This window comes from Cannabis sativa, chromosome 4 (assembly GCF_029168945.1).
Source record: "Cannabis sativa cultivar Pink pepper isolate KNU-18-1 chromosome 4, ASM2916894v1, whole genome shotgun sequence".
Lineage (NCBI taxonomy): Eukaryota > Viridiplantae > Streptophyta > Magnoliopsida > Rosales > Cannabaceae > Cannabis > Cannabis sativa.
Window position 1 is genome coordinate 31,819,228 of NC_083604.1, and position 72,089 is coordinate 31,891,316.

Consider the following 72,089-nt stretch of genomic DNA (forward strand, 5'->3'; position numbering starts at 1 on the left):
TTTCGCCCCTGCTTAGTGAGAATTCACAAATCAGACATAGTCTAACTTTAGAATTATAATTGATTAATCACAAATCAATTATTGAGTCTTACAAGCAGTATAGTCTCAACTAGAATGGGGACCATGGATCTATATGCTGAGCTTCCAATAAGCGAACCGAATTTACTAAGTAAATTCCTACTTATTAATTCTTCGTTGAATCCACTCTTAGAACTTAGAATTGCACTCTCAGACTTATATAGAGCATATTATATGTTCCACAAGATATGCTATCTCATTTAACCATTGTTATAATCTTATTGTGATCAAAGATCCTCTATATAGATGATTTACATCGAGATGGGATAATTTTACCGTTCTCACCCCTCAACGTATTTTGCCCCTTAAAACACTTAGTTACCTGTAAATGATGTTTAGTAATCTAAGAATTAGTCACTTAAACAAGAACTCATCCATTTACTTCTATTCAGCTAAGCTCGAAGGGAATCATCACTTGACTTCTATACACCAGTAGAAGCTATAGATTCCATATTTATGTTCAGCACTCCCATTCAATCATACTATCATGTTCCCAAAATATACGTATCACCCTGACCCAAAAGTAGGCTTAACTAATAAATCAAAGAACATGAATAGTACTCCTAAGTTGAGCCTAAGCATATCAGGATTTAGATTCTTTTAATCTTAAGATCAACTACTGACATTGACTTGGAAAGATATAACGGTAAGTTTATAATATCTTAACTAAGTTGCAATATCGGTCCAGTCCAATGTATACTCAATACATTTGAAACTAGTATACTTTACTAATGTCCTGGAAAGAACATAACCTTTACTCCAAGTGTAAGTACACATCATCGCTGATTATCACATTAGTGTAAATCCAAAACACTGATGAAACAGGGACTTAGTCTTTTGATTCATATGATCACATTCCACTCTGTTGACGATACAATAATTGTGAATAAACATATGATCTGGACTTAACTGATTTTGTGTGTAAATGTAATAAACATATTAAAGCATTAGCATGTAAAATTCATGCAAACATAAATCACTTCAAATTTCTTATATTGATAACTAATCAGATTGTAAAGGGTTTTATTTAGGGCACAAAACCCATCATCTGCGAGGTATCCCAACCAGGAGGCACATATAGAGGAAGACCCCGAACGACGCAATCCTCGCAGCAGACCTTTGGGAGACAATGACGTAGAATCCGCCTCCTCGTCCTCGCATGGTCGCACACCCAGCAGGTACACGAGGTCCGGTTCTATGGAGACACCGCAGGGAGGACGATATCAGGTTCACAGGGGGGTCTGCGTGATCACCTTAACGATGTTTTCAGAGCACACTCCCACGCCCCTCGTGACGATGAAGAGCCCCGTGATCCCCAAATTAGCGATCAGGGTGTAAATACTCGCACAAACCCGCCTAACGCACCAACTGTGACTACTGGGGTTAATATCCCAGCAAACCTCGCTACAATAGCAACAGCCCCTGCAGCCGCACAAGTCCCTGCTCCCTGAGCCGGGGGTATTGATCAAAGCATGCTCCTGCAAGCTTTGAAAATGCTTGAGCAGCAGAGAAAGCCCATATACAAGCTGCATGGGACCTCCCCTTTCACTGCGAAAGTGCGACAAGCTCGGCTCCCTAAGGGATTCCGGTTATCCGAATCTTGAAAATACAAAGGTACCTCTAATGCCATTGATTATTTAGAGAAATTCAATACTATTATGGAAGTGGATTAGGTGCCCCAGCTCGCAAAGTGTCGCATTCTTGCGGCAACATTGGAAGAGAATGCCCACGATTAGTTCAGCCAATTGCCCGAGGCTTCTATCTCGACATGGGAGAACTTTGTCGACCTTTTCCTCACGCATTTCCAAGCCACGATGACCTATAGGCCACCCTATACTACTCTGGCTAACATTAAACAAGAACCTAGTGAGTCTTTACAAGACTACTTTAAGCGTTTTAATGCTGAAGTAACAAAAGTTTGGAAGGCTCCCGAGTCTTCGCTAGTGTGTATGTTTATGTTAATAACAATTGTCCTGCCAAGAACTGATTTTTGGAAGGAGCTACAAGCTCGAAGACCAGAATCGTTGGTCGAGTTCTTTGCCATGGCAGAACTGCATAAGAGGATTGAAAATTCTCTGGCAGAATTGGAGAAAGACAAAGATAAGTGTAAATCGCCAGTGCCGCGATCACGATCCCGCAGTCCCCGAGGAGAGATTTCCAGAGGATTAAGCCGAAGAAGACGCAGTCCACAGAGACAGCGAAGTCCAAAATTGGCCAAGTCCCTTCCTAAGAAGGAATCCTCCCCAAAAAGGAAAGGTGGATCGCGCTTCGTGAATTACACCGAGCACGCAGTACCTCGAGACCATATCTACGCCATCGAAGAGAAGAATGGGGTCTTCAAGAAGCCTCCCCCGATCAGGGGAATCCGCGACAAGAGAGACCCCAAAAAATTCTGTAAGTACCATAAAGATATTGGTTACACTACTTTGGAGTGTTGGGTTTTGCAGGACGAGATTGAAGAGCTGATCAGAAGAGGAAAGTTCAGCAAATACAACAAGAACGAGGAAAGTCATCCCCGAGCGGATGACAAAGAAGAAAACCAGAATGCGAGTGGTTCGAGAACTCCTTGCAACATCCTCACCATCATAAGCAGACCCCATATCGCAGGTGACTCCAGAAAGTCGCAGGAGCGATATGCACAAGAGGCCAAAGAGAAGCCACTCACCAATGTGAACAACCTAAGCAAGCGACCGGAGAAGTTGTTCAAGAAAGAATGCGATGACATCACATTCATGGAAAGTGATGCGAGATGGGTCCACCACCCACATTCCGATGCATTAGTCATTGTTGCCAATATTGGCGGGGATAACGTCCACCGTATACTCGTGGACAATGGAAGTTCTGTGAATCTCTTGAACTTCCAAGCCTTCAAACAGATGGGGTTGCATGAGAAGGATATGCGACCTGTAACGTCGAGTATATATGGTTTTACTGGCGACGTCATTGCATTAGAAGGGATGATCAAGCTCCCGATTACTTTGGGAACCACCCCTGTAGTAGCCAAGTCGATGGCTGACTTCGCATTAATCGACCAATACTTAGCATACAATGTCGTGATTGGTCGGCCAATTCTAAAAGAGATGAAGATTGTAACGTCAATCTATCATCTCACAATGAAGTTCCCTACTCCCTCTAGAGTAGGTTCTGTGTGAGGAGTCCAATCAGACTCGCGAGAATGCTACAACACAGCGGTTAAGCTCGCAGAAAAGAAGTCAGTCAATGTCATCTATCTGTTAGAGGCACCACTCCCTCGCCAGGAGGTCTTCAGGATAGAAGAAGTGCCACATAAAGACGGACTAGATTTGGATCCTAGGATCCTCGATTATGCCGCAACTGCCCAAGCCGCGGAAGACACCATTGAGATATGGTCGGAATATCTCCGCAAGTCATGTGTCATCAATTGAATATTGACCCTGAGGTCCGAGTTGTCCGACAAAAGCACCGCAAAATGGACCCCGCGAGGTACCGAGCACTGAAGGACGAAGTCGACCACCTCTTGGCATGCGGCTTCATACGGGAGTCGTTCTACCCCGATTGGTTAGCAAATCCTGTACTCGTGCCCAAGCCTAACGTCTCATGGCGCACATGCGTTGATTTCACTGATTTAAATAAAGCTTGTCCCAAAGACAGCTTCCCACTTCCTAGCATTAATCAACTTGTTGATGCCAATGCAGGTCATGAGCTTCTCACCTTTATGGACGCATACTCGAGATATAATCAAATCCCGATGTATGAACCAGATCAGGAACATACCTCGTTCATTACAGATCGAGGTCTGTATGTTTATTAGAAGCTAGTAAATATGATGTTCACAGATTTGATCGGAGACACCATGGAAGTATATGTTGACGATATGCTCGTAAAATCTCAACATGCAGGAGACCATGTCTTCGATTTACAAGCAATGTTTGATATACTGCGACTATATAAAATGTGGCTAAATCCTCTTAAGTGTGTCTTTGGAGTCGATTCAGGGAAATTCCTCGGTTTTATGGTTAATCAGCGAGGAATAGAGGCAAACCCTGCGAAGATCAAAGCATTGGTAGAAATGCGATCACCGACTAAGCCAAAAGAGGTCCAAAGTCTCATAGGTAAAGTCATCGCACTAAATCAATTTATATCACGATCCTCTGATAAATGCGAAGAAGCTTTTCAAGCATTAAAAACGCATTTGGGGCAGCCCCCAATCCTGTCAAAACCCATATCCGGTGAAGTCTTATCCGTTTACCTAGCGGTGTCAGAATATGCGATTAGTTCGGTACTAATCTACGAAGATCAAGGACGACAATACCCGGTGTACTATGTCAGTAAACGCTTGTTAGATGCGGAGACTCGCTATCCTCAAATGGAAAACTTGGCATTTGCCCTAGTAATATCGTCAAGAAAGCTGCGACCTTATTTTCAGGCCGATAGCATTGAGGTTTTAACAAACTACCCTTTGAGGCAAGTCTTAGCAAAGCAAAAAGCGCCAGGAAGATTGTTGAAATGGTCAGTAGAGTTAAGCCAGTTCGACATTAGATACAAACCGAGATCTGCGATCAAGGGGTAGGCCTTGGCAGATTTCATTCTTGAGTTCCCAAGTATTGAAGTGGCACTCATACACGACAAAATTGACACTGCTGTACCGAATGGAGAAGGATGGACGTTGCACGTCGATGGGGCTTCTAATAGCGAAGGTTCTGGTGGTGGAATCATACTTATCAGTCCTAACAATTTCAAGGTACACGCTGCTTTATGTTTTAAGTTTTCTGCATCTAACAATGAAGCCGAGTATGAGGCTTTGATCACAAGATTGAAGCTCACCCTCGAGATGAAAATAGAATACTTACAGGCTTATAGCGACTCCCAAATCATCGTATGCCAAGTGAATAGAGAATATCTTGCCAGAGGCGGGCGTCTGGGTAAGGACCTCACCATAGTATGCGAGTTGTTGCTGTTATGAATTTTTATGTTTATTACGCAAGTATACGCAATCAAGTAGTATCTCATGCAAGTGAGGTCGAACCACAGGGAATTGGATTAAGTACTACAAAGCTATACTTATGATTCTATTTGGTAAAATAATAAGTTTGCAATTTAAGAGTAAATAACTCAGAAAATTAAAGAGAAAATAAACGAAGATTAATCAAGATGAGAGATTAGGGAGGTGAATCCTGTTGATAAGCTACCAATGTTAATACCTAATTGCTATCTTTATCTCAATGTGAATGACAGATTATAAATTAACCTAACTCTTTTCAGATCTTTTAGGTTCTAAATAATATGTTCTCTAATTAACTTCTTAATTAAATCAACACAAATCAGCATTAAGCAATAATCTATTCGTCACTGAGGCTATGTAAATACTTTCGTTTCACATCAAAACCTAGACTATCCAAATTTTAGCATTCTCAATTCTCACTTTTCAGATTTCGAATTGAGATCATTAAACACGTAAAGGTGATCAAGCTTGCACATGGAATTAAACACAAATATAGATAGTATTCACACATAAGATGAAGGAATGGCAATTATTTATTAACTAGGCATAAACTTAAACATTCATCATCCTCCTTTATTGGGAAATTTAGTTCATGATAACTCTAAAAACATCCATGATTAATTCAGAAACAAAACTAAACATAAAAGAAGAAATTAAGGGTAAAGAAAGAAACTAGAAGGTGATATCGCTCCGGGTCTTCAACATAGCTTCCTCTCCACTTGCATCCACTATTTAGGTCTATTTCTGCTTGCTTTGACCTTCGGAGTCGTATTCCTTATATAGGGATGAGCAGTGTGCCTCCAATTGAGAGAAAAATCAAATTTAGGTCAAATCTGCGATTTCCGTACCAAGTCGCGACTAGCATTTAAGCTGGTCACGATTACAGGAAAAACTCAAAAAACCGAGTTTCTACCAATTCTCGAAGTCGCGACCAGAGTCGCGACCAGGAAAAAGGGTCGCGACCTGGCTCTCTGGAGGTCGCGACTACTGACGCGTCTGGAGCCAAATTTTCCAATTTTTTCCAAGTTTGTCCCAGTTTTTTGCCATTTGACTGAATTTGAACTTTAACACCCCGAGAACCTGAAATAATGAAAATCAAGCGTAAAACTGCTCCAAAAGACACCAATAGACGAGATAATGCTAACTTTAACGACCCGAAACATAGGCTAAATATAACCTAACAAAATCCCCCAAACTAGATTCTTACTCGCCCTCGAGTAAGGTAAAAAAACTAACTACGCTATCAGATAACTACTACGCTGCTGACTCATGCTCTGATTTCTTCCTTGCATAAACTAGAATTTTGATCCTACTAACTCTAACAATTAACTCGAATGCTCAATTAATAACACTATGTGCAACTGCAAAAATTAATTCAAATGTGAAACATTGTTATAAAAGTGATGCGATAACTCATAAGCTTGCATGCTTACCTTTCTCCACTAATGTTGACAGTATTCTTTGGAATCATTAGGTCTTTTCCAGGCTTAGGTAGTATGGCTCAAATATTCAGGGATAGGTAAAAGACAATTTTGGCTCAAGATATCATAAGCACACAAACAGAACCCACAAGCTTTTTACTTTTCTTTTTCAAAACCCCATAGTGTTCCCACATTTGCCAAGATTGAGAGAAGACATGTCTATTATTTTTCCCAACATCACTGAATTTTTTTCAAACACATTCTTACTTTTTATTGTGTTTTTTTTTTCATCATTCATATTTCATCATTATTTCATTTTTTGTTTTTCAGTGCCATTGAATTACACATTTTTCTTTTCTCAATCTTACAAGTTCTTCTCCCTCTAACTATTTTCTCACACTAAATATTTCTCTCCCCCAAACTAATTATTTAGCTTATAATATCATGCATATAATGGTGAAGAAAAATCAATAGTATGGTTAAAAAATTTTCAGATCAATTGGTGAAAAACATAACGGGTTTAGGCTCAATAGGGTTAACTAGGGATAAGCATTATTATGGTAGGCTTGAAAGGCTCAAACTATCCAACAAATGCCTAAGTCATATTCCAATTGAACACTATCAAGAATTTCGTCTCAAAAGAATAAACATGCAAGTTCTAAGCTATCCTAAATATGACATTGTCCCCAATGTGTACAATAATATGCAGAGAGAAGAAACTTACCTGAGATCCTCTCAGAAAGGGTTGGGTGGTGGCGGCTGGTCATATGGGTAGAACCGAGGAGGTTGCGCCAAATAATTAGGGTCATCAATCCCGATGTTCATTCTGTTGATGAGATAGTTAAGTTGCTGAACTTGTCCCTCATCAAAGACACTCCTCTGCACCATGTATTGTTGCATGTGGTTGTTCTGCTGAATTATATAACTCAGCTGTGCATGAGTGTATTGTGTTGTGGGATCGATAGGCCCAGGCAATTGTAGGGGCTGCTCCTCTTCTTCTTCAACACTAGGCTCTCGTTGCCGCCTACGCCCTTGCGGTGCATCAGGTGGAGGTTGGCCATAGGGATGTGGCTCTTTCAGCCTATTGACAAAGGCGATGTCCATCTTGCAAAGTGGCAACACCGTGTTGTCATACTCCAATTGGGGAACTTCATATGCCCCGCAGAGTTCTGTGATAACTCCCGCCAAACCAAAACTACCTCCCGTGGTTCCTTGCACGATCTGATCAATGCTATGCCTTATGACTTGTCCAATGTTTATGTTGTACCCCTTCATTATGGCGTACACATATTTCAGGCGATCCATTTGGACATCGGAGAAGTGCTTATTAGGCACTAACCGAGCACTTACAAAGTACAACCATGTTTTTGCCACCGGGTTCAGTTCACACCGGTATAGGATGTTTGGCGACCCCTCTGTGCCATCATTGTCATGGAACCTCAACCCAGGAAATCCCACTGTCACGCACTTTCACTTCCCCATTTCGGCGGTCGGGCCAATTCACAAGAAATTCACAAGCCATAGTAACATTAGCCCGACCCCGAGCATCCAGAAAACTTCCCCACTTCATTCTTTCTATTTGAGCTCAAATTGTTTCAAATCGAGGTTGACGCCTCAAAGGATTCTCGGGGAATTCAATACCCCGATCTTCAATATAAGCCCTATTCTTAAGTCTCATGAAGCGATTTTGGGCCTCAATGTTTCCAAAGCGGGTCCTATCAAAACCCGTTGGTGGTGGGTTTGAAGACGAACCCTCCTCCACATTCCTAGTCCTCTTAGGTGCCATTTTTTTCTTCTCTCTTTTTTTTTTCTTCTTTCGAAATTATTTTTCTTCTTTTTTTCTTTTTTTTTTTAAAAAAAAAAAAAATTGGGCAGCACCTCCCCTTAATTTCCTATATCCCAAAAATTGAAAACTCACCAATTATTACACACAATTACATTCACATTCCCAAATCACACTATAAACCTAACAATTCTTATATCAATCAATAATTCTAACAAAAATCACAAACAATGCTCAATATCTTCATGCAACTTTTCAAATTCAATAGAAAAGAATACTTACAGACCCGAAGACGTATTACTCCACGTCCATTGTTGAATATCTTTGAATGTTTGAGGTTGAAGATGAAGAACCAATGTATTTTCGGATTTAGGGTGAAATTGATGAGTATTTGGGTTGTTTTTTATGGAAAGTGTAGATTGATGAAAGAAATTAGGTTTTAGGATAGATTGGGATTAAGAAATTGGATTGGAGATGAAAGAATTTGATGTTTGGTGAAGAAATTTTGAATTTTTTGAGAGGAAAAGGGGTAGAGTCGACTGAGAGGGTTTTGAAATTTGAATTTTTGATGTAGGGTTGAATGAGGGGGAAAATTTTGGTTTTATAGAAAATTTCGTGAGCAAGTCGCGACCTGGCCTAGGGCTAGTCGCGACTAGCTTACGATCGAATTTAAGCCTTCTTTGGAAAATAGGGAAGTCCCGACTGGGGTCGCGACTTGGAAAATAGGTCGCGACTTGGCCATAGGCAAGTCGCGACCACTGGAACCAAAAATTTCGTAGGTCTCTGTAAAAGTCCAGGTCACGACCAGGGTCGCGACTTGGAAAATAGGTCGCGACCCAGGAACCATCAGGTCACGACCACTGGGCTCCAGTCCGAAAAAAAAAAAAAAACTTTTTTTTTTACGTTTTTCACAATTCAACTAAAAAGAATAATGTCTGGTACTAATCTAAAAAAATTTAAAATACTTAAAATACTAAAGCATAGACTAAAAACATAATCAAAAAAGTCTAAAAAATTAAAGAAAACACTTGGGTTGCCTCCCAAGAGCGCTGTCTTTATCGTCATATAGCCGGACGCTGAGCCTTGTACTTCAAAGTGGTGCCAGAATCATGGCGGACTTGGCTTGGTCAAATTGACCTCCCAAGTAGAGCTTTAAGCGCTGTCCATTAACTTTGAAAGTTGCTGGACCATCACCTTTTAACTCCACCGCTCCATAAGGAAACACCTTGACCACTGTGAATGGTCCTGACCACCTTGACTTCAACTTTCCAGGAAACAGTTTCAACCTTGAATTAAAGAGTAACACTTGCTGCCCAAGTTGAAACTCCTTCCTTACTAGAACTTGGTCATGCCACTTCTTAGTTCTTTCCTTGTAGATTTTTGCGTTCTCATAGGCTTCATTTCGAAACTCCTCTAGCTCGTTCAACTGTAGCAGTCTTTTCTCCCCTGCAGCTTTTAGTTCCATGTTAAAAGTCTTCATGACCCAAAAAGCTTTATGCTCTAACTCCACCGGTAGATGACAAGCCTTTCCAAACACCAATCGATATGGAGACATGCCAATTGGTGTTTTGAAAGCAGTTCTGTATGCCCATAATGCATCATCTAATTTTCTTGACCAATCTTTCCTTGATCTTTGCACTGTTTTCTCTAGAATCATCTTGATCTCCCGATTAGAAATTTCAGCTTGGCCATTACTTTGGGGATGGTATGGTAAAGCAGTTCGATGTCGGACACCATATCTTGAAAGGAGTGCTTCAAACTGCTTGTTGCAGAAACTCCCTTCATCGCTTACTATTGCTCGAGGAGTACCAAACCGAGTAAAGATGTTCTTTTGTAGAAAGTGGAGAACTGTCTTACTATCATTCTGTGATGTAGCTGCAGCTTCGACCCCTTTAGACACATAGTCGACAGCCAATAGAATATACTGATTGCTAAAGGATGAAGGAAAAGGACCCATGAAGTCTATCCCCCACACATCAAACAATTCTACTGCTAAAATCCCTGTTAAAGGCATCTCGTTTCTTCTTGAGATATTACCTATCCGTTGACAATGATCACATGCCTTCACAAAGGTAGTAGCATCCTTGAATAGCGTTGGCCAAAAGAATCCACTTTGCAACACCTTAGCAGCCGTTCTGGCTCCACTAAAATGTCCTCCACATGGTAAAGCATGACAATGATTTAGGATAGAATACATCTCCTCTTCAAGCACACATCTCCTAATTATCTGATCGGCGCAGTGCTTGTAGAGCATTGGCTCTTCCCAATAATAATGTTTCACCTCAGAAAAGAACTTCTTCAATTGTTGACACGACATCTCGGGAGGAGTTATTTTTGCAGCAAAGAAATAATAATGTTTCACCTCATAACTCAAACGCAGACGCATTGGCCCGTTTGGCCTCAACTAGAGAAGCCGAGCTGCTTGATGTGATCCATGTTGATGTGTTAACACACCCGACTGTGAGTCGAGAAGAAGTGATGGAAATAGATGTTGCCAGAGAAGTCACTTGGATTACTCCAATAATCTCTTACTTGGAAAAGGGAATCTTGCCCGATGGCAAGATAGAAGCAAGAAAACTGGGACAGCGGGCTGCCTGATATGTCATCTATGACGGAAGATTATATCGCAGAAGCTTCAGTCAACCGCTACTTAAATGCATTGACGGAGAGGAATGCGACTATGTACTCCGCGAGGTACATGGGGGTATCTGCGGGAATCATACTGGTGGTAATTCTCTTGCCTTAGAGATCATGCGACAAGGGTATTACTGGCCTACCCTGCGGCAAGACGCTTTTAACTTCGCAAAGAAATGCGACAAGTGTCAGCGAATAGCCACGTATGTCCATCGACTTGATAGGTGAATTACCAAAAGGAAAAGGCAAAGTCAAGTACGCTGTAGTAGCGGTCGACTATTTTACAAAATGGGCCGAGGCCAAAGCACTAGCAACCATCACTGCACTTAAACTGTGCGAGTTTGTCTATAACTCCATAATCTGTCGATTTGGCATCCCTTACAAGCTCATTTCATAGAACGGAAAGAAATTTGATTGTAAGGAGATGCGACAGTTATGCGATGAATTAGGGATTAAAAAGGCGTTCTCAGCAGTCGCCTATCCGTAGAGTAACAGGCAAACTGAAGCAGTCAACAAGATAATAAAGCACACCATCAAAGGAAAATGCGTAAGGGGGTATGGCCAGATGAGCTTTCACAAGTTTTATGGTCATACAATACGACCCCCCGATCCACGACTGGTGAGACTCATTTCTCGCTCTCCTATGGATGCGAGGCCATGATACCAGTCGAGGTTGGGGCAGGTTCCCTATGAAGAGATGTTTTCAACATTGAACAGAACGAAGAAAAACAGTCCCTTTACCTCGACCTTCTAGAAGAAAAGCGCGATCAGGCTCACCTGAAAAATGCGGCTTATCAGCAGTGAACCGCAAGATATTTCAACCCTAAGGTCAAGGAAAGAGTTCTGCGAGTAGGAGATTTGGTTCTTCGAAAAGTAATGACAAACACGAAAAACCCAGCACATGGGGTCTTCAGAGACAATTGGGAAGGACCATATCTCATCGTAGAAAAAATTGGTAACGCAATATACCGACTCGCAGAACTCGATGGTACTGTAATTCAAAGAGCCTGGAATGGCGAAAGCTTAAAATGTTATTATCAATAGTACTCGCATTGTATCGTTTGTACTCGCTATGTAATAATACTTAGTCAGTTTATTTACATAAATATTCTAAGTATAGGGGGTATATAACCCACTCACTTTGTACAATTGATCAATAAAAAGCCATGAAATTTTTCGAGATTTTGAAACTTTTCTACCTTAATGCTTATTACACCAAGCTGTAATTAAACCGCAATCGAGATATTATAAACAGAAAAATGCGAGTACTCGTGTACTGCGAAGATGTTCTAACATAAATATCACCGAAGGGATGTAAATTTGTTCAAGAGAAAAATAAAGCATAAATTTGTCTAAGTACAAATTGCGAGCACCCTTGTACCACATAAAAAAGTCTAGCAAAAGTAAATATTAAAGTAAAAATTAAGCATTGGGAGCAGCAGGGGCAGTTGGGGTAGTAGATCCATCTGCGACTTTGCTGGCAGCCTCGTCCACAACTTCCTCGGTGTTCGCAGCATCAGCATCCTTGGGAAAAAGATTTCCTCCACCGCCTTGAGTTTGCGTGGGCGACATGGCTCGAAAAGCCTCAGCCATCTCAACCGCCTCCGCCCCAAGGATCGAGAAGTCGAAGTCCGAAATCTTGGAAAGGGTTGTATAAATGTAGTTAGAGACCGCTTGGTCGTACTACTTCTTTCCATTCTCCTTCTCGACCTCCAAGTCGCGAGACATCTCCTCGATCTTCATCTAAGAGTTCTTGGCTTCAAGTTCGACTTGCTCCTTAGACTTGCAAAGTTCCTCGAGCTCTTTGTCCTTGGTAGTCGCATCTTGCTTCAGTTTCTTGATGTCCTCCTGAAATTGAACATTCTGCCTTTTCAAAAGTTTGACTTCCTTGGAACCAGCGACAAAAGCCCTCGAAAACATAGTAATGAACTGCGAAACTAATTCCACAGAACGAGGCAGTAGCTCTTCAGCAGGGGTCCTGTCGACCTTTGATATAAACTCATCACCCACAAACTTCTCTTGAAGAGTTAGGATGTTGCGAGCTCGGACAGCCGGATCGATCACGACATTCTTCCCCTTGTCTTGTGTAGCCTTAGCTAGCTTCTTGGAGGAATCCGTGGCAGGAGTAGCCATAACATCGCTTTTCCTCTTCTGAGGAACGACAGGTGATGTCGTTGCTGTTCCAATCTTTGGCTTGCGGTTAAGGACCGGTTCAGACTTCAGGAAAGTCATCTCTGCAAGGACAAGTAAAGATACGTACAAATAATAATAGATTTAAATGCACTAGTTTATACATGCGAAATGTTACCTGATGTTTGCTGAGAAGTCTGCTTGGAAAGGCGTTTGTCTATCTGCTCTTTTTGCTTCTCAGGCGGCTCCTTGTACACTGGCTCCCTTTGAAGGCTTGCGTTCTCTGGAATTAGCTTGTATTCTTGCAGCTTTAAGGTCGTGCACAGTAGTCGCCAGTCACAGTCTTGAACAGGGAGACTTCCGAGAATATCAGCGGTTTCTCTGCGAGTCGCATCTAGTGTAGGTCGAGCCGGTCTATCTGCGACAATAAAAAAGAACGAGTTAGCTCAAAGTCACAAGGTAACTTAAAAATTGACTAAGTAAAAAAATATGCGACGTACTGGGTTGACGATTAAAGTCGGTCCAAATTCCCGGAACCTTAAACACATAAAACCATTTGGATTTCCAATCCCCCATATTGGAAACCATGCCTTCCACCCCGTTGATTTCAGAAGTGGCCCACTTGCTGAAACAGTAGAAGCCGTTGTGGAGACCTACACTCTTTATGTCATAAAAATAACTAAACTCCTCCATTGAAGGCTCCCTATGAACATACTCCATATACATCGCATAAAAACCTAAAGCTATGCGATAGCTATTTGGGGTTAGTTGAAAAGGAGATACATCATACTGCTTAAGAATAGCGGAGATGAATGGATGGAAAGGGATCGACACTCCACATCGAAGAATGGGTATTGAGACTACCACATCCTCTGTGAGTATGATTTCTGGGTTAGTAAAAGAAAGGTGTGCTCTCTGGGTAGGGCGAGGACGCAAAGAGGTAAGTCGTAGCAAATTTAATCTCGTAAAGGTGGTGAGATATGATTTGGTGACTCGCGAGACCAAGTCCTCGCATGAGAAAGGCTCGTCCAATTGAGTATTATCCACTGAATCGGTCCCACTTCCGTCAGCGTCCTCTTTCTCATCTGACTCGCGGTCTGGAGCCATCCAGTCTTCGTCCATCTCCTCGACCTCGACATCAGGAGCATGCCTGGAATGAACAAGGTGTTCACGAGCTGATACCGTAGACTCGCTGTCCCTAATTTCGATAGTTCCTGGTTCAACGAGCTTCTGCACCATCCTCTCGATGTCTGTAGAGGATAGTGGGCCTAACTCTGTGTCTTCGACAGTAAGGATCTCCTCTTCTCAGATCAAGGTTGGGATAAAGCTATCCTCCTGATGCTTCTAATCACCATCGAATGCATCGCCTCCTGAGCCAAGCACTTGGCTGTCTGACAGATCGCTCATCTGAAAGATAGAAGATCTTTTCAGCATGGTGAATGTGTGAAAACAAAATCAGTGACCTCACCCGCATACAAAATTTAAAATCTTCTTAGAGGACGGATTCAGATTCTTGCGAAAACCAATCAGCCCACCAAGACACAAAATCACAGGTGTGCAAATAGAAGGACATCTCAAAAAACGGCTGGGTGTATCCTAGTAACCTAAGGGGCATGCGTTTTCGAGCATGACCCTGAAGTTATTGGGAAACACCCACCGTTTCGAGGAACCTAACCAATCGCAACCTGCGAATTTGTCACGCATATCCAACTAGCGATGTACCTCAAAAAAAGGCTGGGAGTATCCCAGTGACCCAAGGGGCATGCGTTGAGCATGACCTTGAAGTTACTGGGAAACACCACCGTTTCAAGCAAATCTACTAGTCGAAGAATACGCTTATATTGGAACAGAAAACACTGGCGTATGTCGCAAATGGCTGGGCGTATCGTAGTACCCCAAGGAACAAACGATCGCACGTATGAGCATTGGAATATTGCTACACGCCCACCATTTGAAAGACTTAACCAATGTTCCGACAGCAAAATATACATACAATACAAAACCCTATGTTCTAAACAACGACTAGGAGTGATAAAGTCTCTATAAAACCTAAAGGAAGCAGGTATGTGAGTATTCGAAGTGTTCATCCGAATACCTGCGTGTATTCAAGAAATAAACAACTAAGAAAGGAGCGAATATTCAAACTTTCCTTCCTAAAGTTCACGGTTATGCAAATTTGAGGCCTATTTTTCTAAGATTACCCAGTTCTACACAGAAAAATATAGCCCTATGTGTATTCCCTACGAACATACATATTCAAAACCCTCAAAATGTCAAAAAACCCAGAAAAATAATTCTCATCTTTTCAAAAAAATCAAGTACACGAGTGGATTAGAAACTGACCTTTTCTGATTGCTCTCTGCAAATGGTTTTGATCTCTCCTGAAGTTTTAGAAAGGTGGGAAGAAAAGTGAATCTGGGTGAACGATGGATGAGGATTTCTTCAAATCTCAGAGGAAAAGAGAAGAGGAAGTTAAGAACGAGAGGGAAAATGAGGAAATTGTTTCGTATCAGAGAGTTTAAATACCCATATCCCTCATAAATTGGGATTATGACACGTGGCAGCAAGAATGCCTAAGGTCGTCCTATCCAACGGCCAGCCATGGGCACGCCTACACAAAAACCGAAGAGTTTCGTGACGTGGCCCCATAAATAGGATAAAACAAAATAATTACAACCGTCATTTTTTGAAACCCTCGATGGGACAACCAAAGGTCACCTTCTCGTGACAACCTTTCACCTGTCTCTCGCATATAGTTTCCCTCATGACCGTATCTGTCAAGTCGTGAAACTAGGAGCATGTGTTATAGTGAGATTTCTCTCACCTAGAAACTCGAGACCAGACTCTTGTGTGGAGGACACGTGTACTCAATTTTCCCAAGAAAAGCTGAGATGTCAATAAGAGACTCCTCAAGTTTAAACCTCGCCTAAGCTAGAATCAGCGAGATGATGCGAATATGACCAAAGTCTAATCGCATTCGTGTGACTCGCATTATGTAGGACCAAAGAACGGATTTAACTCGCATGTACCATGATATGTGCAAGTATCCTCTCGATCCTCCTGCAAAAATATAGAGATCAACTCTCTATATTGAAATCCCGACTGCTTCTCTCCCCCCTGATCGAGAGAATTTTAAAAATTGTGATATCTAATAATACTAATATACCTGTAGGGATTTCAATATATACAATGAATCAATATTTATTTAAACTCATATATACTATATGACATTGAACTTCAGGTTCAATAAACTTTAGTTTCAAGTTCAATCCTTATGAACTTATTCATTTCTAAGAATGAGTCATACGCGTATAATTAGAAATACATAAATTTACACATTTTGTAAATGCATGATCATATAATCTTATCACATCGATAAGAAACTATGTAATAAAAATCTAACAATGACTCAAGATTGTTAAAGAAATATAATTTAAATATTTTTTTATGTGCAAATATATGCACATTATTTTTTCGAGCCTCATATATTAACAATGAGAAGAATCTTCTGGTTCTTCAACAAAATTTAGTCAAATTCTTTGATAATTTATTGCATATGATTGATCATGTCAAAATAATTCAATTCATGAACTTCAGGTTCACTATAATTTGTATTTCAATGAAACTTTCAAAAGGTAATGTAAATTCATTACAACATAATCATTACAAGTTTCATTTTTATATACACGAATGATATAATTATATTATTCTCCAAAACATATACATTCTTCAGGAGTCACTATTATGTTTATCAAACTTTATATTCACTATCATCAATTCAATAATGTGTATAATTTAAAAGATACATGTCAACTTCATCATGTTATTGTAATGGTCAAATAAATATAACCATAATATATCATTCATTTTTCTTGGTATCTTTTTAACAAGTCGACTAATTTATTAATAGACTATTCATTAGTCTAATTATCATGACTTGATATATTAAATATTTAAATGTACAACCAGTACATATAATAAGTTATTTCTTATTACTTTCATAACTAGATAAAAGTTATACATCTAGGTACATACAAATATATTTTACTACTCCAAGTAGCAATTGTATGTAAGACTTCTTCAGGAAGCTTTTCAAATAATTATTTTGTGATTTTTTATCACTTTGATTATAATAGATCACTAACAAATATTAGTAGGTTATATATTCAATTCTGGGAATATGGAAACTAAATTAAATAGTAACTGCATATATACATATCTTGTACCAACAATAGTTTGAAACTATTGATTTCAAGAAATAATAAAATATGTATATATATTAATTTGCTTCTGGCATTATCAATACATGTAAAATTTATATTCTTTGAAATATAATTTTATGTCTATTCATTCTCTTCAGGAAATGATATTTAAATATTCTAAATGTACAATAAATTTGTACAATTCACTAATCAAATATACTTTTATCTTGATTATAAGTGTGTCCGTACTACAGGTACGCGACTACTATTATTCAATTTCACATATGATATATAGATTTTATACACTTTGATTGTGTGTGGGATCTCATCTTTTGGTTGTTTCCACTTTCTTTTGGAAATATTTGAGTAGTAAATAATGTCATCGATTATTTAAAATTATTACATTCACTTCGGGGAGTGACGTTGAACAAGTAGAACATTAATATAAATTTCTTAAAAATTTATTACTTGTTCATCCATAAAAATATAAGAAATTATTCAGCAATTTCTTTTACGATATTTCAAAAAATATAGAAATGCAATTTTTGCGTAGTCTCCAAGATGTGTGCAAAATTTAATCTTTAATATATGTCAGATTCAATAATTTCTAACATTGCAAGTAATAACAATGTATAATAACATGACTAATACGAACAATCTTTAAAATTAATTGACTTCAATTCGTATCATTCTCTGCAAGGAATGATGAACAATAAATACATGTCTCATGTATTAAAATAACATTAGTCATGCTCATTGTTATTCTTATACTTTGATGTTTCAATGCAATTTTCTTAACATTCTTTTTGGGTATTCAAAACCCATTATAAAATTGCATCAATAATAATCATTTTTAATTATTCTTTAGTTGTATTCACATAAATACAATTATTTTTTTTTCGACAAAAGTAAAATATTTACTTCAGGAAATGTTTGTCAAAATCTATATCGATATTAGATTAATTTTTATTGTCCTCAAATAATACAAGAACATATATATATAAATGGGTATGCTCTTAATGGGTATTACCCATGTATGGGTATTTTATTCTTGACCATTGGATCAAATATCTAATGGTTGATATTTATAATCATTAATTAAATATTAAAAAATTAATATTTCTTATTTTGTTATTCTCTATATTCCTAAAATAGATAAAACTATTAATAGAAATAAAAAATTTATAAATGGAATTGTTATTTAAAAAATAAAACACACTAGAAAAATTAACAAACTATTTTTTTTAATAAAAATAATTTTAAAGATTAAAAAGAAAAAAAGTGTATATTTATCTTTTTATAAAATTTCTTCATACTAGAATTCTAAATTGCATTACTGAAAATAAAAAAATAATAATTTTAAGCTTTAAACTGTAATACATATATAATGTATAAAAAAAAAAATTAAACCTAAAATCTGTAATTTTATAATAATTAACAATTATTTATATTTTTTTATTTTTTTTAAAATACTTGAGCATACCAAATCTATAAAAACAAAACCAATGAAGAAAATTTTAACAAAAAAAAAATGAAGGAAGAAAAAAGTGTCATAAACATTATTGAATAATGGCAATTGCCAACACAAGAATTTCAGCACAAAAAATTATATTTGACCCCTAGACAAGATTATCATCTTCTAATCTTAAAAATATAAATAATGAACAACACCTCATTAGTTATTCTAGGAGAATGATTCATGGTAATATCAAAAAATCATTGGATGGTAATAATATTTTTCTAACAATGATAGCCTAAGTAAGAACTAAGAAGTATTGTAGCGTTTTATTTTTAAGAATGTGAATAATATTAAGAAAATTGGATTCCACAATCAAGCTCCTATTCTTCTAATAAAAAAAACATATTAATATACATGTAAATGATTTTTAGTTTTACAATAATAAATTATTAATAAACTCATAATTTCATAAAATAATAAAGTAGTAATTTTAATTAATTTTAAAAAATAATTTATAATTTTTTTTCAAATTATTAGTTGTAATTATTATTTCTAATTTTATAAAAAATAAATATAATTTTTTTTAAAAAAAAATAATTTTTAGAAACTTGCCATAAAAAGGTTATTGGATTATTACCTTATTAATTTTTTTTAGTTCCCATTGTTGACCGAGGTTTTCGGCAACTAGTAAAATATTATAATACTATTGAGCTGTAAGAAAGTGAGAGAAGGATTTTTACGTGGTTGGGGCGTTAATGAGCCTTAGTCCACGAGTCTTTTTTATTTATGGATGTATTCAATACAGAGTTTATACTTGGGAGAATGTCACCCTTATAAATACAGAGAATGTTCTTGGTGAGTATTTACTCTTCTTGCTCATATGCAGCCCAAGATTCTCGATCCCATTTAATGAGCTTTGAGGGGGTATTTATAGTGTTTTTGGTGGGGTAATCCCTAGAATTGTTCTTACAAGTGTATCTGTAAGTATCCATAAAGTTGGGTATTCCCAATGAATATACCATGAGTAATGCATGGTCAAATCCCTAGGTGCTGTAGGGTTTTTATGTGGAATGTCCTTATTGCCTTTTGATTGACGTGACTCTTCACAGTGTAGCCGTCGCTAGACTTAAATGATCATTACTGTGGCGCTGCTGGTTGGAGGTTGTGCCGTCAGACTTTATTGCGTGTTGCAGTCCCAACACGCTTCCTCCCATGCGGCATTTAATGCGACTTGATTGCTCAGGAGAAGCCTAACACCTCGCGGAGATGCCTTAGCGTTGTGTGAGCCTCCGGGAGCACCTTAAACTCCGCGTGCCTTCTCCGGAACCTATGTCCGGGACGTTACCTTGTGGCATAAAAAAGACTTAGCAAATATTGTGAATTGCTTGATCCACGTGTCCCTGTCCGGTTGGTCCACGTATATTGGGCGAAATCAGGGGCAACATTTACCCCCCAAGCCTTGTTTATTTGAAAAATGAAACAAGGCTTGTTCAGGTGCCTCCGGTTGACTCCTCGGTTTCCTGGCACGAGCTTAAAGCGCGTGAGGGTGTATTTAATGATGGCATTTAATGCAGCGATTCACTTTTTGCAGAGGTCGATTCGTTTCACGCCCATTGATTGATACGGCGCATTAATGGTGTCAGACGGATACTCAAGCGTTTCCACCGCCTTTATTGTAAATTAATTTGGCCCGTTGATCTTTGGGTATTTGAATCGTGCGCTTCCCCCACCGTTCGATTGGTAGGTGGTGACGCCTGTTCCTCATGCATTTTTGCCTATAAAAGCCACCATCTTTCCTTCATTTCGGTTACTTCCCATTTCTTGCCAACTTTGCTCGAATTATCCAGAGAGAAAATTCTCAGACTCAGCACGAAGCCTTTGAACTCTTTGCGATTTTGCCAGTTCTTCTTTGCTCGCTGCTACCAGTCCTTCTCGTCTTCACTCGACTTGCATCAGGACCCCCAGTTCAACACTTCATTGTAAGTTTTTTGCACTCTTTGGCATATTGAATGGCACGCTATTACTCATTCTGTTTGTTCTTTTCTGGGTTTGCATTCGAGATTTCTGGGCATGCAAGTGTTTAGGTTCTTCATGTAGTCTGTTTTGAATTTACTGCTCTAGTTGTGGGATCGCCATTATCATGCCTCTGTTGTTATTGTGTATTTTCCTTGTAGAAGGCCATACGCTCTTCGTACAATGGTTGCTTAGGGCATAGAATAGGATCTTTTCTTTCTGTTTCCTTTATCGTGTAAAGCCATCTTCTGCGAATTTACTGCACCCGATATTTGTTCAGGGAATCCTTCTAGGGTTTCCCGTGTGACACGTGTCCGGAGGGGGCCTCTTTCCAGCGGTTAGGGGACCCCCATTCCCTTTCTCTCAATTTAGGGTTTGGTATGGGGCCTAACTGTTGGAATTTTACTCTTTTTTACAGAAATAGAAAAATGTCTGCTTCTGGCTCGAAGTCCTCAAAGAAAAGCGGGAAGCGCATGGCTACTCTTGAGGAGGTCTCCTTGGGACCCGTTGCCCAAGAGGGGTATAAGTCCCGGGCAACCGGATGGGAAGTGGCCGAGCTTCATTCCACCTTGACCTGTCCCCACCAACTGGAGAACATTGTGGAAGTTGCTGGGATCAAGCCTTCCACCTCAGGAACCTACCATCGGCCACCTCGCGATGCGGAGACGCCCAACCACAATTATGGCGGCTTCGGAGCCTGGAGCCAAACGCACTTGATGGTCGGTGCCATGCTTCCTCTTCAGGATTACTTTTTCAATTTTCTTGTTTTTGTCGGCCTTGCGCCATATCAACTCATTCCCCAAGCTTACCGCCTTCTTTCAGGCTTGTTTATTTTTTATGCCGCCCGAGGATGGGGATCTCCCCGCCCGGCGGAAATTTTGTACTTTTATGAACTTGTGTCCGTCCCCAAGAAGGGGGACAAACTTAAGGATGGTTTTTATGGGTTCCGGATCCACCCTGCTAACGAAGGGGTGGTCCCGTATAATAGGCAGACTCACGTCAAGGAGTATCGCCATCGCTTTTTCTTTTCCTCCGGATTTAGGGCAATGGACCACCCGGAGCTCCTCACTGAGTGGGTGAGGATCCCTCCATATCAGCGGACCGCCCCTACCCAGACCTTTCTCCGGAGAGCCCAGGCCTTTGCTTCTTATGACCGAGCCGATCTTGACGTCGGGGGTTTGGTCACTACGGAGAACTGCAGGAAGGCCAAACTTATCCTTCCGCATCAATCCGTGGAAGACTCTAACCTCTCCCGGGTCATCTGTCCCAATGTGAGGGCGCCGGTCGCAGAGAAGACCTTCCGGGACGAGATCATTGCCACGGCAGAGAAGAAATACCAGGATTATCTCTACCGGAAGGCCCAGGAGAAGGCGTACTCTAAGGCCCAGGCGGCCTCCGGGAGGGTGCTCCATGTGGGTAGCCCGGGGGAGAGAAGAAGCCAGGCGATTGCCGGGAAGTCCGAGGCTAAATCTTTTGACAAGATTCTTCAAGAAGAGATTGGAGATCGACGTGCCGGGAGGCCCCTTCACATTGAGGATTCGTCGGAGAGAAGGGCTCCCAGGCCACAACCTTCGGTTCCAGAGCCAAACACTGGGGCTCCTGGTGCCAGCACTTCCGGCGCCGGCGGTAAGTCTCCTTTGATAATTCATTATGTTCCTTCTGTTGGCGAATATGCCAGTCGTAGGCCCGTAGGGTTCGGCGAGCGTCTATATAGGTTTAGGATGCCCTCGACCCGGTGGGGGGATCATTTGAAGGAATTTTATTTTTCAAACTTAGGAGATTTCCTAGGTCGGTCCTGGATGGGTTCTGGTCCTCCGGAACCTGTTCCCTTAGGTCCCTCAGCTTACATTACATCCAGCTGGTTCCGGCCTTCGGACAGCTATCTCGGAGATGATGCTGCCAGCGTAAAAGTTCAGAACTTTGCTAGGGCCGAATTAGGAAGTCCGGGTAGGAGTAGCTTATTTGCCATATCTTGTGTAAGTGGTTTCTCACGGATGTTCTAACACTTGCTTATTTTTGTTGTAGCAGGTATTTCCATGGATGCCATCTTGGATCAGCTTGTTGGGGTTCACACTCCTGAGGCTCCTTCGGCCTTTACTTCTTCCCCAATAGCCCCTACTCTAAAGATTTCTTCCAGCGCTCCCCCCGACACTATTGATTTAGTGGATGACGAGGAGGTGCTGCCGGGAGAAGGTCAAGAAAAGCAATGGGGCTTTTCTGAGGAAGTTGCCGAAGGTGCAGGAGAGCTCCGGGCTCTTCCTGAGGAAGCTGAAGAAGGTGAAGAAGAGCCTGAAATTGCTCTGATTCGCAAGCGCAAGGGCAAAATGATTGCCCATGACGAGCCTAAGCGGCCTCGGAGAGCTGACACTCCTGCCCATGGTTTTGATGGTGGGGTCTCCCCCATGGAAGAGCATCCTGCTCCTCCCAACATTGTGCTGACTCCAGTTCCTGGAGATGAGGTGAGGCAAGAGCTCCGGATAGCCAAGCATAACTATGCCATGGACGAATACTCCCGGGGGTATGCCGAGGTGGAAGCCCTTAGGAGGGTTTTGCGGGTTGAGGTGCAGGAAACCATCAACAACCCGGAGTACCAGGATCCGTGAGACCTTAACTTGGACCCCCTATCGGACTGGTTCCGTCGCTTCCTTGGGCCCACGTTGGCTCCCTTCGCCGCGGAGATGACTGGCGAGTTTGCTTCTCAACTTACCCGGTGCGCACCTAAGCGGTTCGCAACTTGCGCCTCCCTGAACTCTATCTTTCAGGTCCAGGACCTCAGCCACTCCCTCACTGTGGTAAGTGCTTTGTAGTTTTGCTTTTCCCTTCATTTTTCTTTTCGGGGATTCTTTCTTACACTTGTGTTGTTGTTCAGCTTGCTGCTGAGGCTGGCCGCCTCTCCAAGAACATTATTAACCATGGCTTCGTTCTGTCTGATTTTGGGGACATGAACGACGTCAGGAAGGTCCTTCAGGATCAAACTGCGGAGAGGCAGCTCTACCAGGAGGCTGCTGAGCGCTGGGAGGTGGCTGCCAAGGCCAATGAGGAGGAGGCCAAGCGGAGGGAAGCCCAAGCGGAGGCCATGATCCGGGATGAGGCCCAGCGGGCTCAGCATCAAGAGGAGCTGAGGGCGAAAAGTGAGGCTGCTGCAAAGGCCAAGCGGGAGCTCCGGGAGGCCAGGGAAGCCTTGGACGAGATGGTTGCCAAGGTGAGATCCTTAGAGGAAACTCACCAAGCGAACTTAGAGTCCAGGGCCGCTCTAGCCGCGGAGCTGAAGGAGCTCAGGGACTTCAAGGAACAAGCCACCAAGAAGGCAAAAAGAGCCGAGCTCCTTTCTCCTGTTTCCTGCGGCCGGTGCCCAAAGCGCTTCAACGATGGAGTCTTCATGGCTTGGTCTACCAACGACCAAAACATCAAGCTTACCTTCTACCCCAAACCTGAGGAAATGATTGCCAAATTTCGGGAGAAGAAGAAGAAGCTTGATGCCATGGTAGAGGCGCGTATTGGACCTCGCCTTCCTCCGCGCATTGACTGAGCTGCTTCGAGATTAACCCAGTACAACTAGGATTCCACCCACTTCTTTTATTATTATTACATCTCTTTTTTTTTTGTACGTATTTGCTGCTACCTTGGGACAATATATTTAGGTAGCAGTTTTTTATTTGAAGGGGAGACAATTTTTTAAGGCCTGTCCCCGGGCCATTTGTATATATATGACCTGCCCTTTGGGTCAGGATATTTATATGTGATCTCTCTTTTGCCACATATTTCTCTTTTTGACCTGTCCTTTGGATCAGGATTTTTATACTTATGCTTTTTATTTTTGTGCATACTTTTTGACCTGCCCTTTGGGTCAGGATATTTTACTTAGTTTGTTTTTTGTCTGTCCGTGCGGTATACCCTAGTACCCCCCTGAGTGGCATAGAAACTTTGTTTTTAAGGCACTCAGTTTTATTCAACATGTAGAGGAGGTATACATTTGGACGGTACAAACTCTTTGAACAAAGTCTAAGTTATATTTTTGCTATTGGTAATATTTTCTGAGGTGATCGGCATTCCAGGCTCTTGGCACAATGGTTCCATCCATTCTTTTTAGTTTGTAAGTCCCGGAGCCGATTTCGTCCTCGATTTCATATGGTCCTTCCTAATTTGGCCCAAGTACCCCCACTCTGGGTTCCTGGGTGGCTGGGAAGACTCTTCTTAGGACCATATCCCCAATAGCGAATTTTCTGTTTTTAACCTTAGAGTTAAAATACTTGGTCACCTTCTTCTGATAAGCTGCCATCCGTATCTGAGACTCATCCCGGAGTTCTTCGACTTGATCCAAAGCCTCTTGAAGCAAAGCTTTATTCGTGGCAGGATCGTAAGTCGTCCTCCTGTGGGATGGGAATAACGTTTCTACCGGGACCATCGCTTCACAACCGTACGCCATTGAAAAAGGCGAGTGACCGGTCGTGGTTCTGGGGGTCGTCCGGTAGGCCCATAACACCCTTGGCAACTCTTCAGGACAGTTGTTTTTGCAGGCCAGTAACTTTTTCTTCAAAGTGACCTTTAGGATTTTATTGACTGCTTCCGCCTAGCCGTTTGTTTGAGGTCTGGCCACCGCGAAGAAGCTTTTCACTACTCCGTGTTGGTTGCAGAAGTCAGTAAATTCCTCGCAATCAAATTGCTTTCCATTGTCAGAGACTATTTTGTGAGGCAAGCCATATCGACACACTATGTTTTTAATAACAAAGTCCAATGCTTTCTTAGCAGTTATTGTCTTCATAGGCTCAGCCTCTGTCCATTTGGTGAAGTAGTCTACTGCTACTATTGCATACTTTACTCCTCCTTTTCCTGTTGGCAGGGACCCAATAAGATCTATTCCCCAAACCGCGAAGGACCAGGGACTAGTCATCAAGGTGATTTCATTTGGAGGAGCTCTCGGTATGTTCGCGTACCTTTGACACGAGTCACACTTTTGGACATAGTCTATACAATCTTTTTTCATTGTTGGCCAGAAGTACCCTTGCCTCAATATTTTCTTTGAGAGACTAGGTCATCCCGTATGATCTCCACAGAACCCTTCGTGGACCTCTAGCATGATTTGTCTAGCTTCAGGGTCCGATACACACCTTAAATAAGGCATGCTGAGTCCTCTTCGGTAGAGAATTTGATCCATCATTACATAACGATGAGCCTGATACTGAATCTTCCGAGACAGTGCCCTTTCTTGGGGCAACTCACCTGTTGTTATGTATTTTATGATGGGGACCATCCAGCTGGGTTCTTGCCCAACCGTTAGTGTGGTCTCTTTTATTTTGACGCTTGGCTCTGCGAAGTGTTCCACTGGTACTACCCCCAGCTCTTCAATTTCGCTATCCGAGGCTAACTTAGCCAGACAGTCCGCGTGAGCGTTCTTTTCTCGGGGGATTCTTTCTATTTTGTAGTCCGCGAACTCGTGGAGCAGCTCTCGGACTATTGTTACGTACGCGGCCATCCGCTCGCCGCGGGTTTGGTATTCTCCGGATACCTGGTTTATGACCAGTTGGGAGTCACTGTAGACTTCCACTCTTTTGGCTTCTACAGCTTTTGCTAATTTCAGCCCTGCTATCAGGGCTTCATATTCGGCCTCATTGTTTGAAGCTGCGAAGTCAAACCGGAGGGCCGCCTGGAGTCGCAGTCCAGTTGGTGATATCATAGCCACTCCAGCTCCAGAACCGTTCTCATTGGAAACTCCGTCCACAAATACCCTCCATGTGGGAATCGGCGATACCGGCGTATTCGCGGTTGCCTCGGCTTCGTTGCATTCAGTAATGAAGTTCGCCAAGGCTTGGCCTTTTATAGAAATTCGGGGTATGTAGTGCAAGTCGAATTGACTTAGCTCCATTGCCCACTTGAGGAGCCTTCCGGATGCTTCAGGTTTTTGGAGGACCTGCCGGAGCGGGTGATTGGTCAGAATTTCGATCGGATGGGCTTGGAAGTATGGCCTCAACTTCCTTGACGCCATCAGGAGGCAAAACACCAGTTTTTCAATGACCGGGTATCTTGTTTCGGCCCCTATCATGCGCTTGCTGACATAGTACACGGGATGCTGAGTTTTTTCTTCTTCCCGGACCAGGGCAGCGCTGACTGCGTGTTCGGAGACGGCCAAATAAAGAAATAGGTCTTCTCCGAGGACGGGTTTTGATAGGATAGGAGGCTTGGCCATGTGCTCTTTTAGCTTTTTGAATGCCTCCTCGCACTCGTCCGACCATTCGAACTTTTGGCACTTCTTTAGCACGTTGAAGAAGGGTATGCACTTGTCCGTGGACCGTGAGATAAAACGGCTCAATGCAGCTACCTTCCCGGTCAGGCTCTGCACATCTTTATAATTTTTGGGGGATGGCATATTCAGGAGAGCCTGGATTTTTTTCGGATTTGCCTCGATCCCCCTTTGGCTGACTATGAAACCCAGGAACTTTCCTGATTTGACCCCAAAGGTGCATTTCTTTGGATTGAGCTTCATGCCGTATCTCCAGACAACTTCGAAGCATTCTTCTAAGTCGCTTGCATGGCTGTTGCATGCTTTGGATTTGACGAGCATGTCGTCCACGTAAACCTCCATGTTTCGCCCCAGGAGGCCTTTAAACATCCGGTTAACCATTCTTTGATAGGTTGCTCCGGCGTTTTTCAGTCCGAAAGGCATGACTAGGTAGCAGTATACCCCCTTATCGGTCCTGAAGCTAGTGCACTCCTGGTCTGCCGTATGCATTTTTATTTGATTGTACCCAGCATAGGCGTCCATGAAGGATAGCAGTTTGAATCCGGAAGTGGCATCTACCATCTGGTCGATCCTGGGCAGCGGGAAGCAGTCCTTTGGACAAGCTTTGTTTAGATCGGTGAAGTCTATACAAACTCGCCAAGTTCCGTTCGGCTTGGGCACCAGGACCGGATTGGCCAGCCACTCCGAATAATACACGTCGCGGATCATGCCGTTAGTCAAAAGTTTGTCCACCTCTTTCTCTAGAGCTTCGGCTTTCACCGAGTCGAGCGGGCGTCTCTTTTGCTGGACGGGAGGCATGTCCGGATTGACGTTCAGTACATGTGTGATGACACGAGGGCTTATGCCAGTCATGTCTTCTTGGCGCCATGCAAAGATGTCGATGGCGCCCTTCAGTGTTTTTATTATTTTTTCTTTTTCCTCCGGGTCTAGGTTCTTCCCTAACCGGAGTACCTTGGTGGAGTCGACGTTGCACACTGATACTTCTTCGACGTCCTCCATTGGTTCCACGATTCTTTCGGACCCTACACGGGGGTCCAACTCATCCTCTTCAGCCACTTCTGGCTCAGCTGACTCCCGGACCATAAGCACGGGCAGGTGGGTTGCGACATTGTAACATTGCCTTGCTTCCCCCTGGTTTCCCCTCACAGTTCCGACTCCGGCCTCCCGGGTAGGGAACTTTAGGCACAGATGCCGGATTGAAGTGACCGCGCCAAAGTCTACCAGGGCCGGTCGGCCGAGGATCGCGTTGTAGGCTGTCGGACAGTCCACCACTACGAAGGTGCAGTATTTGAATGTGCTCTGGGGGGTGTCCGGGCACAGGGTCACGGGGAGCCTTACTTTTCCCATTGGGATAAGTGTCGTCCCGTTAAACCCTGTGAGCTGGGACCCACTGGGTGAGAGGTCCCGATCTGTCAAGCCTATCGCGGTGAAGGCTTCTTTGAAGAGTAAGTTCACGGAACTCCCATTGTCAATTAAGACTCTGGCCACCACTTTATTCGCGATGGGGGTCTCTATGACCAATGGGTCATGATGAGGGAAGCGCACCGTCTTGGCGTCTTCTTCCGTGAACGTGATGGGTTGGTCCATCAACCGGGGCCTTTGAGTAGGGAGTTGAGTAACTTCCCATACCTCATTGTGTTTCGCGGCCCCGGCGTACCGCTTACGCTCCTTGCGAGTAATCCCTCCGATATGGGGACCTCCGGAGATCATGGCTACCCTTCCATTAGGCCGGGGCAGCAGACCGGGGATATGCTGGGCGTCACCCGTGGGAGCAGCTGGAGCCAATACTCCTGCTGTACCCCCCGGTGTTCCCTGAGGCGTACCCACGGTCACCTGACCCGGATTGAGGTGGGGCAACCTATTCTTGATCCACTCATAGAGGTGGCCCAATCGGATTAGATTTTCGATCTCGTCCTTGAGATTCTTACATTCATTGGTGCTATGACCAATGTCGTTGTGGTACTCGCATCTTTTGCTCAGATCTCTCCGGGAGCTATCTTTGTACAACGGCTGTGGTCTCCGGTAGTGTGTATTTTTCCTAGTAGCGAAGTAAACACGCTCTTGGGAGTCCGACAGCTCCGTGTATTGAGTATATTGGGGGGTGTACCCCTTTTTCTGGCGCTTCTCTCCCGTCCGGGTGCTGCCTTTAGAGGATCTTTTACTCCTTGAACCCTGGGAAGGGCCTGTCAGGCTAGCAGCCGGAGCAGAGTGTGAAGGAGCTTGCCCATTCACTCCGGACGGGTTGCCAAAGTGAGATGACGCTAGTGCCAAGGCTTGGCCCTGACTATACCCGGGGGTAGCAGAGAATTGTATGCCACTTGTTTGTGGAGTTGCAGCCGGGGCAGTACCCGAGGGCGATACTCCTGGCATATACCCTGCCATTCCAGTGGGATAGTAGCCCCCATAAGCCACGATTTGGGCTTTTTTGAGGTTGATATATTTTTGGACTCTCTTCTGGAAGTCCTAGAGGCTGGCAGCTCCTTATTGCTGCAACTCATTCCAGAAAGGAGTCCCAGTACGGATGCCTGCTTGGAGAAGTGCAAGCTGTTGTCCGTCATCAACCTTCTTGGTTTTCGAGGCTTCCTCTCGGAACCTCTTAATGTAATTCTTCAAGGTCTCGGTGGGCAGTTGCTTGATATTAGTCAAGGCACTGACCTCCAGATTGACCTTTCTTGCGGCGACAAACTGTCTCCGGAAGTTGGTCTGTAGCTTGTTCCAACAGCCCACGGATCCTGGTTCCAGTTTTTTGAACCACTCCTCCGCGGACCCACTTAGAGTAAGTGGGAAGCACAGACACTTGGCGTCATTGCTGACCCTCATGACCGTCATGACACGGTTGAACCGTGACAGGTGGTCGCTGGGATCGGAGTTCCCGGTATACGCTGCCATTTCGGGCATCTTGAAGTTCTTAGGGAGCTCTGCCTCTAAGATGTGCTTAGCACATGGCTCTCGATCCTCGCTGTCCGAGTCGGAGTCGTCTCCCTTCTACCTTCGGGAGACTCGGGCAATGTCTTTTCAAAGTATGGCGAGTTCCGCCATAATTCCTTCATTCAACGTACCCGAGGAAACCACGGGTCCGTATCGTTTTTGGTCAAGGTGATCCCGGAGATCACCTTGGTTCCCATTGATTTGATTTCTCAGATCAACGGGAGGACATCTCTGTCCTCTTCTTCCTCTACCCCCGGGTTCTTGGTGTACGGAAACGCTTTTTCGGTCCCCTCGATCCTGAGGGCCAAGGCTCCCTTTTTGGGGCTTGCTCCTCTGCGGACCTTTCCCTTTAGGGAAATCTGAGCGGGCCTTTCGCGGATCCTGCACCTTTTTCTTTCGCCCTGGGGTAGAAGTAGGGTTTTTTGTTTGATTCCCTTCAGCAGGGTATCTTATAGGGCTAGGCTCCCTAGATTTCTGCTGCTGGGAATTAGGCGAAGACGTCGCTGGCTCCTTGTCGAGTCCAGCAGTCATTGCCTTGGGGTGCACGTGAATGCCAGCTGCTTCCATGGCTTTTTGCATGGCCAGCATCACCTCCTACATTTTCTGGTTTTGCGCTTTCTCAGCTTCGATCTCAGCTTCGTGATCGATAGCTTTTTGTCTGAGAAGCACCAGTTCTGAGTAACTACCTTCGTCATAGGCATACTCGTCGAGGTTTCCCTCGTAGTCATCATCGGGGACTATTTCTTCTTCCTCAGACTCCTCTGCTGCTCTTGAGGCTACATCTTCCTCGTTTGGGTCTTGAGCGTCTTCCAGAGGACGAGGCTGACGAGTACTTCTTGTCTCCACCATGTTTGTGAAGTCAAATGTTTGTTTTTAGCAGCTTTCTTCAGCTCTCAATGAAAGCACCAAAATGTTGACCGAGGTTTTCGACAACTAGTAAAATATTATAATACTATTGAGCTGTAAGAAAGTGAGAGAAGGATTTTTACGTGGTTGGGGCGTTAATGAGCCTTAGTCCACGAGTCTTTTTTATTTATGGATGTATTTAATACAGAGTTTATACTTGGGAGAATGTCACCCTTATAAATACAGAGAATGTTCTTGGTGAGTATTTACTCTTCTTGCTCATATGCAGCCCAAGATTCTCGATCCCATTTAATGAGCTTTGAGGGGGTATTTATAGTGTTTTTGGTGGGGTAATCCCTAGAATTGTTCTTACAAGTGTATCTGTAAGTATCCATAAAGTTGGGTATTCCCAATGAATATACCATGAGTAATGCATGGTCAAATCCCTAGGTGCTGTAGGGTTTTTATGTGGAATGTCCTTATTTCCTTTTGATTGACGTGACTCTTCACAGTGTAGCCGTCGCTAGACTTAAATGATCATTACTGTGGCGCTGCTGGTTGGAGGTTGTGCCGTCAGACTTTATTGCGTGTTGCAGTCCCAACACGCTTCCTCCCATGCGGCATTTAATGCGACTTGATTGCTCAGGAGAAGCCTGACACCTCGCGGAGATGCCTTAGCGTTGTCTGAGCCTCCGGGAGCACCTTAAACTCCGCGTGCCTTCTCCGAAACCTATGTCCGGGACGTTACCTTGTGGCATAAAAAAGACTTAGCAAATATTGTGAATTGCTTGATCCACGTGTCCCTGTCCGGTTGGTCCACGTATATTGGGCGAAATCAGGGGCAACACCCATCAATGGGTATTACCCATTAAGAAGTGTTCCATATATAAATATGTATTCATCTCTTTCATTATATATTCATCAACTATATAATGAATATTACGTTTGCATAATCTTCAGGATATATGCAAGATTTTATTGAGGACGCTTAATCATCAGGATATATACAATATATTATCGAGGATGCATATTCTTCAGGAGATATGTAATATTTTATCGAGAATGCATAATCTTTAGGATATATGCAATATTTTATCGATGATACATAATCTTCTGGATATATGTATAATTTATATAGATTTTCTCTATCATATCATAGGCACACATATATTGTAAATGTTATGAATGATAAGAACATAATATATATATACTAGATGAGAGTTACGTGGCGAGCCACGTAAATATTAGTTTTATATAAGTTTTAGTGGTTTTTGTTTAAGAATTCAGTAACTAAGCAACGACAACAACAATGGTAGATAGATCTATTTAAGTTTTTCATATTTGTAAAGATTATAAATCTAAACTTTTAATTTTCTTGATTTGAGATTTTGAATTGTTCTGATTTATTTGTTTATGAATTTATTGAAATACTTGAATATTTATATTGATCATTGTTAATTAAATTAGTCTGTAACTTTATGTTTCTAAAAAAAAAAGGTATTTTTTAATATAGAGTTTAAATTTAAGAATACAAAGAAACATAATAGAATAATTTATATTAAGAAAATGATAAATACTTACGTAAAAAAAAATAGAATACAAAGAAAAAAATATTTAAGAATTAGATATTTTGAAAAAGATAAAAAAAATTAAGTATATGTATATAATTGATGTAATCGCATATATTTATTATTATAGCTTTTTATTTATTTAAAATAATTAATTTTCATAAAAAAATTTAAAAAAAAAAAGAGAAAAATAAATTTTATATATAAATAACTTAGAAATTTTTACATCAAAAATACAAAATAGCTTTTTTATTACATATATACTCCTACACGGCAGCTGTTACTTTTGTACACTTTAAGTTTTTTTATTTACAATTTTACTACTTACACACACTATACACATAATGTCACTCTTTTTTGAGCAAAAGTAGGAACTTTATTACTTCAAATCATCCAAAACTAAAGATGAAATTACAAAAGGTAAAGAAAAACTAGAAAAAATACGATCAGCCTCAGAAAGAGAGGATCGCGCCAGCTGGTGCGCAACCCTATTAGCAGATCGCTTAACAAAACTCAAAGAGATATTACCAATCTCGGCGCAAAGCGCCTTACATTCTAAAATAATATGGCCATAAGGAGAGACCATATTTTTATTGCTTTGAATATCACTAATCACTCTCAAACAATCAGATTCTAGGAAGACCCCCACCCAACCATTGGACTTTATCCAACTCAAAGCTTCCTTAAATCCGAGAGCTTCCACCTCATGAGGCTGCAAAAGACCAGTCCTTAACACTGTTTTTGCTTGCAGCACCATCCCAGCCGCACAACGAGCCACTAAACCCATGCCAAACCGAGCTTCGTTAGTGAACAAAGCGCCATCAACATTTACTTTGATGTAAGGAAAATTTGGAGGATACCATTTGTCACACAACACCCTTGATTGCACAGGAAGAGTTTCATTTTCGAACTGTTGTGCATTGCACCAGTCCGAAAAATTCACATTAGCCACGTGAATTACCTCTTCACTTGAAGGAGAAATAGCATTCCAAACAACCTCATTACGAACTTTCCACACCGCCCAAAGGGTCATAGCAGCTTCGAGACGCTCGGCTTCACTCCAAGAAGCCAAACCTTCAACAAACCAGCTCCGAAACACCATTGCACCAGGTGCTACGGCCTGAACACGGGTCTGCCGCCAACACGAGCGTGTAAAACTACATCGCACCAGTACGTGTAATATAGTTTCAGGGGCAGCATTACAAGTGAGGTGACTACACACGTCACCTGATTGACACCTATCAATCCATGCTTTCCCTATCTTTTTTTCCTTCTTTTTTTTCATTATCTTTTCAGTTTTCTTTTTTTTTTTTAATAAAAAAAAATCTCCACAACTGATATACTTTCCTAACCACAATCAAAACCCATTTTTTCACTACCCAATTTTATGTCATTTTCTTTTCTAACTTCCACTAACCGATTTTCCATAACTATTTGTCATCTGTTTTCTTTGGTCTGAACTTATATATATTCATGGCTATTACTTGTTCTTCATCGTCCCCTTCTCCATTGCCCAAAAAAATTTAAAAATGAGTGTTAAATCTGTAGCAAATAAGTCCAAAGGAAAGTACCCAGTTGTAGAAGATGGTGACTCCGACTTTGCTCTGCCTGTATTGAAACGGGGGTCGTGGACCTGCGAAGAAGAAATTTAAAGTTTATATTTCTTAGAAAATTTCCCCAACTTCTGAGAATAGGAGAAGGAAGGTTGAAGTTGATCATGGCTGAAGACGTTTCTGGGAAAAAAGCTAATGTTGGTGCTGATGTTCGAACCGAGGTTTGTTTTCGGTTTCTTTTTGGTTTTCCCCCATTTTTGAAATTATACACCTTCTGTATGTATTTTTTTTAATATATTTTTTATCTACTTGTTTCCTGTCCATTTTTATATCATCAATGGGTAACAATGAGATTTATCATGGATGTTGATGTTCAAAGAGTTTTTCCTGTATTTTAGTTTGTATACAGTTGTTTTGTAGTTTTATTATAGTTTTGCTACTTGCATATGTTATTTCACTATAAAATTAATATGCAACTATTTGCACAAAACTTACTATGTATAACTACTATTTCTTAGTCCCCATCAAATTAAATTCTTGCATAATATATAAACTATCATAAAACGATAATGCAACTATAAGGCAACCAAAACAAAAAATAAACAGACTTATACATAACTGGTTGTACCTTAATTCGATTTTACTCTTCTTATTTTATTTTTTAAAAAATATATTTATATTGGAAACTTGTAATCAATCAAAATGTAACTGTATATAACGTAGATGTATTATTCATGAGTTTTTTTAAAAAATTTTCACATCATACATTGTTTTGGATTTGGTGGGAGCTCCAGATCTGTTTGTTACACATCTACATTTCATGAATTTGGATTTCGATATTAGGGGGAGTTGTTTTGATCGAATAAAACAGAAAATAAATGTGTAATTTCAGTTTCTTCACAGTTTTTCTGATTTTTTTTCGTCATTTTTCAGTTTAGATCATTGAAGGTCTTCTTTTCCAGTTGATTTTGCCAGAATTAATAGTTGTATTTTTCTCGTTTTGGTTTCATTTTGGTTGTTTTGCGGTTTTGAAACGAGCGCGTATTTTCATCTTCATGGTTCGCTCTGTACAGCTGAAGGCTTAGTGCATATGGTATTTTTGTAAATATTTGTATGTGGACTGTATAAATGTTTAATGGGCCGGCCCAAAGTATTTTTGTAATTTTTTTTCCTTTTTTTCCTTTTTTTGTTTTTTTTCCCAATAACTTAATATGATAATAACTATATTATATTATATGATTTTTCATACATAACCGATTAATAAAATTAAATATATAAGATTTGTATATGGCATTTTTTATTATTAATTTGGTGAACAAAAGGAAAATGGGTGAAAAGTAATTCACGTTAAAAGTAAGAAAATAAAAATGTGAATGATTTGGGGAGAGAATTGGATTTTAAAAGTAAGAAAATAAAAATGTGGTTGATCGTAAACCAAAGATTGGATTTTAAAAGTAAGATGATTTTTTTTTTTTAATTTAAAAAAAAGATTGTTTAATTTTTTGGGTTTAATTATTGGGTTTATTTGTTAACGGGAGAGCAAACCTATTAACATCGTTAAATTTAACAGAATATTCTTTTGTTTTTAAGGTATATTCTGTTAAACCAAGAAATGCCGTTAGATAGACACTTTTAATATATAAAGATATATGAAATCAATAATAAATATATAAAAACATATACATACATATATTATATATAGATATATAGATAAAAAGAAAAAGAAAACCAAATGATTCTTAAATTGTTTCAATCAGATGAGTATATATATAAATATATATTTTGTGTATTTTGACTTTGAAACAATTCAAGAACTTTAACAAGATACTTACATTGGGACTTGGGCAAAGACTCATGCTTGAGGCTTGGGCAGAGACTCGTGTTCATAACGTGTTATAAAATAATATAAAGTAGATGAAAAGAAAGAAGAAGAAGATGAAGAGAGAAAGAGAAAGTGAATGAGAATTTGTCAGTTATTTATTCCAATGGGGTGAACCCCTATTTATACAAATACAAGAGTAAAATATTAAGAAACTAAGAAAAAGGGAAACTAAGAAAAAGAGGAATGTTGATTACAATTAATGATAATAAATAAAAGATTTGGACATCCACATAATTATTAATATGGGTATATTGCGGCATAAATACCTAATGTTTTTGATTTTATACACTTAAATACCTAATGTTTATTTATGGTGGTAAAAATAACTAATGTTACAATTCTCTTACACCGTTACTACCACTTGAGTTATAAATTCATAAATATGGACACGTGGAGGGCTCAAATGCATTACATTTATTTATTTTATTTTAAAATTTAATATTCTTAATATCAAAAACTAAATATTACTTGTTTTTTTTTAAAAAAAATAAGAGAGATGCAATACTAAATTACCATAGCTGAGTGAACTAGTGTAGTATATGGAACATGATTATCGAATTGAAGTGCCAATATCATGTAAATATTGTTATGAGAACAGGTTTTTTTTTAAACAAGTAGCATTTAGTTTCTGATGTTAAGAATATTAAGTTTTAAAAATAAAATAAAAATAAATGTAATGCATCTGAACGCTCCACGTGTCCATGATTTAACGGAAGTGGTAGTAACAGTGTAAGAGAATTGTAACATTAGGTATTTTTGTCTCCAAAAATAAACATTAGGTATTTAAGTGTATAAAATCTGAAACATTAATTATTTATGCCGCAATTTACCCTATTAATATTTATAACAGTTATAAATTAAAAGAAAAATATCAAGATATCAATCTTGTTAAAATATACAAATCATCCATAGATTATAACTCTAAATAAACTACAAAACATTCAAAAAAAAAATATACTACTTTTATTAATCATGTAAAAGATAGAAAAATATAGGAGCAGTGCTCTTAATTTTTTCGTAAGAGAGAAAAAGAGTGTGGAAAAAATGAGATATAAAAATGTACACTTATTATATATATACTTATATATATACAAAGATAAAAAAAAATTAGTTTGAGAAAAAAATTAAAAAAAAAAAAGAGACACAAAGAGAAATTAGAAAAAAATAAAAAAGAAAAATAGAGAAAGAGAAGCTAAAGAAAGAAAAAAAAAAAGTCAGCAACTAACATAAATAATAAAAAGAAAAAAGAGAGCCAAAATTGACTAAAAATATATACATATATAAAAAAAAAAAAAGCTTTTTGAAGCTTTAATAAGTAGAAAACAGTAAAGAAGAAAAAAAAATTAAGAAATGTATAAATATAAAAATTTCCTTGTTAAATTATAAATGTAATGTTTTGAAAAAAGAAAGTTAGTATTTGGTGTAAATTTCCCAAATTGAAAGAAACCCTAAAATAAATGTAAAACATACTAAAAAAATTAAAACTAATTAAGCTAGAAGCCTAGAAACAAAAATATCAAATATGAGTTTGAATATTAGGTTTACAAAATTATGGCGTATCAAATACCATAAAAATCTTAAATGTAAAAAAATACCATAGAAGAGTGGCAAACCTAAAAATGCTCTATTTTTGTAACTTTTTTTTTTTATAAATTTCATATTTCATGTAATTTTCACAATAATAATAAGTATAAAAGAGTTAAGTTTTAAAATAAGAACATTTACTTATTTAATGCTATGATTTGAATTATGGGAAATTATCTCATATGCTATTTTTTAACCTTTTTTTTTTCTTTCTAAATTTACGGTTTGGGATGTTCTGATGATTTTTCTAGTGGTTTCTATGTGAGTTGTTATACGAATTTTGATTATGATTTAGGTTGCTCCGTTAATTGCTATAAGAATTTCTATGTAGAATTCCGTAAAAATGTAAAAAAAAGAACTATTTTAAAGTGTAAAAATGAGACCATATGAATTATTGGGATAAGTTGAGAAATACTTTTTTTTTTCTCCACTAATCAAATATACATTCATATTATATTTTATTAAAATATACCCACTTTTATGAATGGCTTGCCTAATATACTCACTATAACTTATATTAATTTAAACGGTCTAATAAAGTCATTATCTATAAAAATAAATATATCTTAAAAAAAAATAAAGTTAAAAATTAAAAAGTATATATAATTATTGGAAAATTTTTATGTGAGAGCATCACTTATGCTTTCACTCATGAGGGTATTTTTTAAACATTTGATTTTTAATCTAATGGTAATAATTTGTTGTAGTTTATTTGATTATCATGAGGTATTACACATAGAATTTTTATTATTTATTTTTAATTTTTCTATAATCTAGGCATGATCTCATTTTTTTTTTTACCTTTTTAAAAAATGAATAGGTTAGCTTTTTTTTTTAAAAAAAAAAAAAAATTCTTCTATATTCTATGCTTGATTTGATTTTTTTAAAAAATTATTTCTACCCGACTCTCTATTTAAATTGTTTCCAATAAAATTATTTCAACTTGATTCTCTATTCAAATTATTTCTAACAAAAATTATTTAAATAATATTCAAATTATTAAAAAAAGAAAAGAAATTAGTATTTCTAAAAATAAAATTGACTAGTTCAAGATCTCTTCTTTTTATTTTTTATTTTTTTTTATGGGAGATCTTGCACCAGTGCTTATTTGGCCAGTTATTTTGAAATGTGCCTCTATCAAATTATCAATGTCGTCATCTTTATGTTTTATGTAGTTTCTTCTTCCTATTTTTTTTAATTAAATGTTCTTTTTTCTTTCCATAATAAAATATATATCTCTTAATAAATAATTAAATAATTACTACTATATATAAGTATTAAGATGAAGCCATGTTCATTTATTTTGCTCACTAAATAAGTTCTTATATTTGTATTGGAAAAATAAACATTACACTTGGCCCCTCCTAGAATTAGGGTCTATAGTTATGCTAATGAGTATGGTAGCATATTGATCTAAATAATTATATGTAATATTAAATGTTTACTTTTGATCTTATTTTTTTTTTAATGATTAATTGTATGTCGGTATATGTACTTGGTTGTTGTTTTTTGTTTTTGTTCGTTTATTGGATGTGTACGATGGAATTGGTCTTATGTTTGTTTTTTTTTTTTCTGTTATACAATACCATTCAATTTTTTTTTTTATTTTAAAAAAAATAGTATTAAAATAACTAAATAGCAGTTTTTTTTTTAAAAAAAAATAATAACTACCCATATACAGTAGAACCTCTATCTAAGAATACACTTGGGACCAAAAAAATAATATTTTAATTGAGAGGTTATAACTAAATAGAGTTACACTTGAAAAAAAATCAAAATATCAAAAAATATCAATGTAACAAAATTAACAGTAAACAATTCTTAATACTATATTATATTAGAATTATTTTCGAGTACATATAATATTTATACATGTACTATAATTTGAAATAAAATTATTAATTCTACATAAATAAATTTATAAAATATATATATTTTTTTAAGATGTAATTATTCTTATATAGAGGTATATTTTATTAATACGAGACTTAAAAATGTATAACTAATTACAATATAGAGGTTATTCTTATTTATAATTGGCCCAAATTAGGACTTTATTTTTTTATAACAAATTAGAGGTTATTCTTGAATAGAGTATTCTTAAATAAAAGTTCTACTGTATATATAATATTTATATGTTTACTAACCCATCTTAATTTCATGCACTTTCATTATTTAACCAATTAGAATGGAGGCAGGAGCAAAAATGATTCTCTCACCGGGAGGAGTACCCTATAATTATTTGCTATAATTTTTCATGAAAAAATTGGAGGATTTCTCGTGAGGGCTCACAAGCCAATAAAGAGGGCTCACGAGCCAATAAAGCTTACTACTTTCCATTCCCATCCTGATCACTCACGCACTTTTCATTCAACTGAATCAACTCCCATATTTTCGACAATTTTAATCCCCACTCTTACTCTTACTGGAGTCGCTTCTCCTTTTATTTCCTAATCATTTCCTTCAAATATGTTTTCTTTGATTCCATCTGGATACTCGATCAATAATAATAATATACTTTCTGAGCAATATTTCTGATCTGGATACCATGAGTTTCATTCTAATTCTTATCAACTTTCGCTAGGTTCGGCTTTTTCTTAACTAACATTCCTTTCGGGGCTCACTTGTTTTTAAGGTTTTATTATCATTCCACGTACTTCACTAAGTGTGTGACCAAACAGTCATTCTACTTAGTAGCCGCTTAAGACTGTTGCCTTTTGTTTTTCCTGATCTAATATCGCCTCAAATACGATGATAACTGGTATGAATATCTCTAGTGTGACCATAAAACCTAACGCCCGTTTGGCTAAACCAAGTCAAGGTAGTCTCAGATACGGAGAGAATGGGATTTGGGGGGAGCGAATCAGGGGAAGCCTGAACAACAACAATGTTTGGGTCAAAAAGGTAGTGAAAGGAGTCAGTAGAGCCAAACCCGCTGTTGTTTTTGCTCTTCTTACATCAAATAACACCAAGGAGACTCTGGTAAATTTTTCTGTGATCACTTTGATGTCTGTTTTTTTGTTCTACTTATAGAGTTTCGTCTTCTTAAATATATAGTAACTCTTGATCTCTAATTCATTGTCAGAGACAGACCCTTCAAGTCCCTCAATTTCATAGACGAAGAGCGGACCCGAAAAATGTTGCTGCAATCATTTTGGGAGGAGGGGCAGGGACTCAGCTCTTTCCTCTTACGAGACGAGCTGCGACACCTGCTGTAAGAGATAATACTGCTCATAGTTTTTTCTTTAACTATTTAACGAGATCATATTGTTTTAATTTTTTTTTTCTATATCTTATATTATATCCAATACGTTCGTAATGACAACACATGGTTAGGAGTTTTTAATGATGAATGTTTTGAATTGCAGGTCCCGGTTGGAGGATGCTATAGGCTCATAGATATTCCCATGAGCAATTGCATCAATAGTGGCATAAACAAGATCTTTGTACTGACCCAGTTCAATTCTGCTTCTCTCAATCGTCACATCGCCCGAACATACTTTGGAAATGGCATCAATTTTGGTGATGGTTTTGTGGAGGTATGAAAACCCTTTAAGCATATGAAATTTCCATGTCCTTCGTGTCAGTCATTGATTTGGTAGTTAGATTGCCCTTGATCAGATTCATAGTTGTAGATGATACAGTTAAGGAGCACAATTTATCATTTTATATTGTCATTATCATTATTATTATTATTATTATTTAAAAAAAAAATTAAAAACCTCTTGATTGTGCATTGAGGAAATTATTTTTGGGATATTTACAGATAAATCACTTTTGACAGTACTCTTGTAGCAGAATGATATGTCTGTGGAAATTTTACCTATTAATATGAATAAAATAAGCTAGGTGCATTGCATATGTATGTTGATTTTTTGGTGGCTTAAAAGGTCAATTCACTTCATGGATAGGTCTTAGCAGCTACTCAAACACAAGGAGAGGCAGGAATGAAGTGGTTCCAAGGGACCGCAGATGCTGTGAGGCAATTTACGTGGGTGTTTGAGGTTTGTGTGAAGTTTCCCAAAGCTTTTACCATATTTAAGGAGGAAAGAAGAATATGACCTTGCAAAGAATTTTTTCTTTTTTCAGCTTCAAAATGAAATTGTCTCACATAACATTGTCAATTCTTTTAGGATGCCAAGAACCGAAACATTGAGAACATTCTAATTTTGTCTGGTGATCATCTTTACCGGATGGATTATATGGACTTTGTGCAGGTACAAGACAATGAAATTTCTTTTAACATAGAACTATTGATTTATAATTGAATTATATACTTATTTACAATAAATTTACAGAGCCACATCGACAGAAATGCTGATATCACAATTTCTTGTGCAGCAGTAGATGACAGGTCTGATTAGCCTTCTTTTGTCTTTTTTTTTTTGTTGATTTATTCATTGAATATTTTTTTTATATGAAGATCATATGAACTTTATCTAGGTTTTTAATTGTAATTTTAATCTACTTCTTTCTGGTTAATTCAGAAGAGAAAGATCAATGATAATTTGGATAATAACAATGTTACCTTTTGGATCAACTTCTACTTCTTAAATAAAATTTATAGTCGAACCAATTGTTTTCAGACGTGCATCAGATTATGGACTGGTAAAGGTGGACAGCCGAGGGCGTATTTCCCAGTTTGCTGAAAAACCATCAGGTGCTGATCTCAAAGCAATGGTGAGCAAGCAATGGATATCTCATCCGCACTGCGCACTGCCTTCAGATTTTTCAGTTTGATTGTTTCTAGAGTTTATTGGCTTCAATAAAAACTAAGCACTCATAGATTTAATTGTTTCAATTTCGATAAAACTATAAATCATCATTAAGTACGCACTGCAAATTGCAGAAAAACTTCGTACTAGTATTAGTTTATTTGAGATATTCTAGCTGACAAAATAAATCAGAGTCATAGTTGGACTTTGATAACAATGTGTATTTATTACTTACGTTCAGAATTTATTTACCTTATAACATTTTAATCTACGGTGGTTTTATTACCATTTGAAATATTGTACTCTGCTCATATATAGACATTCTTTGCTTGCTTTCTACAGCAAGCAGATACCACTCTTCTAGGGCTGTCCAAACAAGATGCCATGACATCACCATACATTGCATCCATGGGAGTTTATGCATTTAAGACAGAAATTTTGCTAAAGCTCCTACGGTGGAGATATCCTACATCTAATGACTTTGGATCAGAAATTATCCCTGCAGCTGTGAAGGAGCATGATGTTCAAGTAAGAGAATCAATCTTTAAATTGTCACTTCAGTTTTTATTATACTGGAACTGGATTCTCAATTTAGAGTTTCTAACTTTTGATTTAAGTACTAAGAAATTACATTCATTTTACTTTGATAGGCCTATTTATTCAGTGACTATTGGGAGGATATTGGGACCATAAAGACGTTCTATGATGCCAACTTAGCCCTTACTGACAAGGTAATCTCCATTATAGATGTTTCAATTCATTGGATATTTTCTAGTTTAATTGGTTCAAGCTCGCATGTTCTTAGGTTTCATATCAATGGTATGCTAGAACCATCCAATAAGATACTACTTTCTAGCTCTTCCTTATAAAACAAATATGGTGTCCATCGAATGATTTTCTTACCAACTAAAGCATTTAAAGGCTACTTTCGTGTAGCAGATTGTTGATACGACTCTACCATAATGTTCCTTTTAGTAACTTGTAGTTACTCACATTAACTTCAAATGTGACGAAACTAACAAAATTTAATAGACCATCTCTTTTTTAATGCAGATTCCAAAGTTTGAGTTTTATGATCCCAAAACACCTTTTTTCACGTCTCCTCGATTCTTACCTCCAACCAAGATAGACAAGTGTCGGGTATGCTTATCAAATTTGGTTCAGTTTCTGTCTTATTTCACTGCAGTCTATTTATGTTTCAGTCGGGTGTGTAGATTGTGGATGCTATAATCTCACACGGATGTTTCTTGAGAGAATGTAGTGTCGAACATTCCATTGTGGGTGAACGCTCACGATTGGACTATGGTGTAGAGCTTAAGGTAAATCATCACAAATTTCAGAAAGAGTCGTTAGTTGTTTTTCGGATGCATTCCCTATGGCTAAACTTGTTTTGTTCAATGGTCATGTTCGATTACAGGACACCATAATGATGGGTGCAGACTACTACCAAACTGAATCTGAGATTGCATCTCTGTTGGCTGAGGGGAAGGTTCCTATTGGCATAGGACAGAACACGAAAACTAGGTAACTCAGACATGAATATTGGCCTGTGATGTAACTCTAATATTAAGGTTCTTCATCAGATTTTAGAGTTAAGGTCCTGACTAATTGTCTCTTTCTCAGGAACTGTATCATCGATAAGAATGCAAAGATTGGAAAGGATGTGATCATCATGAACAGAGATGTAAGCGCAGCTGCATATCGCTATTTAAGTTGTATGTAACTATGAAAGGATTTTTTTTCTTTCTTTTGTGCTTAATTTCATCATCTTTTTCTAGGGAGTTGAAGAAGCAGATAGACCGGAAGAGGGATTTCATATTCGGTCTGGAATCACCATCGTAGTAGAGAAAGCAGCTATAAAAGATGGAACTGTCATATAGATGTCTGATACTCCTAGTAGAGAAATTCTGGAAACGAACATATCAAAGCTGCTAGGAGAAATGTCGACATTTTGATGCATGGAAAGGCAACCTTTGGGGCTTGTTTGTAAACTGGAAAAATCTGTTAGTGCTAGTGCTTGTGAAAATAAGCCTGTGATGCGAGTCTATCCAACCAGATACTGGAATATTACCCAAATAAATTCATAGGCCCGCTGGCTGCATTCCTCATTATTGAATAAAAACGTCGTATCCAGCTGTGCAATATTGGTTTCATTTATAAATAAAAGCAGTGAGTCTTTGTAGTAAGATCAAAAATAGAACTTCATGTTTGTTTTTTCTTTTTGATAAGCAGTAGAGACCTTGCTTATTTCTCTACATTAAAGGCAGTGAGTCAGTGATCACGTAGTTGCGTCCAACTTAGGACGTAGGAAGGCTACCTGATATGGACAATTTACAGTTACACTTTGCAGTGGTTTTTGCTATTTAATTTACTAAAATAACGTATTAGTTTTATACAACTGCCGCTAAACTTATTTTTTTTTTTTTTTGCATGTAAGTAATTTTTTGTAGCATTAATACAAATATAAGTTTTTATTTTGCAAAACTAAAGTTGAAGCCACGCACCATCTCCAGAGGCTGCGATTCTAACAAAGAAGAAAGATAGAAGAAAAAAGTGGTATGAAGCTTTACGTACAAAATCATCTCCTTCGGCTCCAACAAATTTTCAAAAATCATTGAAAGAGTTACTGACCTTTGGCTCAAGAGAATGACTTAGAGGAAGAGGAAGAGAGATTGGGATTTGGGTTGCGAAGGGGGCATAGCAGAGATTGCGATATGGTTAATGGTTATTCTAGGTTGCGATGGGTTGCAATTTAGGTTGCGACAGAGCATGACTGAGATTGTGATATGGTTTAAAGGTGATTTAGGATTGCGACTAAGCATGATTGAGATTGTGATATTAATGGTGATTTAGGATTGCGATTTAGGTTGCAATATTGGTGGCGATTTGTGCGGCAATATCAATTGAACCTTTTTAGTTTTGTTTAGAAAATCATGCTGGGTTTTATGCCCTAAATAAAACTCCATTTCAATATAATCTATTTTATTCAACATCAATTGTGTATGTTTTAGTTCTTTTTATCAATTGCTTGTCTATTTGATTTATAAATTCATCTTAAACCCTTTTCACATACTTGATCCTGTTGAATAAAGTTTCCTAGATTTATCAGACACAGGGTTTTACTGATATGATAATCTACAACAAGAGTTTACTTGCATTTGGAGAAATGCTATGTTCTTTCCAGAACATTGGTTAAAGTAAAGCTCAGGTTGGATGCATGGAGTATGCATCGGAAGGGACCGATATTGAACTTTGACTTAGATTTATTAAACTTACCGTAAAATCTATTCAAGTCAATATCGCTTAGTTGATCCTAGATCAAATGTTCTTAATCCTGTTATGATTAGGCTCAATCTTGAAAGGCTATTCGTGTTCTTTGATTTGTTAGTTAAACCTACTTTTAGGTCAGGGTGGATACGTACATTTTGGGAACACGGTAGTGCAATTGAGTGGGAGCGCTGACATAAACATGGAATCTATAACTTCTATCTGGCGAATAGTAAGCAAAGGATGATCTCCTTCGAGCTTGACCAAACGAACATAAATGGTGGAGTACTCATTTCACATAAGCTGAAATATCATTTATACGGGGTCAAGTGTTTTAAGGATAAAATACATAGTAGGGTGTAACGGTAATCTAATCCCTTTACAGTGTAGATCATTCTTATAGAGGATCATTGATCAAATTAGGATTATAACAATGGATAACTAATGATGTGTCTATATGGTGGAACATATAGAGCATTCTATATACTGAGAGTGCAATTCTAAGTTCTATGCGTGGATTCAACGAAGAATTAATAAGTTAGTGAATTTTAGTGATAAATTCTTGATCTACTTATTGGAAGCTCGGTTATATAGACCCATGGTCCCCGCACTAGTTGAGATAATATTGTTTGTAAGACTCGTGTGATTGGTTTTGATTAATCAATTATAATTCTCAAATTAGACTATGTCTATTTGTGAAATTTTCACTAAGTAAGGGCGAAATTGTAAAGAAAGAGTTATTAGGGGCATATTTGTTAATTATGATACTTTGTATGGTTCAATTAATAAATATGATAAATGACAATATTATTTAATAATTATTTATAGTTATTAAATAGTTAGAATTGGCATTTAAATGGTTGAATTAGAAAATTGGCGTTTTTGAGAAAATCAGATACAAAAGTGATAAACTGCAAAATTGCAAAAAGTGAGGCCCAAATCCAATAAGCCATGGCCGGCCACTTTTATAGGATTTATCCTCTGATATTTTCATTATTTTAATGCCAAATAATTCAAACCTAACCCTAGTGGAATGCTATAAATAGATAGTGAAGGCTTCAGGAAAATTACACTTTTCATTCAGAAAAACCTGAGCCTCTCTCTCTACCTTTGGCCGCCACTCTCTCTCTCTCTTCTTCCTTAGTATTTCGATACCCCTTAGTGATTAGAGTAGTGCCCACACACAGCAAGCAATACCTCAATCATAGTGAGGAACATCGTGAAGAAAGATTTTCAGCAAAAGGAGTTTCAGCATCAAAGATTCAGAGAAAGAGATCCAGGTTCAGATCTTGATAATACTCTGCGACAGAAAGGATACAAGGGTTAGAGATCTGAACGGAAGGAGTCATTTAATTCCACTGCACCCAATGTAAGGTTTCCTAAACTTTATATGTGTTTATTTCATCGTTTTAGAAAGTTCATATTTAGGGTGTTAATCAACATACTTGTTAGTAGATCTAAGATCCTGGTAAAATAATTTCCAACAACTGGCCTCAGAGCCATGGTAATTGATTTGCTTGCAAGAAATTTGGACTTTAAAACGATTGTTTGATGTTTTGGATGGTATCATGTTGTATTGAGTGTTATTTGATTATTGATTATTGATGTTTGTGAATTTTCGTGCAAAATAATTGAATATCTGTTTCTGGAATTATTTTTATACGATAGTATGGAAAAAAATTAAGCAAGTTACTTTTTTACAAAACTCAATTTCGATTTAACTTCCGATTTTTTGTGTAGTTCTGTATTTATACATTTACTATTCCTAATTCAATTCTAATTATCATAATTAATTTTTTTAATATTTTTTAAATTTAATTCATGATATGAGTGTAATTTGAATTTGAAAAATAGTAAATATCTATCTTTTTTGCTTAATTATCTATCTTATTTTTAAATTTGATTATATCTTATCTTATTTTTAAATTTAAGGTCAGATTTTAATTTTTTTTGAATTAAATCTTTTTTAAATAATTTGACCTTATTTAAATTTTAAAATAAGATAACTATAATCATGTAATTTTAAATAGATGTAAGATATTTTGCTAACTTTTAAATTTTGTTATTTTATTTATTTAAATTACATTTAAAATCTGAAAAATATATTCATTTATCTTTTTTTAATTTTTATTTATAAAATAACATTAAATTTTTTAAATAGTAGTTAGCAAATTTTGAAATGATATTTAGGTTGGTTGAAACTTAATTTTTCAAAATTGTAGGTTTAATTTAAATATTTTTTTTTAAATTTCGAAATTTTTCAATTTTTTTTTTTAAATTTTCGAAAATAATTTTTTATTTATTTAATTAATTATTTTTTCGAAATTATTTATTTAAAATTAAATAAATCTGACATCCAACTATCCAGCTAACTTTGTTGCAGGAGTATGTGTTTTAGCTTGTTTGTAAGTTTTTAAAACCTATTATTACTTGATTGCAAATAGCCATGGTTAACTTTTTGCCAGATCTAATAATGTGATGGCTCCCTTGGTCAAGTAAATAATTTGTAATAGGTAAATTTACAATCTTCTTTCATCTGTGTATGACCTAGCAACATGATAGGACCCATCCAAAGTATGCCTGTGTGAGCCTATGTGTTTAATTTCATTATAGATGCATATAGGTTGTTGTTGCTAAATAAAATGTCATAGTTCTTGATAGATTTTATTTAGGCCCATTTAGTTTTTGGGCCTACTCAATTAATAACAGTTGTTCATTTTAAGGTTAAATTCCTCTCTTTTGGGCCTTGTGTGAGAGTTGGGAGTCATAGAAGTGGGTACGACATACTGAACCCAGCACCCCCTCACATGAACCACCCCAATTGTGAAGGCCCATTTGCCTGATTTGAATAACTGTACTAGGTTAATTAAATTAGTTTAACCTAATAAAATTGATTAGCAACATAATTAATTTCATTTATTTTGAAATTAATTTAAGAAAACCATAGTTTAAAGAATTTTATATTCTAAGCTAAACTATATGTATTTTCTTGTATTTAATTAAATATAGAATTATAACCATCTAGATTCTTTCTGAAGCTTAATTTAAATTTTTCATTAAATATTCCTATTTAAGTTGATATTTAGTTATCTACAACTAACCAACTTAAATCTGAATATCCTTTGGATTTAAAATTTCAAAATTAAGTTGAGGAATTTTAGGCATTGGTTATTAAGATTCTTTAGATATTTTTTTTAAGTTAATATCTTTTCGAATATTAACTTAAAATGGAATATTTTAGATATTTTTTAAGTTAATATCTTTTCGAATATTAACTTAAAATGGAATATTTTCAAATTAAGTGGTTACAACTTAATTTTAATTTAATTAAATCTGATTTGAAAGATATTTAAGTTGATTTTTTAGATACTTCTAAAACAACTTAAACAAGATATTTTCCAATTTGTTCCATTTTATTCGAATTTATTTTTTGAATTTAAATAATAATTCAAATTTAATTAAAGTTGATTTTTTATTTAAACCAACTTTGATTTGTAATTTTTCATTATTATAATATGGAACTTGTTCGATATTTATTCGAATTTATTTTTCGAATTAAATAATAATTGAAAATTAATTAAAGTTGATTTTTAATTAAACCAACTTTAATTTGTAATTTTTCATTATTATAATATCGAATAAAATGATTATACAAAATACATATATTTTTTAAATAATGAGCTTTTAATCAAGAGACATTCGATCTCCATTGTTGGTTTTACATCGCGTTTGTTTTAGTGAGTAATCCTCCCTAATGGAGGAACGTTCATTAGCAATTTCGCACCGTTTAATCTCGAAAGATAAGTAGTTTGTAAGTGTTTTGTATGGTATGGATCACCCTAATGGTGGCGACCATACTTGACTTGCAAATTATGAAACAATGGTGGAAGCTCATAAGATAGAATTGCCTTGACTCTCGCCTAAACGGGACAACGCTGAATTCCAATCTTGATCGAATAAAAGGTTGCTAGAATGGTTATCATTTTAGATGAGTTGACAACTCTATTCAATGGACGATGCTTTGACTCTCGCCTAAACGGGACACTGTATCAGTTTGTTGAAAGACCTTGGAAAATAAACTATGTTAGATTTAGTATTTCTATAACATATGTAATTATTTGTTATTTTCTGAACATGTGTGTGAATTTATGAACCAAAACCTTACTTCAGTTTTATTGATGTGTTGTAGTGTCATTATGAATAACCCTCACCCCGACCCTCTCCTAGTTAATATCTTAGCAAAAGAACTCTATAGTGTGAAAATGCATCCTGGTAGTTGCATAAACTCGCACCTGTTGATGATGAATCTGAAGTTCCAAATGGCAAATCTACTAAGAATTGATTTATCAAGAGAACAATGGGTCCAACTCATCCTTAATAGTCTTCCTCCGGAGTATAATGAATTTTTTATTTCTTATATGATCAACAATTTCAACTCCTCCGACATGGACAAGCTCGAAGCAGAATTACGAGCTCATGAACGGAATCTGATTGCAATAGGTCCCCCTGGGTTTGCAATTCATAATAAGAGGAAAAGGACTAGGTATGAAGGATCTAGCAAAGCTGCTTCTTCAAGTACAATTATCAGACATAATCTTCTATGTTCGAATTGTAATGAAATGGGACATCAAGAAGAACGATGTCCCAGGCTTCTAAACAATTCAAACGAAGGTAATGCTTTTGTCTTTGAATCATGTATTTTAGAGAACGACAAATCCGTCTGGATTGTTGATTCTGGGTCTACTAACCATGTATGTTCTTCACTGCAGTTGCTTGAAACTTGGGAAAATCTGCTTCCAGGAGAGTTAAAGCTTAAAGTTGGCAATGGCAAATTAGTGTCGGTGAAAGCTAGAGGAAAAGCCAGCATCAAGTTTCAACAAAGATTTTTAATTTTAGAAAATATTTTATTTATTCCAAACTTTAGTAGAAACTTGATTAGTGTCTCATGTTTGCAAACACAATCTTATATATTAAATTTTTCGAGTACAAATTGTTCAATTTCTCGTAATGGATTTCAAATATGTGTTGCTACCATGGAACAAGGGCTTTTTGTTTTAAGACCGAATACTCAAATCTCACTAAATAGTGAACTTTTCAATGTAGCTAAACCTAGAAACCTCAAAAGAAAAGAGATTGATAATGATGATCAAACTTATCTATGGCATTTACGTTTAGGTCATATAGGCTTTGATAGACTCAATAGGCTAACAAAAGGGGGTCCATTGAAAAATATCGTCTTAGGTGAACTGCCAGTATGCGAGTCCTGCCTAGAAGGAAAAATGACTAAACGTTCTTTCTCTGCAAAGGGAGAGCGTGCCAAATTCCCCCTAGGGTTAGTGCATTCCGATGTCTACGGACCTTTGAATGTCAAAGCCCGAGGTGGTTATGAGTATTTTGTCACTTTCATTGACGATTTCTCTAGATATAGTTTTCTTTACCTAATGCAAAAGAAATCTGAAACATTTGAAAAGTTTCAGGAGTTTCATGCTTTAGCTCAAAACCAATTAGGTAAATCATTAAAGATCTTGCGAACTGATAGGGGTGGAGAATATATGGATATGCAGTTCAAAGATCATTTAATTGAACTTGGAATTGAATCCCAATACATTGCCCCAAGCACTCCACAACAAAATGGAGTTGCAGAAAGAAGAAATCGCACTCTTTTGGAAATGGTTAGGTCTATGCTGAGTTATTCAACTCTGTCTACGTCCTTCTGGGGATATGCTATTCAGATGGCAAATGACATTTTAAATGTTGTTCCATCTAAAGAAGTCCCTAAGACACCCGTCGAACTTTGGAATGGTCGTACACCTAGTTTACGCCATTACAGAATTTGGGGGTGCCCTGCTCATGTCTTAAGAAAGAAAGAAAGAAGGCAAACTTGAATCACGTACCGAAGTATGTGTTGGGTTTTATGCCCTAAATAAAACTCTTTACAATCTGATTAGTTATCCATATAAGAAATTTGAAGTGATTGATGTTCGCATGAATTTTTCAAGCTAGTGGATTAATATGTTTATTACATTTACACACAGGATCAGTTAAATCCAGATCATATGTTTATTCACAATTACAGTATCGTCAACACAGTGGAATGTGATTGTGATCATATGAATCAAAAGTCTTGGTCCCTGTTTCATCGGTGTTATTGGATTTACACTAATGTGATAATCAGCGATGATGTGTACTTACACTTGGAGTAAGTGTTATGTTCTTTCCAGGACATTAGTAAAGTATGCTAGTTTCGAATGTATGGAGTATACATTGGACTGGACCGATATTGCAACTAAGTTAAGATATTTTAAACTTACCGTTATATATATATCTTTCCAAGTCAATATCAGTAGTTGATCTTAAGATTAAAAGAATCTAAATCCTGATATGCTTAGGCTCAACTCAGGAGTACTATTCATGTTCTTTGATTTATTAGTTAAGCCTACTTTTGGGTCAGGGTGATACGTATATTTTGGGAACATGATAGTATGATTGAGTGGGAGTGCTGAACATAAATAAGGAATCTATAGCTTCTACTGGTGTATAGAAGTCAAGTGATGATTCCCTTCGAGCTTAGCAAATAGAAGTAAATGGATGAGCTCTTGTTTAACTGACTAATCGTTAGATCACTAAACACCATTTATAGGTAGCTAAGTGTTTTAAGGGGCAAAATACATTGAGGGGTGAGAACGGTAAAGAAATCCCATCTCGATGTAGATCATATATATAGAGGATCTTTAAATCACAATAAGATTATAACAATGGTTAAATGAGATAGCATATTGATATCGTGGAACATATAATATGCTCTATATAAGTCTGAGAGTGCAATTCTAAGTTGTAAGAGTGGATTCAACGAAGAGTTAATAAGTAGGAATTTACTTGGTAAATTTGGTTCACTTATTGGAAGCTCAGCATATAGATCCATGGTCCCCATTCTAGTTGAGAACATTCTGCTTGTAAGACTCATTAATTGATTCGTGATTGATCAATTATAATTCTAAAGTTAGACTATGTCTAATTTTATGAATTTTCACTAAGCAGGGGCGAAATTGTAAAGAAAAGAGATTCTAGGTTTATTTATTTATTAATGGACTTTATATGTCTAGTTAATAATTAAATTAAATGACAATATTATTTAATAATCTATTTTAGTTATTAAGTAATTACTTTTGGCATTTAAAAGGTTAGAATTGGAAAAGTGGCGTTTTTGAGAAAATAGAAATAAAATTTGATAAAACGGCAAAATCAAGTGGGGCCCACTAACACACCATGGCCGGCCACTTATTGTGGGATTTCAAATTAATATTTTCATTATTTTAATGCCAAATAATTCCTAACCTAAACCTAGTAGTTGCCTATAAATAGAAAGTGATGGCTCCGTCAAATCACATGCTTTTCATTTGTTTTCTGACAGAAATTTCTCTCTTCAGAAAAACTGAGTCTTCCCTAGTTTCTATACCTGGCCGAAACCCTCTCCTCTTTTCTCTCTTCATAAATTTCGACCCTAGTGAAAGAGTAAGTGCCCACACACAGCAAGCAGTAACTCAATCATAGATTTGAAGACTGTGAAGGATCAAACTTGAAGAAGAAGGACATTCAGGCTCAGATCTTGATTATACTCTGCTACAGAAAGGATACAAGGGTTAGAGATCTGAGCGGAAGGAGACATTAATTCCGCTTCATCAATGTAAGGTTTTCTTAACTTTATATGTGTTTAATTTATCGTTTTAGAAAGTTCATATTTAGGGTGTTAAACACATACTTGTGAGTAGATCTAAGATCCTGGTAAAATAATTTCCAACAGTATGCATGTTTGTCGGAAATTCTAAAGAGACTAGGGGTGGACTATTTTATAGTCACAAGGATAAGAAAGTTTTTGTCTCTACAAATGCTACTTTCCTTGAAGAGAACTATATTAAAGACAACAAACTGAAAAGTAAAGTTGTTCTAGAGGAATTGCTATCAGATATAAGTCCTTCCAATGTTCCGTCCTCCTCCACTCGTGAAGAGGACAATCCCACTCCCTCAGCTGAACCAACTGAGAAATCTACTACTAAAGTTTCTGTTCAGAAGATCACCGCACCTCGTCGTAGTGGGAGGGTTTCAACAAAACCAGCTCGTTATGGCTTGGATGGTGAAATCAATATGGTCGTTGGTGATGGTATTGATGACGATCCATTAACCTATAAACAGGCAATGGCTAGTCCCTAACGGAAACGATGGTCGGCCGGCATGGATTCAGAAATAGATTCCATGAAAAAGAACAAAGTCTGGGAATATGTAGACGCACCTGACGACTATCATCCGATAGGATGCAAGTGGGTTTACAAGAAGAAAAGAGGAGCTGGAGGCGAAGTTGAAACTTTTAAAGCTAGACTTGTAGCCAAGGGTTATACCCAAAGAGAAGGTGTGGACTATGAGGAAACTTTTAGTCCTGTTGCCATGATCAAATCCATCCGATTTCTTCTCTCCATAGCTGTTGCTTTTGATTGTGAAATCTGAAAAATGGATGTCAAGACTGCCTTCCTTAATGGGGTACTTGAAGAAACCATCTATATGGAGCAACCAGAAGGCTATGTTCTTCCTGGGCAGGAAAAGAAAGTTTGCAAATTAAATAGGTCTATCTATGGACTTAAGCAAGCTTCTCGCTCATGGAACAAAAGGTTTGATGAAATTATCAAGACCTACGGCTTTCTTCAGAATGAAGATGAACCTTGTGTTTACCAACTCAAGGAAGACTAAGTAGTAGTATTCCTGGTCCTTTATGTTGATGAAATTTTGATTATTGGAAACAATGTCAAGAAAATGACTCACATCAAGGAATGGCTTAACACTCAATTCGATATGAAAGATTTGGGTGAAGCAGCCTATGTTCTTGGTATTCAGATTATCAGAAACCGGAAGAACAGATCTCTTGCTCTCTCTCAAACAACCTACATAGACAAAGTCTTAGAGAGATTCTCCATGAACAACACCAATGGGGAAAACATGCCTTCTAGATATGGTATTCGTCTATCTAAGGAACAGTGTCCGACTGATCCTCAAGAGATAGAGGACATGGCGAAAATTCCCTATGCTTCTGCAGTTGGAAGTCTAATGTATGCAATGTTATGCACTAGACCTGACATCTGCTATGCAGTGGGAATCGTGAGCAGGTATCAGTCTAATCCAGGACATGAACATTGGAATGCAGTTAAGTATATTCTGAAATACTTAAAGAGTACAAGGAATCTTGTGTTAGTCTACAAGGGTGGTGCTTTAAATCCCATAGGCTACACTGATTCAGATTTCCAGGCAAGTCTTGAAGACAGTAAATCTACATCTGGGATGGTGTTTACTCTTGGGGGTGGAGCAGTGGTTTGGAGAAGTGCAAAACAAACTGGGATATCGGACTCGACAATGGAAGTTGAATACATAGCTGCAGCCGAAGCTGCTAAAGAACTTGTCTGGCTAAGAAAGTTCTTCACCAGTATAGGTGTCGTTCCTGGAATGGAAAAGCCTCTTTTGTGATAACAATGGAGCAATAGCAAATAGTAAAGAACCTCGAAGCCACAAGAGAAGCAAACACATTGAAAGGCAGTATCACATTATCAGAGAATACGTGGCAAGAGGGGATGTACTAGTTGAGAAAGTTGACACAGAGGACAACCTAGCTGATCCATTTACCAAAGTCTTGGCCGTGACAGCTTTTGAAAAGCACCGTCCGAATTTAGGATTAATTGATATGTACTGATTAGTTTTATATTAGTGCAAGTGGGAGTGTGTTGGGTTTTATGCCCTAAATAAAACTCCATTTCAATGTAATCTATTTTATTCAACATCAATAAAGAAACAGAAATATTTTTCATTCATTTGTGTATGTTTTGGTTCACTTTATCAATTGCTTGTTTATTTGATTTATAAATTCATCTTAAACCCTTTTCACATACTTGATCCTATTTATTGTGTTGTCATCACTTTGGAAAGTAAACATGACTATGTGAATAAAGTTTCCTAGATTTATCAGACACAGGGTTTTACTGATATGATAATCTACAACAAGAGTTTACTTGCATTTGGAGAAATGCTATGTTCTTTCCAGAACATTGGTTAAAGTAAAGCTCAGGTTGGATGCATGAAGTATGCATCAGAAGGGACCGATATTGAACTTTGACTTAGATTTATTAAACTTACCGTAAAATCTATTCAAGTCAATATCGCCTAGTTGATCCTAGATCAAATGTTCTTAATCCTGTTATGATTAGGCTCAATCTTGAAAGGCTATTCGTGTTCTTTGATTTGTTAGTTAAACCTACTTTTAGGTCAGGGTGATACGTACATTTTGGGAACACGGTAGTGCAATTGAGTGGGAGCGCTGACATAAACATGGAATCTATAGCTTTTATCTGGCGAATAGTTTGCAAAGGATGATCTCCTTCGAGCTTGACCAAACGAACATAAATGGTGGAGTACTCATTTCACATAAGCTGAAATATCATTTATACGGGGTCAAGTGTTTTAAGGATAAAATACATAGTAGGGTGTAACGGTAATCTAATCCCTTTACAGTGTAGAGCATTCATATAGAGGATCATTGATCAAATTAGGATTATAACTAATGAGGTGTCTATATGGTGGAACATATAGAGCATTCTATATACTGAGAGTGCAATTCTAAGTTCTATGCATTGATTCAACGAAGAATTAATAAGTTAGTAAATTTTAGTGATAAATTCTTGATCTACTTATTGGAAGCTCGGTTATATAGACCCATGGTCCCCGCACTAGTTGAGATAATATTGCTTGTAAGACTCGTGTAATTGGTTTTGATTAATCAATTATAATTCTCAAATTAGACTATGTCTAGTTGTGAAATTTTCACTAAGTAAGGGCGAAATTGTAAAGAAAGAGTTATTAGGGGCATATTTGTTAATTATGATACTTTGTATGGTTCAATTAATAAATATGATAAATGACAATATTATTTAATAATTATTTATAGTTATTAAATAGTTAGAATTGACATTTAAATGGTTGAATTAGAAAATTGGCATTTTTGAGAAAATCAGATACAAAAGTGATAAAACTGCAAAATTACAAAAAGTGAGGCCCAAATCCAATAAGCCATGGCCGGCCACTTTTATAGGATTTATCCTTTGATATTTTCATTATTTTAATACCAAATAATTCAAACCTAACCCTAGTGGAATGTGATATATAGATAGTGAAGGCTTCAGGAAAATCACACTTTTCATTCAGAAAAGCCTGAGCCTCTCTCTCTACCTTTGGCCGCCACTCTCTCTCTCTCTCTTCTTCCTTAGTATTTCGAAACCCCTTAGTGATTAGAGTAGTGCCCACACACAGCAAGCAATACCTCAATCATAGTGAGGAAGATCGTGAAGAAAGATTTTCAGCAAAAGGAGTTTCAGCATCAAAGATTCAGAGAAAGAGATCCAAGTTCAGATCTTTATAATACTCTGCGACAGAAAGGATACAAGGGTTATAGATCTGAACGGAAGGAGTCATTTAATTCCATTGCACCCAATGTAAGGTTTCCTAAACTTTATATGTGTTTATTTCATCGTTTTAGAAAGTTCACATTTAAATTTATTATAAAAAAAAAAAATTTTAAAAATATTAAATATCAGACCTTAAATTTAAAATAAGATAAGATAATCAAAATTTAAAAATAATATAATTAATTAAGCAAAAAAAGATAGATTTTACCTATTTTCAAATTCAAATTTCACTAATATCTTAAATTAATTTTATAAAATAATAATAATTTTTTTTCTGATAATTAGATTTGAATTTTGAAAAGTAAAAATCAAAATACAAAACTACACAAAAAAAAAAAAATGAAATTAATTCCATGAAAAAGCATGAAAAAATGAAGAAAATCGAAAAAAAAAATGCAAGCTGTACGGATTGTATGCATCGCATACCATCCGTGTGTGTTCAGAGGGGTGCACGGCTGAGGTTTCTCGCGCTGGAGGTTGCAAGCAGCCATTCCGCGCGCGGACGAAGGGAATTTGGACATCCATGAGCGTGTTTCTTCGGACACGATGTGTCTGAACACGCGTTTGACCGAGTGAAACTCGATGTCCACGCGCGTGATGGTGTGTCACCACCCCTATCTTTTTTCAAAACTTCAAAAAATAATAACTAATTCAAATAAAATCGAAATCAAGTTCTGTAAAAAAGTGAATTGCTTAATTTTTCCCAAACTATCCAACAAAAATAATTCCAGAATGAAAATTCAATTATTTTTCATAAAAATTTTACAAACATCAATCAATCATCAAATAACACACAGATCAACATGAAACCATCCAAATCACACACAAATCGTTTTAAGTCCAAATTTCTTGAAAGTAAATCAATTACCATGGCTCTAAGGCCAGTTGTTGGAATTATTTAACCAGGATCTTAGATTTACTAACAAGTATGTTATTTAACATCCTAAATATGAACTTTTAAAACGATATGAAATAAACACATTTAAAGTATAAGAAACCTTACAGTGGTTGCAGCGGAATATAATGTCTCATTCCACTCAGATCTCTAACCCTTGTATCCTTTCTGTAGCAAAGTATCACCAAGATCTGAGCTCGAATGTCCTTCTCTTGAATCTGGATTCTTCACAACCTTACACACTATGATTGAGATACCACTAGATGTCTGTGGGCACTCACTCATTCACTATAGGCTCGATTTAGCAGAGAGGAAGAGAGAGAGAGAAGCTGGTTTCGGCTAGGGTAGGAAGTAGAGGCTCAAATTTATCTGAAGGAATGAGATGCATCATCTTTTCCCTGAAGCCATCACTACCTATTTATAGGAAACCACCTAGGGTTAGGTTAGAATTATTTGGCATTAAAATAATAAAAAAATAAATGGTAAATTGCTACATAAGTGGCCGGCCATGATATGGATTGGGCCCCACTTGGCAATTTTGCCATTTTGTCATTTCTCCATCTCATTTTCTCAAAAACGCCAATTTTCCAATTTAATAACTAATTATTAAATTAATTATTAAATAATATTGTCATTTAATATATTTATTAATTAGACTAATCAAAGCCTCTCAATTAAAAAATAAACCCTAGAAACTCTTTCTTCACAATTAAGCCCTTGCTTAGTGAAAATTCATAAACTAGACATAGTCTAATTTTAGCATAGTAATTGATTAATCAAAATCAATTGACTGAGTCTTACAAGTAGTATTGTCTCAACTAGTATGGGGACCATGAGCCTATATATTTGAGCTTCCAATAAGCAGACCTAGAATTTACCAAGTAAATTCAATGACTTATTAATTCCTTGTTGCATTTACTCATAGAACTTCGAATTGCACTCTCAATTATATAGAACGCTCTATATGTTTCACGATATACATACGCTATTAGTTATCCATTGTTATAATCCCAATAATCAATGATCCTCTATAGATGATCTACATTGTGTAGAGATTAAATTACCGTTACACCCTTCAATGTATTTTATCCTTAAAACACTTAGCCACCTATAAACGATATTTCAGTGAACTAAACATAATCACTGAAATGAGTACTCAACCATTTATCTCTATTTAGCCAAGCTCGAAGGAAATTATCATTTCACTTATATGTCTACAAAGAAGCTATAGATTCCATATGTTTAGCGCTCCCACTCAATTGCACTACCATGTTCTCAAAATGTATGTATTACCCTGACCAAAAACTAGGGTTAACTAACAAATCAAAGAACATGTATAATACTCTTGAGATCGAACCTAACCATATCAGGATTAAGATCATTTGATCTAGGATCAACTAGGTGATATTGAATTGAATATATATTACGGTAAGTTGAATATATCTGATTCAAAGTTCAATATTGGTCCCTTCCGATGCATACTCCATGCATCCTACCCAAGCTTTACTTTAACCAATGCCCTAGAAAGGACATAGCACTTATCCAAGATGCAAGTAAACTATGTTGTAGATTATCATATCAGTTAAACCCTATGTACTAATAAATCTAAGAATAATATTTAATCACATAATCTTGATTACTTTCCACTGTGCTGACGACACAATAAACAAGAATATAAACGTGATAAGGATTTGTATGAATTTATAAATCAAATAAACATATGAATGATAACATGAACCAAATGACACACAAATAGGTGATGAAAATACTTCTGTTTCTTTATTGATATTTAAAAGATAAAGATTACATTGAAATAGAGTTTTATTTAGGGCATAAAACCCAACACCATGGCCCTATGTAATCAAGCTTCTAATAAGTAGATCCAAAATTTACCAAGCAAATTTCTTAACTTATTAATTCCTCCTGACTCCACTATAGATTTGGAATTGAACTCTTAATTACATAGAACGTTCTATTACCAAAAATAGATGCGATTTGAATTACCCGTTGTATTAATCCAAATAGTCAAAGATCCTCTATAGTTAATCTACATTGAGTAGGGATAAATTTACCGTTCTACCCTCCAATGTATTTTATCCTTAAACACTTAGCTAATTGTAAATGATATTTCAGTAAGCTACTATAATCACTGAAATGAGATCGCAATCATTGTTAAGCCAAGCTCAAAGGAAATCATCGTTTCACTTCTAGAAGTTATGAAAGCTATAAATTCTATATCTATGATTAGCGCTCCCACTGAATTGTACTATCATGTTCCCAAGATGTAAGTATTGCGCCGATCTAATTGGTCAGCTTTAACGGACAACTCAAAGAACACAAATAATACATTTAAGTCAAAACTTAACCATCTTAGCATTAAGATCTTTTGACCTAAGATAAACTAAGTGATATTGACTTAGATAGATATAATGGTAAGTTTATGATATCTTATCCTATGTCAATAGCGATCCAGTTTGATGTATACTCCATACATCCAATATTATACTTTTCTAATGTCCTAGAAAGGACATAACACTTATCCAAGGTGTAAGTAAACTTTATCCCTGATTATCATGTCAGTATAAATCTAGTGTACTAACAAATCATGAGACTTAAACTTTGAAATATATAATCATAATTATATTCCACTGTTGACAACACCATAATCATGAATAACTATATGTTCTTGATTTAATAGAATTTATACTTTAAACATATAATCATGAAATGTGAAACATGCAACATAAAATGATTTCCGATCCTTTATTAATTAGTAAATCTGATCATATTAAAATGAGTTTTATTTAGGGCATACAATCCCAACAAACTCCCACTTGCACTAATATAAAACTAAAAGTGCATTTCAATTAATCTCAACACCTTGATGTCCAGATCAAGTGTAGGATGTAGTATTTTCTTTGTAATAGGATTTGACAGGTTGTATTCAATACAAACTTTTTCTACCATTACATCTCCTTCATCACAAAATCCTTGATGTTGTAAAATTCCTTTCTATATGTTTACTCCTCTTAGGGTACTGGATTCTTTACTGTTTGGTAACTATATCTGTGTTAGTCAAAAAGTAACACTAGTAGGCAATCTATGACTGGAATAACACCAAAAAATTGTATAGAACTTTGCATAGACTGAATAATTATCTAGCAACCTTCTAGGCCACTTTAATATTCAGTCTCACTACTAGAGTTAGAGACTCCAGATTGGTTCTTACACTTCTCCAAAAACCACTGCTCCACCCCAAGAGTAATCACCATCTCATAAGTAGACTTTCTAGCATTGACGCAAGTCTAGAAAACTGATTTGGTATAGTCTAAGAGTTTTAAAGTACCACCCTTATCGACTAACATATATTTTCTCTTTTATCTTAAAATTTATTTGGTTGTCTTCTAATATTTCTTTCTTGGATTAAACTGATACTTACTCACTATTCTCACTCAACATTAGGTGTCAGGTCTAATGCATACCACAGCATACAAGAGACCTCTCTCACTGTTGATGCTTAAGGAATTCTTTTCATGACTTTTATCTTTTTGGAATAGTTGAGACTTTTCCTTAGATAAATAAGCTCTATGTCTAGAAGCCAAAAGAACTCCTTTAGAGTTGGCCATTAGAAAAATGCTCCAGCATCTTACTAAAGTAAGTTGCTTGCACTAGAGTAAGTAAATTACGAGGTATACCACAAGCCATAGGTTTAGATAATCTCAAACCTACTATAGTAGGATCAGGAAGTTTTGTTAAGTCCATTGAATAGACTTATTATCAAAATTTTCCTTCTTATCTTTGTAATAGAAAACTTTTGGTTACTCCATATGAATGGTTTCAACCATAGTTCTCTTGGCTTTGCTTCTTAGTTCCTTATTCTGACTATCCATTACTTGTTTAAACTAGCAATGTATTTTTATCACAAGTATCTTCCAAGTCATAACAGGGTGAGTTCCTTGAAACCCTCCCACTACAACGAGGTACCATGACTTTCTGTCTAGGAACATTAGTGGTATTGTCCTAATCAGTTGTGTTAATACAACAGAGGCAGTGGGACCATCTTATGTGGAATAAGATGATTAAACACTTTGGAATTAAATCAAGAAAAATATCTCCTCTACTTTTCTTTTTGTTTTCAGATTTTAGTCATATACTTAGAAAAGTAGTATTCGTTGAAACAAATCTTTCTTATCTTAATGATCATAGGATGGTCACATTAATCACTTTAGAATAGCTATCAAACTTACAAACCTTAGTTAGCAGTTCTAGCTTTTCTTAAGTCCATGATGAGGATATCCATGAATGTAGACTTAGCATTTTGCTAGAGGGACTCAGGCAGCTGCCAGTAACTAATCATAGACCTTTGGTTTTCATCAATATGCAATCCAAATTTTTGGGGAAGTAAGTTTGGATACAATTTGAAGTATAACTTAATGATCTTTGAACTGCATAACCAAATATTTCTCCATCCCTATCAGTTCGCAAGATCTTTAACCACTTACCTTAATGGTTTTCACCATTGCTAAAAATTCATGAAATTTCTCAAACACTTCAAATTTCTTTATTCAAGATATAATCTAGAGTGATTGTCTAAGAATTTAATGATAACTCATATCCACCCCTGAATGTACATCCATATGTTTGAATATAGATGATCCTACTTCTAAGTAGATATTGGCATATTTTCTCTTTGTAGAGACTGATCTTGTCAAAACCACTATGAATAAGATACAAATGCCATAGATATATTACTGCGGTAATGGTTTTTAGCTAATTTCTAAGTCTAGTTACAATAAACAGTTCTTAGAATAGTCTAAGTAGATTCTGGTCACAGAATACAAAACTCATAATCCATACATTAACATATAGTTGGATCCATTATTAGAGAATGGATATTAACAACTTGTGAAAGTTTGACTATATTGTCCAATGTATTCTGGAAACTGAAATTTAAAATTTCTATTTGGAATCTAAAATTTAAAGTCAAAGACTTACATTTGCACTAAATATTCCTTGAGTAATTATTCTAGCTTGGACCACTACTACTATTTTAACTCTAAGTTTAAGTTGTCTTTAGTAAGCATATACAAGTAGGGGAATTTTCTAAGATCGATGATTTATATCATTACAGGATAGAATATCTAGAATATAGTCATCTGCGCCATTCATTTTGATAGAAGAAAATAGAGTGACATTATAAGCAGATGAATTATAATCCTTCTTTATTCAATGTTATATTATCTCAGCAATTTCTTAATGAAAAAGCTAAGAGGAAAAATAAAGGATAATTTTGATTAAAATAAGAAACCAACGATGTTCCATTTACGCGAGAGTCCAAGTTATTCTAATTTTATAACTTCTTCATCATTTCATTATTGGCAATATTTTATCAGGATCTAGATTTACTAACAAGTATGTTTCATTAACATCCTAATATGAATTTCTAAAACAATGAAATAAACAAATAAGGGTTTAAGAAAACCTTACATTGGGTGCAGCGGAATATAATGACTCCTTTCGTTCAGATCTCTAGCCCTTGATTCCTTTCTGTAGCAGAGCATTATCAAGATTTGAACCTAGATCTCTTTCTCTCCTTCTTGTTGATTGGATTCTTCACAGTCTTACACACTATGATTGAGATACCGCTTGATGTGTGTGGGCACTCACTCTATCACTCAAGGCTGAATAATTTAAGAAGAAAAGAGAAGGAATGGTGGTTCGGCCTAAGGAATAGAATAGGAGGCTCAATTTTTGAAGACAAGAAATTTTATCTTTTTCATCAATCTTTTCTCTTAAGCCATCACTATCTATTTATAGGTAACCACCTAGGTTTAGGTTAGAATTAATTAGCATTAAAATAATAGAAAAATAAATGGTAAATTCTACAAGTGTGGCCGGCCTTAGGATGTTATTGGGCCCCACTTTTCAATTTTGCCATTTTGTCATTTTCCATCTCATTTTCTCAAAAACGCTAATTTTCCAATTTAACCACTTAAATGCCAATTCTAATTATTTAATAACTAAAAATTAATTATTAAATAATATTGTCATTTAATATATTTATTAATTAGACTAATAAAGTCTCTTAATTAATAAATAAAACCTAGAATCTCTTTTCTTCACAATTTTGCCATTGCTTAGTGAAAATTCATAAACTAGACATAGTCTAACTTTAGAATTATATTGATTAATTAAAATCAATTAACTGAGTCTTACAAGCAGTATGGTCTCAACCAGTATGGGGACCATGGGCCTAAATAACCGAGCTTCCAATAAGCAGACCAAGAACTTACAAGGTAAATTCACTGTCTTATTAATTCATTGTTGCATCCACACTTAGAACTTGGAATTGCACTCTCAGTCATATAGAACGCTCTATATGTTCCACGATATAGATACGCTATTAGTTATCCATTGTTATAATCCTAATAATCAATGATACTCATGATCTACATTGCATAGGGATAAAATTAGCATTACACCCTTTCAATGTATTTTATCCTTAAAACACTTGCCACCTATAAATGATATTTTAGTGAATTAATATAGTCACTAAAATGAACGTTCTATCATTTATCTCTATTTAGCAAGCTCGAAGGAAATTATCGTTTCACTTCTAAATACCTATAGAAGCTATAGATTCCATATCTATGATTAGCGCTCCCACTCAATTGTACTACCATGTTCCCAAAATGTACGTATCACCCTGACAAAAAAGTAGGCTTAACTAACAAATCAAAGAATATGTATAATACTCTTGAGATCAAACCTAACCATATCAGGATTAAGATCATTTGATTTAGGATCAACTAGGTGATATTGAATTGAATAGATATTACGGTAAATTTATCATATCTAATAAAAGTTCAATATCGGTCCCTTCCAATGTATACTCCATACATCCGATACTGGTAAACTTTGCCAATGCCCTGGAAAGGACATAACACTTATCCAAGGTGTAAGCATACCTATCACTGATTATCATTGCCAGTCTAAATCCAGTGAACTGACAAATCAAGGAATTAAACTTTCGAACATATAAACATAATTATATTCCACTGTGGTGAAAACACTATAATCATGAACAAATACATATGTTTTGGACTTAATAGAATTTATACATTAAATAATCATGAAATAAATCATGTGAACTGTTGGGTTTTATGCCCTAAATAAAACTATTTACAATCTGATTAGTTATCAATACAAGAAATTTGAAGTGATTTATGTTTGCATGAATTTTACATGCTAATGGTTTAATATTTTTAATTACATTCACACACACAAAATCAGTTAAATCCAGATCATATGTTTATTCACAATTATAATATCGTAAACACAGTGGAATGTGTTTGTGATCATATGAATCAAAAGACTTGGTCCCTTCTTCATTAGTGTTTTGGATTTACACTAATGTGATAATCAGCGGCGATGTGTACTTACACTTGGAGTAAGTGTTATGTTCTTTCCAGGACATTAGTAAAGTATACTAGTTTCGAATGTATGGAGTATACATTGGACTGGACCAATATTGCAACTAAGTTAAGATATTACAAACTTACCGTTATATATATCTTTCCAAGTCAATATCAGTAGTTGATCTTAAGATTAAAAGAATCTAAATCCTGATATGCTTAGGCTCAACTCAGGAGTACTATTCATGTTCTTTGATTTATTAGTTAAGCCTACTTTTGGGTCAGGGTGATACGTATATTTTGGGAACATGATAGTATGATTGAGTGGGAGTGCTGAACATAAATATGGAATCTATAGCTTCTAGTGGTGTATAGAAGTTAAGTGATGATTCCCTTCGAGCTTAGCAAATAGAAGTAAATGGATGAGATCTTGTTTAACTGACTAATTATTTGATCTCTAAACACCATTTACAGGTAGCTAAGTGTTTTAAGGGGCAAAATACATTGAGGGGTGAGAACGGTAAAGAAATCCCATCTCGATGTAGATCATCTATATAGGGGATCTTTAAATCACAATAAGATTATAACAATGGTTAAATGAGATAGCATATTGATATCGTGAAACATATAATATGCTCTATATAAGTCTGAGAGTGCAATTCTAAGTTCTAAGAGTGGATTCAACGAAGAATTAATAAGTAGGAATTTACATGTTAAATTTGGTTCACTTATTGGAAGCTCAGCATATAGATCCATGGTCCCCATTCTAGTTGAGAACATTCTGCCTGTAAGACTCAATGATTGATTCGTGATTGATCAATTATAATTCTAAAGTTAGACTATGTCTAATTTATGAATTTTCACTAAGTAGGGGTGAAATTGTAAAGAGAAGAGATTCTAGGTTTATTTGTTTATTAATGGACTTTATATGTCTAGTTAATAATTAAATTAAATGACAATATTGTTTAATAATTTATTTTGGTTATTAAATAATTAGTTTTGGCATTTAAATGGTTAGAATTGGAAAACTGGCGTTTTTGAGAAAATAGAAATCAAATTTGTTAAAACTGTAAAATCAAGTGGGGCCCCTTATCACACCATGGCCGGCCACTATTTGTGGAAATTCAAATTGATTTTTTCATTATTTTATTGCCAAATAATTCCTAACCTAAACCTAGTAGTTGTCTATAAATAGAAAGTGATGGCTCAGTCAAAACAACACATTCATTAGTTATCTGACAGAAATTTCTCTCTTCAGAAAAACTGAGCCTTCCCTATTTTCTTCTATAGGCCGAAACCCTCTTCTCTTCTTCTCTTCCTAAATTTCGACCCTAGTGAAAGAGTAAGTGCCCACACACAGCAAGCAGTAACTCAATCATAGATTGGAAGACTGTGAAGGATCAAACTTAAAGAAGAAGGACATTCGAGCTCAAATCTTGATTATACTCTGCGACAGAAAGGATACAAGGGTTAGAGATCTGAGTGGAAGGAGACATTAATTCCGCTGCATCAATGTAAGGTTTTCTTAACTTTATATGTGTTTAATTTATCATTTTAGAAAGTTCATATTTAGGGTGTTAAACAACATACTTGTGAGTAGATCTAAGATCCTGGTAAAATATATTCCAACAATTGGCCTCAGAGCCATGGTAATTGATTTTCTTGCAAGAACTTTGGACTTTAAAACGATTATTTGTTATTTGGGTGGTTTCATGTTGTATTGAGTGTTATATGATGATTGATTGATGTTTGTAATTTTTCGTGAAACATAATTGAGTATCTATTTCTGGAATTATTTTTATTGGATAGTATGGGAAAAATTAAGCAAGTTACTTTTTTACAGAACTCAATTTCGATTTAATTTGAATTAGTAATGATTTTTTGAAGATTCGAAAAAAGATAAGGTTGCTGTGCATCTTCACGCGCGCGCGGAACCGAGTCAACCTCGGTCACACGCGTGTTCGGACAGGATTTTGTCCGAGCCACGCGCGCGGATGTCTGATGACACCCCATTCTGCGCGCGGATATGCTGCAGTTTCCCACTCCCGCTGAGGTTTCTCGGCCAGCATCCTTGTCAGCACGCGCGGACGGTATGCAACGCATACCGTCCGTACAGCTCACAATTTTTTCGTTTTTCTTCGTTTTTTCATGTTTTTTCATGGATTTAAGTTCCGATTTTTTGTGTAGTTCTGTATTTATATATTTACTATTCCTAATTCAATTCTAATTATCATAATTAATTTATTTAATATTTTTAATTTAATTAATGATATTAGTGTAATTTGAATTTGAAATTAGTAAATATCTATCTTTTTTGCTTAATTATCTATCTTATTTTTAAATTTGATTATATCCTATCTTATTTTTAAATTTAAGGTCAGATTTTAAATTTTTAAATTAATTTTTTTTTTAAATAATTTGACCTTATTTAAATTTAAAATAAGATAACTATAATCATGTAATTTTAAATAGATGTAAGATATTTTGCTAACTTTTAAATTTTGTTATTTTATTTATTTAAATTAAATTTAAAATCTGAAAAAGATATTTAATTTATCTTTTTTAATTTTTTTTATTTAATTTTTATTTATAAAATAACATTTAATTTTTAAAAGTAGTTAGCAAATTTTGAAATGATATTTAGGTTAGTTGAAACCTATTTTTTTCAAAATTATAGGTTTAATTTTAAATATTTATTTTAAATAATTTCGAAATTAAATTTATATTATTTTATTTTTATTTTCGAAAAATATATTTTTTAATTTTTTAAAATTTTTTTTCGAAAATTAATTTTATTATTTATTTATATATTTAATTATTTTTTTTTTCGAAATTTATTTATTTAAAATTAAATAAATCCTACTTCCAACTATCCAGCTAACCTTCTTGCAGGAGTATATAGTTTTAGCTTGTGTGTAAGTTTTCAAAACCCATTATTACTTGATTGCAAATAGCCATGGTTACCTTTTTGCCAGATCTATTGATCTGATGGCTCCCTTGGTCAAGTTAATAATTTGTAACATGTAAATTTTACAATCTTCTTTCATCTGTGTATGACCTAGCAACATGATAGGACCCATCCAAGTGTGTGCCTGTGTGAGCCTATTTGTTTATTTTATTATATAGATGCATATAGGTTGTTGCTAAATAAAATGTCACACCATGATAGATTTTATTTAGGTCCATTTAGTTTTTGGACCTATTCAATTAATAACAGTTATTTATTTTAATGTTAAATTCCTCTCTTTTGGGCCTTGTGTGAGAGTTGGGAGCCATAGAAGTGGGTACGACATACTGAACCCAGCACCCCCTCACATGAACTACCCCAATTATGAAGGCCCATTTGCCTGATTTGAATAACTGTACTAGGTTAATTATATTAGTATGACCTAATAAAATTGAATTAGCAACATAACTAACTTTTAAAATATATGAAATTTATTTTCATTATAATATTTTAAAGTTAATTTTAAGAAAAACACTTTTAGTTTTAGATATTATTTCTAGACAAACTATTTTTATTTTTCTTGTATTTAATTAAATAAAGAATATTAACTAATTAGATTCTTTCTAGAGCTTATTTAATTAAATATTCCTATTTAAGTTATAAATTAGTTATTTTAACTGATTTTTCATATCTAACTTAAATTTGAATATTTTATTTAGGCATGGCAAAAAGATCCATTCATTCGGATCGGATCAGTGATCCGATCCGACGGATCATTACTGATCCGAAACATTCGGATAGTTATTGGATCTTGGATCAGATCCGACCCGCCCCGCTTAATTTTTTTACGGATCGGATCTGACCCGATCCGTTTTAAATATATATATATTTTTTTTTTTAAAAAAAAAAAAAAGATTTTTACTTTTTATATATTTTTTTAAGGTGTAAGGCCAGTGGAATACCACTATTAGACATATATGATCTGCCCATAGACCACACTATATATTATTATTCGAATTAATTACTCTCTCATTTAATTCTTATATATGCGTATATATATAAATAAAAATATATATGCATACTGGCCACTCTATATTTTAATTATTTAATTATAATAATTATTATTATTTACAAAATTTCCTATAATAAGAAAGTAAAGTATCAAATGTTATACACAATAAATCGATTTATGTATAGGCACTGTTAAATATATTAATTTGTACAATAATTTACACTTTTACAGTATATGACTTTTATATATGTATGCAACAATAATTTACATTTAATATAAACATATTATTAATTAATAAGAATAATATTTAATTTTTGTTTATCAAATAAAAATACTAATTAATTAAATAATATAATAATGAGTAATTAATACTATTATTTGACTCTTAAATATTTAATTATTTAAGGGGCATTTGGTAATATTTTTATTTTTTTATTTTTTTTTATTTTTTAATCATAAAAATAAAAGTATTTTTTTGTTTTTAAAAAATACATATTCTATAACTATTTTTGTTTTTTTTTTTTAATTTTAAAAATTGATAAGAAAAATATCACTACAAAAAATCTTATTTTTAATCACAACAAAATTTGTGACTAAAAGTAAAAAGGTTGTAACTAATTATAAATCATCATTATTATGTTGTGACTAAAATAGGTCCATCACTAAAAGTATTAGTTACAAAAATTACAATTTGTTGTGACTCAGTATAAAAAATCTTACTTTTATTATTAACATATTTATTTTTAAATATTAGGAGCCGTACACAGTAAATCTTGAAGACTAGAAGAACAGCATATAAAAAGTTTATAGTTAATTTCATGTATTTTTTTAGAGGAGATTTATTTCATGTAATCATCATACTACATTATTATTGATGATTATATTAGTGGAATTTCTAAAATTTGGTAAATTAATTTTTCAATAGTAAAATTACATTTTTATGTGATAAGAATTTGATATATTTTTTTTTATTGATTTTGACAAAGAAAATAAAAATATATCAGAAAAAAAATGATGCATCTTAAACAAATAAATTTTGAAAAAAAAATATAAATTTAGATATAAAATATATTTTTTTTAAAAAAAAAAAAAAAAGTTGGGTCGGATCAGATCCGATCCGTATAAGGCGGGTCGGATCAGATCCGATCCGAGTATCTAATCCAGCGGGGCGGGGCGGGGCAGATCCGTATATGACCTGGATCAGGTTGGATCAGAGTTGGATCAGATCCGACCCGCCCCATTGACATTCCTAATTTTATTTAAATTTTAAATTAAGTTGAGGAATCCTAGGCATTAGTTATTAAAGATTCTTAAGATATTTTTTAAGTTGGTTTTAAACTTAAAATGGAATATTTTTCAAATTAAGTGGTTACAACTTAATTTTTGATATTTAATTAAATCTAAATTTGAAATTATTTAAATTCTAGATTTTTTCTAAACAACTTAAATTAGATATTTTTCAAATTTTGGTTGAAAAGATACTTAGTCAAATAAGATATTTTCTAGATAGTTATTTCTAGACTACTTATTATTTCTAATATTTAAATAGGAAAATATTATACATTGTGAATTTAATTATTTAAATAATTAATTTTTGTACAATTTTATTTAAGTATATTTTTCCTAGTATTAAATTAGAAATTAATAATTAAGCCTTCTCTACACTTAATTATTATTTCTTGAATTTAATACATTTAATTAAATTGAAAAATTTAAATATCTAACTTGATTCTTATCATGATACTTAAATATTTATTTTTCATGACATTTAATTAAATAGAAAGTTATTTTTAGGTTGAAATTTATTTTTTTAACTTAAATTTGAATAATTTTCAATATATATTTTTTCTTTATTTTATTAATCAATTTCGAAAATTGCATTTTAATTATGCAATATTTTTGAATTTATCTTGAAAAATAGATTGAGTTGTAAATGAATTATTTATTTTAATTAATTCTTGGGCCAACTTAAATCAATGATTTTTTCATCTATTGATTAATTTAAAATAAATGAAATTTAAAAAATATATATATTATTAGAAATTGAATTAATTAGTCAAAAGAAAATCTAGATAGGTGATATTTTTGCTTGAAGTATTTTTCTAAGAGTTTATTATTATTCAAAAATTTGTATTTTTTTTTTGTAAATATATTCTTATGGAAATTTTTTAAGTTGTTAATTAATTTAAATTAATACAACTTAAATTAATTTCCTTAATATTTATATTTAAAATTACTACTAAGATGGAAATAATTAATTTTATTTCAATCACCATCATAGTATAATTTTATAAATATTAAATTCTTATTTTTGGATTTTTTTTAAATTCTAAATTTGATATTCAATGAATATATTATTAGAATAATAAAGAAAATACATTTTAAAGAATGAGCTTTATTATTATTAAGATATTCGATCTCCATTGTTGGATTTACATCGCGTTTGTTTTAGTGAGTAATCCTCCCTAATGGAGGAACGTTCATTAGCAATTTTGCACCGTTTAATCTCGAAAGATAAGTAGTTTGTAAGTGTTTTATATGGTATAGATCACGCTAATGGTGGCGACCATATTTGACTTGCAAATTGCGAAACAATGGTAGTAGCTCATAAGATAGAATAGCCTTGACTCTCGCCTAAACGGGACAACGCTGGATTCCAATCTTGATCGAATAAAAGGTTGCTAGAATGTTTAACATTTTAGATGAGCTGACAACTCTATTCAATAGATGGTAGCTTTGACTCTCGCCTAAACGAGACACTGATATCAGTTTGTTGAAAAACCTTGGAAATTATTTAGGATTGAATTTTTTTTTAAGCATTTTCACATATCATTCCTACTTGCTATGTGCTTATAATTTCTGAATTAATTTTGTGTTAAACCATTATTAATTTCTATTTGTTGATTTCTATTATTTTGTAGTATCCTGTATTGTCATAATGAATCCCATGTTATCACTGTTGACTGAAAATAAGCTGAATGGATCTAACTTTCCTAAATGGAATGAGAACATTAATATTGCTCTCATAGGAGAAAGTGCCTTG

The 72,089-nt window shown here is 35.8% G+C and overlaps 3 protein-coding genes across 4 annotated transcripts; 2 read left to right on the forward strand and 1 right to left on the reverse strand.

The window, feature by feature from the left end:
* The first annotated feature begins 1,892 nt into the window (after positions 1–1,892).
* LOC133036890 (uncharacterized) lies at positions 1,893–3,230 on the forward strand. Its single transcript, XM_061113661.1, has one exon. It carries the CDS (start codon positions 1,893–1,895, stop codon positions 3,228–3,230), a length of 1,338 nt encoding a protein of 445 aa, XP_060969644.1.
* Positions 3,231–32,660: 29,430 nt separating this feature from the next.
* On the reverse strand, positions 32,661–33,566 carry LOC133036891 (uncharacterized). The gene has a single exon (XM_061113662.1). The coding sequence runs from the start codon at positions 33,564–33,566 to the stop codon at positions 32,661–32,663; it is 906 nt and encodes a 301-aa protein (XP_060969645.1).
* Positions 33,567–39,513: 5,947 nt separating this feature from the next.
* LOC115712818 (glucose-1-phosphate adenylyltransferase large subunit 1) lies at positions 39,514–44,413 on the forward strand. Of its 2 annotated transcripts, none has more exons than XM_030641196.2 (14): positions 39,514–40,282; positions 40,386–40,514; positions 40,669–40,839; positions 41,212–41,304; positions 41,434–41,517; positions 41,599–41,654; positions 41,887–41,980; positions 42,358–42,543; positions 42,666–42,746; positions 43,069–43,155; positions 43,230–43,334; positions 43,433–43,539; positions 43,639–43,699; positions 43,794–44,413. In XM_030641196.2, the coding sequence occupies exons 1-14, from the start codon at positions 40,052–40,054 to the stop codon at positions 43,893–43,895; spliced, it is 1,587 nt and encodes a 528-aa protein (XP_030497056.1). In that variant the 5' UTR covers positions 39,514–40,051; the 3' UTR covers positions 43,896–44,413. The 2 variants fall into 2 exon arrangements, with proteins under 2 accessions (XP_030497056.1, XP_060969548.1); XM_061113565.1 differs by having other exon boundaries at positions 39,574–40,282; positions 42,334–42,543.
* The last annotated feature ends 27,676 nt before the right edge of the window (positions 44,414–72,089 follow it).

What these genes read in the sequence shown, in the direction of transcription:
- LOC133036890 (XM_061113661.1), top strand. Translation starts at nt 1,893, where the DNA reads ATGACCTATAGGCCACCCTATACTACTCTGGCTAACATTAAACAAGAA.
- LOC133036891 (XM_061113662.1), bottom strand. Translation starts at nt 33,566, where the DNA reads ATGAAAAAAAAGAAGGAAAAAAAGATAGGGAAAGCATGGATTGATAGG.
- LOC115712818 (XM_061113565.1), top strand. Translation starts at nt 40,052, where the DNA reads ATGATAACTGGTATGAATATCTCTAGTGTGACCATAAAACCTAACGCC. An exon ending in TGTGCAGCAGTAGATGACAG is followed by an intron (nt 41,655 to 41,886) that starts GTCTGATTAGCC and finishes AATTGTTTTCAG; the next exon opens with ACGTGCATCAGATTATGGAC. An exon ending in ACTTAGCCCTTACTGACAAG is followed by an intron (nt 42,747 to 43,068) that starts GTAATCTCCATT and finishes TTTTTAATGCAG; the next exon opens with ATTCCAAAGTTTGAGTTTTA.